This window comes from Molothrus aeneus, chromosome 4 (genome assembly GCF_037042795.1).
Source record: "Molothrus aeneus isolate 106 chromosome 4, BPBGC_Maene_1.0, whole genome shotgun sequence".
NCBI classification, from domain to species: domain Eukaryota; kingdom Metazoa; phylum Chordata; class Aves; order Passeriformes; family Icteridae; genus Molothrus; species Molothrus aeneus.
The window spans coordinates 65,182,099-65,253,295 of record NC_089649.1 but is presented as its reverse complement, the minus strand read 5'-3'; the positions used below and the strand labels follow the sequence as shown (position 1 = coordinate 65,253,295).

The following is a 71,197-nucleotide window of genomic DNA, read 5'->3' as shown; positions in this document are numbered from 1 at the left end:
GCTGAGTCAACTATTCCTGCCCAAATTTATTGACACTTTCTTGAATTCTGGACCCCAAAAAGGAGGACATCAAAAAGCAAGAGACATCTGGCATGGACATGCAGTCCCATTTGCTTTTCTAATCACTGCATCAACCCATAGACCATGGCTGGCTAAGCAGCTACTGCTACTTTTTAATGCTTTCCCAAGGCAGTTTTCCAAAGAACTGTGTCTTGGGCTGTGAAAATTTCTTAGAATCTCTCACTCGAAGTACAGTATTTGCATTCAGTCATGGTAAAAGTCATCTTATCCACCCAATTTCATGTTTGCTCAATACCTCCACTCTGTGGAGGTGCTTCTCAGGGCAACCTGTGCCAGCACCTCACCACTGAATGAGCAATAGAAACACATAATAGCATGGGGACAAGCCCTGTGCAGCCTTGGTAGAAATTTACTTCATTAATTATGATTCTTGTAATTCTGAGATTTTCTTGTTTAGCCAGTTTGCCTCCCTTTTTGTGTATGCTGAGTAGATTTTTTTAATCTTTTCCTCAAAATTTTTAAAATGATCTTTTGTTTCTATTGTCAATTGAAATTGTATTTATTCAAAAATGAACAAATTATTTTGCTTCTCAGTGAGGTTTTCAGAAGTTCTGATTCTTGAACTGCAGGGTTATGAATATTTTTTGACCATTTTAAGACAAATCTTTAAAAGCTTGAGCTAACAATCATATTTTCACATGCTTCTTTCGAAGTTATTTGGATTATCACTGTTTCCATTTGTAAAACACTTCTCTAAGGGATTGAAAATATGGATCAGTTCACTACACTAATCATCTGGGCTTCATTTTGCCTGTATACAAGAAATCCAATTAAGCATAACCATTTGTATCAAAGCCATCACTAAAATTAATTCTGTGGTCAGTTCTTCTTAGACTGTCAAGATGAGGTTTAATACTCAATTTCCTGGATTAGATGTAACAGTTTGAGTAAGGAGATTAACTTCTGCAATTTTTAGAAATTCTAAGGCTGTTTAGTTTTGGCAGAAAAATGCCTCCAGCATGTATTAGAATAAGGATCCCCTCCCTTTCCCTCCAGCTACATTTGATACTTGTGAATTGTGTATCTACAAGCAGATAACTGAAGTGTGAATGGCTGGTGTGTAGAAGACACCAACTGTTATCCTCTTTACTGGTTAGGACACAAATCACTGACTGTCAAGGACTTCTTTCTGAGCTGTCAGAAAGATCCCAGCAGTTCTGATCATGTCATTGCCTCTCCTTCTTTTGGCCACTTAATCCTTTCTCAATATAATTCTTCCCTTTGTATCTCCGATAATTTGACTAATTCAATTCTCCATATTTTGATTTTCTATTAAATGATTGCTGACTGTTTCCTCACTGCACCCTCTGCTTTTGGGTATGAGTTTTACAGTTAGTGCAGTCAGACCAGTTCTTAGAAAACTGCTTGTCTTCTTCCTTCAGTCTGTTCTTTGGATGAAGGATTAGCTGCTATAGTCATGGCCTTTGGATTTCTAACACTGGCTAGGCCGCTGATTCACCACCAGTTCTTCTCCATCTTGTATTGTTTACAGGAGAGAGAGGCTTTATGACATCTCCAGGTATTCCTGTCCATTAAGACCCTTTCAAGTTCCCTGAAGTATTGAGAAAATTTTCTCCCTGTTCTATTCTAAGGATCTTGCAATTTGGGGGAGTTTTGAAATCCCACTGCTTCCTCCTTTCTGCAGGCTAGAGGGAGTCCAAAACACAGGTGGGAAATGAGTGTGATCTATCAAAAGAGGCCTGTCCTTTTAACCACATCACAGAGAAACAGAGTTCAGTTTTACATTTTCCTGCCATCAGGAGTGCCCTCACATCCATGACATTCCCTCAGCAGCACATTCATTCGTTGGTATTAGCTTAGCACCAAACCAAGGGCTTTGTTCTCTGTCTCTTCAGTCTTTTCATTCACAGAGCTAAAATTATAGTTTTGTAACTATGAAAAGTCCCACGAGGTAGATTTTGCATGATTTATGGGTATTAAATTGAGTGAGTTCAAATGCCTTCACCAGAGTAGCCACACCAGGTATAGTTCTGAAGATATAATTCTGATTTCTCTGAATTTTCCAAGCTCCTTCCCCACAGCCATGATCCATGCCTACTTCACCTATCTAAGTCTTTGTTGGCTGTCATGTCTTTAGTATCTTATAACCTCACTTTTCCTTATTCAGTCTTCCTGTTATTTCATAGGGATATAACTCAGAGCAGTCACTGCCAAGGACATTCTGATTTTTATCTATCTCATTATAAAATTATATTTGTCCTATTTCTTTTTTCTTCTTATGCACACTTAATATAGAAACTAGTAGAAGAACCTTACAATTAGCAAGGTGAGATGATTAGGTTGGTTAAGGCTACAATAACCTATTATTTTGGTGATGGTTGAATGATGCTTTATTGTAGATGAGGAATATAGTATTTGTTCAAGCCACGTGGAAGAAGTGGTCAAGCTCTGCTTAAAAAGAGCAAATTAATACAGCCTTTGGGCAGTCAACCCCTACAGCTAAAGTCATCTGTCATCAAGTAACATTGTGTTGTGTGGTTACAAGCCTTTGACTCCAGATTGGATCTAAATGCAGGGAGTTTGGCATTTTTCAAATACTTGAGTGAATGAGGAAGAGAACTAGAGGTATAAGTCACAGAAGCTGATAGAAAAGTCAGAAAAACTAGATATTTAAAAAAGAACAGTCAGAGAAGCTATAGAAGGAAATCTAAGAGATGTTGGTGGCAGACTTAAAATCATAGTTTGGAATATTGGCAGCTGGTGTATGTCCAGGGTATTTTGTGTGTTCATGTGCATTACAAGATTATCCCAAAGAAGGTCTATGTTACCCCATGGAGAAAAGCACCTAGGATCCCATTTATAAGGTATCTGCATGCATCAACAGAGTCATATTCAAAGAAGAACATACTTTAAAATATTACACATAATTTTGTCTGGATAATTATTTTTTTCCCTCTAATCCTACATAGCTTCAGTTGTGGTTAGACAGTTGCTGTTTTTCAACCCAAATTACTCCAGCATCATTGTGAATAATTCCCATGGGTGTTGGAAGCTTTCCAGACAATGCTGCCCCAACTCTTCCCAGACATTGTCTGCTCCCAAGTGTCAGAGTAAGGTGCAGCAATGACTGAATGTGGTCGTACTGCTCTCACAGAAAAGTGACCCAAAGTCTGCCTTTGTTTGGGTCTGTAGGTGACTCATGTTCCAACTTATGTTTTTACTCCACATTTTCAAACTGCTTCATGAACCCTGTGCAAGTCATGGACCCTGGGTGATTCTCACCTGCTCCAGATTAAAGAAACCAACACTGTAAACCAAAGATTACTATTATTAGCAACACGACTAATTAGTAACATATGTCATTTCCTTAGTGAGCCTTTCCAAGGGGGTTATAAATGTCCACAGAAGATGGCACACTATCAACCTACAGGGCTTCACATATTTTGTCTATGCATATATGATTATCACCATGCCTTTGGCATGATGTTGATTCTAAAATTATCCAGGCATTAAGGGGTATAAGGCATGGTAAGATGCAATCAGAGGGAGCAGAACCGGGGTAGTGGGAGAAGAGGCCAGGAAAGAGAGCAGGGAACATATTTCACATATCAGCATTCACTTGATCCAATTTAGGAACGAGCATCACCCCGCTGTGGTCATGGTCATACAGTATTTATAGAATGCCATCTCCTGCCTCACAGACATCTAATGGCAAATAAGCATTTACTCCAAGAGTAAATTTGAACCAGCTGGCCTTTGGGACCAATGGGATATTTTAGAGAAAATCAAAACAATTTGTTTACTTGTGTGATCACCTCCAAAACCAAGTGTTTAATCTTTTAGAGTCATTAATGGAAAGCTCATCAAAATCAATATTATTCCCTGGCTCAGGTCCAAAAAGGTACTTAAGTGAATACCAAACTTCATGTATGGAAATAATCCCACTGATGAGTGTTCCTGATGAATTGGGACTTTCATTTTAAAATACTTACCACTTTTTCACTCTATGGTGCCCGTCATAGCATTATTTAAGTCACAATTTAAATTAGCATATACATTAAAAATACTGCTCTCTATTGCATGTACTCTATATAACCTTTAGAAGAAAAGGAGATTGTGATTGCATGCAGGTTTTTGTGAAAAGCAACTAGGTACGCATGTTAAAAATTAATCTTCAACAGCATCTGGAAACATAAGCCCATCAGATCTGCTAGGCAGGCTCACAGTCCAAGGAAGACATTTCATTTTCAAGCATCACATCACGTTGTTTCAGAACTGCCATTTTCCAAGAATTTTCAGCTCGTGAAAAGCTTCAGACAGCTATAGCTTCAGCACACTTCAAACCACAAACTAATTTCCAGTGAGAACATCAAGGTCATTTATCATATGCTAGAAATTCTGCTTTCACATATGGTCTGGTATTCCAGGAGCAGCCCAAGGTCTCTATTAAGGTCAGAGAGACAGCCAGGTGGGACTAAGCATCTTTTATACCTTCTACAGCTAAGTTTAGCTTTTGGGATCATATTTGGGGGACACCTGAGATGGAATTAACTGGGCAGTTTTCACCAGCATTGCTCTGCTTCCTGAGGAGGTGAATACCCATACCCTGTGCCATGGGACAGGGTGACCCAAGGCTCTGGCAGGACAGTGGCCTTTGCCTGCCAGCCTCTCATTCTGTGCCCTGCAGAGAGAACTGAACACCACCTTATGAAGGTGCTGAGCATGCAGCTCTTGTATTTTAGTATTACTTTTTCATACGTACACATCTTGGCTAATATTTTTGTCTTGTTGTTCACCTCCTCCGCTGCTCAGCCACTGTTGGTCTAGGGTTGGTAGCAACACCCCTCCTGTAAGGGATGAGGACTGGCTGAAACACAGTCCCCATCCTGGCCCTCCCTTGCACTGGCTCTTCACCTGGCTCTGAGCACACCCCAGGAGCTGCTGCACAAATCAACACCAGTGCAGACCCGAAAAAAGTCTTCATTCTGCCCAAGTGCTGTTTTCCAGCTGTGGCACTTTCCTGGGAAAGCTCTGTTTTCTTGCAGCATGGCTCCACGCAGGCAACAAAGAGCACATTTAGGCAAATGCTGTTTGAGAGACTGTGGTTTTGCTCTGCAAAGGAAAGCAGGAACTAAGGTCCATGCACTTCACAGAAGTTATCTCTGTCTTCTATTAATATCTGTTCTGTTGCTGTTGGATAAAAATATATTGCACTCTGAATATTAAGTGTACCCTCAACCAAACCCACAAATTTACAGGATAGTCATTGTGGATACAGATATGAGATTTTGTGGAGAGGGACTCCATAGAGAGAAAATGAACAAAGCTACAAAACATAAAATACTAGAAATACTTGTTATCCAATGCAGAATACCAAAATCCAATGCAAAGCAGGATGCCATGTGATGCCTTTGACTGAAAGAGGTAATCAATATGATGGGGTTTTTTTAATCTGGTGGAATTACACTATCTATGCAATATCTGTGTCTACTCTTTAGGAATCTGGCTGGGGGAAATACAAATATAAGCACAGGCCAGAGGTTTCATACTCTCACATAAAATGTGAGAGTATGAAACCACTGGTATGGGAGACACAAGCACCAAAATATTCATGGTTACAGATTTCAAATTATGGTGCACCAAATTAAAATATTTCAAAATCATGAATCAGACTTCTCTAAAGCTTGTCTCAGTGTGACACTGAACAGTTTATGTGGAGGAAATCACCTATAATTTTAAGACTGACTTCAAAATGATGAGAAACAGAAAGAGGCATTCTTCCAATTTATCTTACCGTTCACAAACCATTGGGATATTTCAAATCTGAGTTTTAAATTTGTTTGTAACCCAGAGGACTAGAAACTTATTCTTTTGAGTAAAATGTAACTTTCTCATGTAATCAGTTGCCCTGGAAGCAAGATCTTTAAGATAAATGCTGAATTCTATGAAGCTTCTGATAAGCTCCTAAGAATTGGAGTCACTAAATCAAAGAATACAAAATGTAATCACAGGGTCATACTATAGGGCGTGTGAGAAGGAATTGAGTGATGTTAGAAAATCAAAGAAACAACTTCATCTTGCAAAATGACAATTATGGGTGCTTTCATCCATACAAATTGTTCAAATGTCACAATGTTGCAAGAAGCTTTTGAGATGTTGAGTAGCTTAAAATGTCCTTCTCTGAAAATATTCTTATGGAGCAATTCCCCTTTGGAAAGAGTCAGTTCAGATGACCACTGACAGACTTTTCAAGCCATTTGGGTGATTAAATTATGGATAATCATCATCCATCCATTTGTACAGAGGCTGTCCTCCAGATCAAGCACAGGAGTCTCTCTGTTGTGGTGGTCTACACCTTTTCTGACAATTGCACCAGAAGTGCTGGTGGTTCTTTTTGCAAGCCTGCTGACTTTGTCATTCTCTGTTATTCTGCCCAAGAATGAAAAATTGAGATGGTAAAATAATTGGTGAGGTTTTCAGCAATCATTCCTGAAAGCTGAGGGACTGGCATGAAGGATGACTGGAATGTTTTGGTGTTTTGATGCCACACATAGAGGAGTGCTGACTATTTCAATTTGCACTGGACAGTCTACTCTTCCTCTCAAAGTATTTTCCAGACTTGAAGTCTAGCATGACTGGAGAGGCTAAATTCAGGCAGGCATTATTGAGTGGAAAATATATTCTGGTCATGTATCACTTTCTTTCCCAGTTAGTTCCACACATACTTAGCTGGTTTCATCATTCTAGTGTGCTGACAGCTCCTCACAGGAGTGAAATTATTTGTCTGATCTAGTGCCTGGGCTGATTAATTGGTTCACTATGCAAAATGGCCCTGCTGAGATCTGGGTTTATTGAGAAAGAAAAGGAGGCTCATTTTGTCCCTGTTTCTGCAGCAACAGATTTCTACAAACACTACTTATGGTGTTGGTAGAGAGATTCAGAATGGTTCCTGCATCATTCTTGTTGGAACCATTTCCTTGGATGTTTCCTGAACCAAAGTGAGTGAAAATGCTTCCCTGTGGATGTACCAAGGTGGATTGGAGCTGCAGATTCCCATCAAAGTGCTGTTGAGAGTTTCTGGTGCTATATCTTCTGGCTGTCATTTCCCAAGGAGGTCTTTGGGGGTCTGGAGAAGGCCAAAAACCCTGCTGGTCTTCACAGGGTGAGCCCATCGCACTAAGTTGGTGGAAGAGGGGTTGCCTCTGTGAGATGAGTTGAATGCACTCAAGATTGAAGATAATTCAGTCTGAAAGGGACCCCAGGAGGTCTCTAGTCCAACCTTCTGCTCAAAGCAGGGCCAGCTATGAGGTCAACCTGTTCCTCTGCTGTCCTCATGACAAAAGAATTTCTCCTTTTTCCTGGTCTGAACCTCTCTCATATCAACTTGTACCTGCTGCATCTCATCCTCCTTGCATGCATGGCAAAAAGCATGGATGTAGTTCAGCTGAAAGCTGGCTGTGAAGTGTACACAGAGCATAAGGAGAGCAAGTAAATGTAATGCATAAGGGAGACATTCAGATATTCAGTATTTCTTTCTCTGTTTGCACATTACTATTAACTGTTTTGTTGGCTAAGGAATGATAAGGTGCTCTCTGTCAGAGACTCATAATAGGCTGAGGTGCAAACACCGAACAAAACCAGCATTTTCAAAAATCTGAACCTATTTGTCAAATACAGAAATATGCAAAAGTAATAACTGACATTCTAGAACTAATTGACTGTAGTTTGGAAGCAAAATATGACTTCTAGAGTTTGAAATATATAAGTGCTTTTCCTAAGCATACAATTTTTTAACTACAACAGCTATTATTTCTGGGAGGACCTCACACCTAACTCATTACCTTGCCATGTCTGAGGTCACTGAGCTGCTGACAGGATCTCCCTCTCTGTCTCTCTCTCTCTCTCACCAACCTTGTCCTGGTGAGTGGTTGCTCACTGCCCCTTACAGAAGCCCTGCTCTTGCTGCTGCCTAAAACAATCTGAAATTAAAAAATCTGATTTTCATATGCAAATATCATATTTTTTTAAAAAATCAGCTGTTTGTATCTAGTGAACCCAACCTGACTGGTCCCATGCTGTTGGGCAAGAAATCTTAGATTGAACTCAGAGAGACAGACTGGATGTTTGAAAAACACTTTGTTTTCTAAAAAATTTAGATCTGAGGATGAAATCTCCATCACTAAAGGGTTTTAGGTGTAGGTTTGACATCTAACTGTCAGGAATGCATTAAGTTGCTTTTGTCCTGGCTTTGGATGAGGGGATGAACCCTTCTGGTATATTTCCTTTTGGTTATTCAGTCACTATGAGGCAGTGTCTACCTCTTATTTGACTATAAACAGAGACAAGGAGTGAGACTCCAAACTTGGGACCACAGTTCAGTGCCTGGAGCTAGGTGGGGTGAGCTCAGATTTTAGCTGCTCATCCTGAGCTCATTCTTTAGCAAGTTACTAAATCTGCCACTTGAATGACTTCTGGTAGGAACAAGAGAGACGGTGTCTGGTGACAGCCATTCATATTCAGCTCATGTTTGAACTTTTCTGGCTGCATCTCTGGATGATCCAGCTCACCAGCCTGTTTTATGGATGTCAGTCCTGCTCATTGGGATGCCTACATGGACCCCAGGCTGTAACTTTCAGCTCTATTATATGAATATATTGGAGAATAGGTGAAGGCAGGGGAGGAATAGGACATGATCATCAGCCTTAGGTTCTGCTTTAACTTCATTCTCTGCTAATTCAATAGTTTTCCAGTTGATCTCAGAGAGAGCAGACAGAGATCATGTTTAAGAAAAAGTCCTCTTGCTGATGTTTATGACAAAGTGGAACCTCTGGTGGTTAGCTGTACCCAACCTATGTAGTTCATCTCTCCACTTCAAAGCAAATCTCAGCTGTTTGCAGAGTCCATTTTCATCATGCCCTTAGCACATAGAAGTGACAGGAAGGTTCCTGTTGTATGTGTCAGAAAGCAAGCCCAGTTCCTCTGACAATACTTGATCAATCTTCAGAACTCCATACTGATGCTACCTGAAAAAGTGACATTGCTATTTATCAAATTTCTGCAGCCTGCATAACACAAATTGCTGGAAGACCTTAATACGTGAGGAAACCCATCTGAACCTATGGGGAAGCAATTTGTCTGAGGTTTCTAATAGCAGGGAAGCTCTCAACTTTTGCCACTTTACACTCATCTAATTACCTCACTTTGTGCACCTAATTAACTTGCAATGCTGTCATCAAGGGAATCCATGATATTTCCAAACAATTTTGTGGCAGCCACAGATAAGCCCTCTGTAGAAAAGACACAATCTGTTTTTTAATTGTTGTGTCCATTTTTCTCTATTCCCTTTCTATATTCTCTTTCAAAAGAATCAGAAGTGAAGAGAAACAAAATTGAATGAAGGGCAGAAGAAATGCCAGGTACTCCTGAGACAGCATTGTGTAACACTGAATCCTAAAGAGATCATATGTACATGAAATGTAGGTTAAATTCCCTTCACCTTTCATTGCAGCAAACAGCTTTTCATTATTTAGCTTCCCTTTACATCTGATGGATTTGACCAGGGCATATGAATTTTCACATCATTTTTCCATCCTTCCAAGGATGGTTCCTGAGATTATGTTTTCTTGCCTGGCCAAAACATTTCAAGAACAACCTCCACTTGACATCTTCCAGGTCACTTATGGAGTCTTGTACTTGACTATAACATTGGGAGTGAGGAGTTTTGGGAACTATTTCTGTCTCTGGCACTAAACACTAGAGGAAGGACTCAACAAAAGGCTCTGACCTTTTAAAATACAAAGTTAAACTCAAGTTTTCACCTAGACCTCCCCTGCTGAGAGAAGGAAGAGAAACATGCTTGTAGATGTATCATTCCACACCAAATAAACATGTTTAAGTTAAGTAACTCACCTTCTAGGTAAATACTGACTGTGGTAGTGCCTCTTTACTGCAGTGATATTCCATGTGGAATGGAGACAATAATGTTTGTAAGGTATGATATGAGGGCAACCATGAAATTTTAGCTGCTAATTTATGACATATATTTTTAAAATCCTGTTCAGGAAGCTGAATTGAATTTATTGCCATTTTTACTCAATAAAAGAAAAAGCAACAACCTGTGCAAAACTTTTGTCCAATGAGAGAGATTTCCAGAGGAAAACTGCAAGTACCTCTTCTGAGTCCCGACAGTGATTATTCATTTAAGCGGGGAGCAGGAGGATGGAGAGCTCTTGTAACTTATGCATAGCTGTGTAGGCTGTTCATATTCACTCAAAGGTCTCAGTACTGCCTTGCTCCCATCCATTGGTGAGCATCAGGTGTTGTGGGTGGCAGTGTAGTTAATCCAAATGCAATGCTGTGTCACGCTCTCTGTGTCACTTCCCTTTTCCTATTTTCACTTTTTCAGCATTTTAATTCTGGTGCACTGATTTTGCTGCCCATGACAATGGCTTAATAAGTGTTTGTTCTGTCCTCTCAGCATTAGCCTGTATTTTTCTGTCTCTGCCATCTCTTTGCCTCTCACACCAATCTGCCTTTTTACTCTCGTCATACCTCTTAAGACAAGCTGGATGATAATAATTCCTGGCAGAACTGGATTCTTAAGTACTTTTCCCATGGGTTTGTATTAAATCTCCCATTCTTGGCTATCCTGAACATTTTGAGCCAACGTTTTAGCTCCTGGCTGGGCAGCGGTAAGTAAACACAGCATCAGTCTGCAATACTGTCCTTGCAGCTACCCTTGATTAATCTCTTTCCATGCTAAGAATTGCCCATTTGTTCCTACTCTTTGCTCCTTATCTCTTCTCCAGTTTTTAATCCATGACAAGATTTTACCTTTCACCCCTGGCCAAGTTTCTCAATAGGCTCTTGTGCAGGACTTTATCAAAAGCCTTTTGAGAGCCCTTTGAGTCCTCCCTGCTCTGCAGCTTTGTTAACCCTTTCAAGGGATTCAAGTTGTAAAAGAAGAACATGAGAGAAGGAAGATAATGGCTCACAGGCATTTTTCTGGTTGGCACATCTATCATCATTTTTGTGTTTTCTTGGCCAAATGGATTCCAGTTGCAGGAGGGATGTGAATCTGCTTTTATATGAATCTGCTTTTCTTGGAGGCAGTCTGGCTGTTTGCTCCTTCACCACATTTTGGGAGGGAAAGGCCACTCAAGAGTTTATTTCAAATCATGGACTTATTTTGGTCTCTAGGTGTTCATGTCAAACTCTGAATCGACTGTTCAGGATCCCCAGTCTTGGAAACAGACTTGTATGTATCCTGTCATGCCAAGTGTGTATCCAGTCTAAAGGCACAATTTGGCTGTTTGAATGTGGCCCAGTGCCATTTAAGATGGCAATGGGTAAGTGGTTGTGTGCATCATGGAACAGCTATGTAGGCAGGTACCAAATGGGCACCATGGGAGATCTGGCAGTGCTGGACAGACAGCTGGAAGTGGGCATTTCTGCACAGCCAGAGTACAAAACTTGCAGCTTGAGGCTGGGCAAGAGGCCTCCAGAGGTCCCTTACTCTACTCCATTTTCTTGCATATGCTCCAATACAGTCTTGGCAACACTTGGCACTCCCTGGCTCCTTGCCTTCCCTCCAAACCCTTCTGCAGAGGCGGCAGCAGCTCCCAGGCCTGCAGGGCCCTTCCCATTGTGCAGCCTCAGCGGGTGACTGGTGGGGTTGGCAGAAACCAGGCCCTTTTCTCTGTTCAGAAGCTTCTATTTGCAGTGACTTGCCATTTTGCATAATCTTACCAAGCCCCTCCTGTACCCTGTTTCACCAGTGCAGTGTGTTCTTTACTGTTACCCTGTAGACATTCCACTGATAACATCCTCTTTACTGTTGTTGTCATTTCTCTGCTTCCTCTGAAGCAGGCCCCTGGTGAAATGTCCCCAGCCCCACATGAACTAATCCTGGTCACATTAGTGTCCAGTCCTCAGCCAGCCCTGAACAGGGCTACCCTTCCTGCATGTTTGTACTGCCTCTGGCTGGGCCTTTGGAAGCTTCACCTGGCAAGATGTCCACTAAAAAAAACCTGAAAACTCTCAAATCTACAGCACCACCACTTCAAAGCAAGCTGGGTGCATTTACTAACTCTCAGGGCATAACTGACTGATGTCTCTGGCTTTTGCTTTCCTTTTTACCTGCCATTTTTTCTGGATTAACATCATCACAGCTGGACTTCTGTTTTCACTTGATATTGTTATCACCATGAAACTGGCTGACAGAAGAGAATATAGGCAGTAAGAGACTCTTGGTAGGTCTCGCTTTGCTTGTGAGAACCATGACCATTTCCTTAATCCCCTGCAGCTGTGATTCTTCTGCACTTGCTTCCTGCATCCATGCTCCTGGGAGTTCAGTCATACATGCTACAGAAGTATTCCTTTTTTGAAAAAAATACCAAAATTGTAAGTGCATCTAGACAGCATTTTGCTGGGTCCTTGGGGCAGGCAATGGAAGTTTCACCATTTGCTTCCTTGGTTTTTTACTTGATTTATGTTTTATATCTACTCCTGCATGTAATAGATACATTTAATAATTTTTAAAAAAAGTATTTTGACTACAAATAAATATACAGTTTTGCTTTCTGTATCACTGTCACCTTACAATGAATATAGCAGGATTTGCAGACCACATACTGAAATCTCTGGCTTTTGTGAGGCATCCCACAACTCCCAGAAGTAAAAAACTTTTTAAAAAAGGAGAAATACAATAACATTTTTCAGTCACTACCTGTAATCCTTAGGGGCATCAAAAGACTCTGGAGGGATCTGCTATATATACTGAAGACTCTGAAGAAATACTGTCATCAAGAAATCAATCAGATAAAAGTTCACAAAGGAACACTTTCAACAGGGATATATGACAGTCCTACAAAGACAGCTACCTCTCCTGAGGCAGCTGCATTAAGAAAGCTTTAACCCCTCAGGCAGTGATCAGAAAACCCAGGCAGTCTTTGGACATGTTTTTGTTAACCATTTTGTCTGCTTAGAAAGCAAACACCATAAACGTATTTCTTGGGAGAGAGCCAAGGGCTTGCTGAGGACAATGATTTTTATCCCAAAGCTCTTGTTCAGGACTCAAAGAAACACTGATGTTGTGTAAACACCATTTAAAGTTGCCACAACAAAAACCCTGAAAACCAGAGACAACATAGTATAATATAATATTCTATTATATAATTGCAATGTAACAGCAATAATAATATAAATGCAATGTAATGCCCTCCTGTTGGGAAGAAGGCAAGATGTTCAAATCAGTGATGTCACTGCTCATTCCAGGTTGATTCCCTGAAGAAGAGCAAATCTATTATCACCAGAGCACAGGGAAATGCCCTCTACAACGCGACCTCCTTGTTCCTTTCACCTTTTGTCAGAGTGTGACAGCTTTTTATTAAATGTTGGCACTTAGCTAAATTCATGTTACAGCTGCCTTGCCTTTCTGAAACACTGCTGCTGACCAGGGGTACAGCAGGTCATCGATTTTGCAAAATACCAGAATTTTTGGTAGGATTTTTTTACAGGAAGTTTTCTGACAGTTGTAAAAACAAATTGTTCTGATTATGTTCTGTATTAACTTTCCTAACAGAATCAAAAGGGTTGATCTGAAGGAGAAGATTTGAAAGACTGGAAATACACTTGCATACCACAGCTTCTTGAAGCCAAGAAAGAATTAAACAACAAGGTATGAAACCTATAATGCTGTACTTACCCTGGCCAGTGAAGGATTAGGAAAAAAGTAGGTAACATTTCCTGGAAGGGGAAAGGTTTTATACACAATGGGGAAACCAACCATCATTTCCTTAAATGTCAGCAGAGTGAATAATCACATAAAATAAAACTAAAAAACCCCAAACTCTTCTGCACCTGAAAAAATAGAATACTGCTGTGGGATTCCTGCAGGAACCATATGACTTAGGGTTAAATCTGAGTAAATCAGATTTTGCTCAGCTCAGCTTCAGAGCATCCAAAGAAAAAATGTGCTGCTTTTTTTTTCCATAAAAACACAGATTTTCTTCTATTTAATTTTGAGACTGACAAAAGGGGAAGATTGTATGAGTCAGAAGTAAATTGCTCTCATATGAAATAATTTTTGTTAATCTCACTCACCTCAACTGTTTTCATTTGGCTTTCTTAAGTGTAGCACAGGGAAACCTTATCTAACCTTGATGCTCTGGTGTCCCAGGGATTATATATCAAGCTCATTTTAAATCACAGATTTAACACATCATGTGTTATCTTTCAGCACCTGATAAATGTTACGGTTTTCCTAATGAAGTTGCAGAACTGGAACCACCAAGCCATTGGTTGTCCAACTGTTGTTTGACTATGTGGCATTAAAGGCTGAATATTTTATTAACAAAAGGAAAACCACCCTTAAATTAAAATAAAATCCTCTACTCAAAAGCTCAGCTGCATAATGCTCAACCTCAAATCCAATTTGTGCTCCTAGCTGGCTTCAGAGTACACAAATTGGGTAGTTTTAACAACTAAAAGGGTTTTCTAGTGACATACCAAAGATGGATCAGATTCAATCACCTGCTACAATCCAAGGATGTCTTTTTAAGAGGAAAATAATTATAGCAAGATAAATCCAGAAGCTAAAATTATTAAATGCTGAACCTGAGTGGAAATAACCCTAGAACTATGGACACAGTGGCTGGAAGGGAGCTCTGGAGGCCTCTTGCCCAACCTCCTGCTCAAAGACAGACAACTGACAGCTCTAGATTAGGTCAGATGTGGCTTTGCTACCCAGATTTTGAAAATCTACAAAGACAGAGGCTGAGCTCCCTCTCTTCAACCTGTTTCAGTGCTGCACTACATTTCTCATGAAATTATGTTTTTCCTGCTGCCCTTCCCAAGCTGCAGACTGCCCATTCCCCTCTCTCACTGCCCTGTGCTCCTGAGAAGGTTTTGTTTCCATCATTTATCATTTATCATGTCTATCAAGGAGTTGTGAACAGCTGCTGAATTTCTCCTTTCACTCTCTTTTTCCAGACTAAATGAGCCCACAAGGGCAGGAGGTCCCTGACCATGTTACTAGAAATGTGTTTTGGCACTGGGGACCTAAAGAGGTTCCCATTTGGAATGCAGCAGGCAATACTGGTTTAAGTCATGGGCAGAAGAAGATCTCATAGTCCTTTGGAGACCTGCCCAGGATGAAAACCTCCAACAGACCAAAAAAAATTGCACAGCCTTTTCTGCAGAGCAGGAATGAGGTTGCTTAATAGAGAAGGGGAAGAGGAGGGTTTGACAAGGCCATCTCCTCAGGAGAAATTGCCTCCTGCCAAAACTTTCATTTCTGTGAAAGCATTTCAGCCCAATTAGCTTGTAATTTAATCTCCTGTGTTTCATCTCAGGGTGTTTCAGCTGCTTGGGTTTTATTTGCACATACATGGTTTGTAGTTAGAGGGATGCCAGCTCTCTCTCTCTGAGAGGACTGAGAACCAGCTGAACATTAGTCTGGTGTAGGCAGGCACCTGCAGCACAATAAATGCATCCCCTGATTTTCTATAACTCCCTCTTTCATTCCCTGCTCTTTCCTCTTTCCTCACTAATTTTTCTGCATTTCTTTTTCTTTTTTTTTTTTTCCTGGCTCTGTGCTCCTCTTTTACAAACAAGCACCTCTTTTTCCATTCTTGGTTCCTTTCCCCATCCTCTCTGCTCCCTTCCTCCACAGCTGTGCATCAAGTCTTGGTGCCAACATTTGAGCCAGCGTGCGAACCCGTGCAGCTTCACATCCCAACTGCACTTGTGAGCCACAGGAAAAACTCCCACTCTCTGCAGCAAGCCTGTCAAGCTGAGGTGGATTTATAAGGAAGGTCTATGAGAGCAAATGACAGAAAGCACTTGCTACATGTGCACAAAACATCAAAGCAAGGGGAGGGCAGCCAGCTCTCCGTGTTCCTGGGGACGTGCTCTCTGTCTCAGCCATGGTGGTATTTGTAGATTGCAGCACATTTGTCCATAATTTACACATGTCAGGCAGCCTGACTGGGGCAGCCAATCTTACCAGGCAAGCAGATGTCCAGAAATCCTGACATACCCATGGAGCATGGGAACATCTGTGCTGTAGGGTCAGAGCACTCAGATGAAGGTTCCAGTAAGACACGTGGGACCTGGGCTGTGGCAGTAACATCAGCTACTGCATGACCCCAGCGTGGAGGGTCTGGAGGGCACATCCCAGAGCTCCTACAGCCTTTTGCAGCTATAACAAGCAGACAGTGCCAGGGCAAAAAAGGAGACTGAGGAGATTTTGTCTGTGCCAGAGGCTTGTCTTGTTACTGTGGATGTCACTGCATTTTTCGTGCCTGGATTTGCTACTCTGCATGGAGATTGTGTTCCCTTTCTGCTTCTCTATTTAGATGATCAACAGTGATCCTGAGAATTTCTTGGTGTCCCTTAGCCCAGCAGAGACATAATCTTCAATTGCACATCCCCAGAGTGATGAGGGAAACCTGCAGCACAGTATGGAAGTACATGACATTCCTTATTTTTTCTGCACTGAAAATAAGCAGGTTTATTCATATAGATCTGAGGTTTTTTAACCATTGTGGAGGAAGAAACATGTCCTGAGTCTAAATTTCACCAAGTCCCAAGTAATTGACACTCAACAGAAGCAACATGGTACCAAAGCCTCAGGATTGCTCTCAGAGTCAGTGGCACTCACTCTTCCTGCTCTGGTGTCCTGGCACCAGCAGCTCCTGTGCCGCAGGATCCTCTCAGTCCCTGCCCTCTCAGTCCCTGCACAAAGCACTCTCCCATCTCTAAAACCAGAAGGTCACAAAGGAGTCTTCATCCCCATCCTGTTCTCAGTTTTGACTGAAACTTTCAGATGTGGGGATTAGGATATGAAAATTCCAGTACTGACACTGATATCACATTACAGGATCTAAGGCAGGGCCAGTCTGCAAGGCACTGTGACATATTTACCCAATAGCGACAGCAAAGCAGAGGAATCAATGCATTGTTACCCTGTGGCTTCCTGAGAAGAGTCATGATAGTAATGGTGACATCCTTACAACCACTTCTGTGACAGCACACCAGTTACATAAGCTCCCACCTACAGAGAGGAAAGGAAACCTCTGGGAAAAGCTCAAGGAGAGCAGATTTCTACCTTCTCCCTACAGGAAGGGGAGAAGGGGAACCAGGCAGCTAGGAGTAAAACTTCACCATACAGCTGACAACACACAAGGAGCAATGCCCACCCCAAACTTCCTAAATCCAGCAGCTTTGATGATCACAATGGCTGTCACTGGAGAAGGTGGGAGACAGACCATGGCAAGGGCTAGGGGACACTGTTTCAGCCTTGCCAAGTGTTGTCACAGGCCATGTGTATCTCATGCTGTCAACACAAATCCAGTGCATTACAAGGCTCTGGGTTAGACACATGTCCAGGACAAAGAGAGACTGATCAGGTCATCTGATGCTGATGCCTCTTCTGTGATCTCATTACTGGCATCTGTCAACACCATACTCTGGGAAGTCCCTCACTGATTAAAGGTCTCCACTCCCATCATCCTTCCCAGGCCAGATGTGGGGAATCCAGCCTCCCCAGACTGGTTTCCTTGTTTAGTCTTACTGCAGTGGAAGAGGCTTTGCCTCCTCAAGGGAGCACTGGGTGGCTCTCCTTAGGTTGAGGAGCAGCCAGCAACTCCTAAACCAGAGAGAGCTAAAAAAAATGGCATCTCCAGTTGGAGGCAAGCATTTATGTTTTCTTACCTGGGCCTCACAGACAGGTAGGATGCTCTGCCACTGACATGTAGGGCCCAAGTCTGATCCAGCTAAAATTCTCTTTTAACTGGCTTAAAGAAAATGTTGTATTTATTATAGATATAGCTATAGGTGTTTTTATTGTAGATGAAAAGTTATGTGTAACTTTGCCAATGTGGAAAAGTAAACATGACTTTGCCCAATTTTTTCTCTCTGCTTTTAATATTCAGCCTTTTTATTCTTTTAGACTCTTGGAAGAAGAGGGAGTGGTTGTCCTGCATTGTGTCTCCAGCGTTTTGTGATGGCATCCTCTGTAGCATATTTGGGCCTCCTTGGAGGAAAAGTATCACATGAAGGAAACCACCTCAGACAGGGCTTTCAGAAAGATAGATGTGCCACTCTTAACAATGTCATATTAATAAATAGTCCCTTCCCTTCCTAGTCCCAGGGAAGAGCTCTTTCCTAGATGGGAAAGCAGCTTTCCGTGTCACAAGCAGAAGATCCAAAATTAGCTGAGGGGTTTGAAGTCTTTGCCAGCAGTGCTCAAGCAGCATTACCTCCTGGCAGGGTGCCTGGGCCCTCTCTGTCCCTGCTGGAGACCCACAGCTGGCAGGGGCTGTAAACCCTTGAGGCCATCCCCCAATCCCCCCACCAGCATGGGAAGTGATGGGGGGCCTTGGCTGGAGAGGTGGGCCAGTGTACACCTCCTCCAGTTCAGCAAAGCAAAGTGCAGGGTCTTGCATCTGGGTCATGGGAATTCAAAGCTGATAAAGGACTGGAGCAGCTCCCCTGCAAAGACAGGCTGAGAAAGTTGGGGCTGTTCAGCTTGGAGAAGAGGAGGTGCATGGAGATCTCATAGGAAACTTCCAGTACCTGAACAAGGCCTGCAGGGAAGCCAGAGAGGGACTTTTCATCAGAAACTGTAGTGATAGGACAAGGAGTAATGGATAAAAATTGAAAGAGGGGAAATTTAGGTTCGATATTAGGAAGAAACCACTTAACATTCTATGATTCTGTGTCCTCAGTCAAAGCCAAACCTGCCCAAGGAGCCCTGTGGAAAAAAGTTAAGCCACAACAGCTCGAGGAGCCCACAGAAATGCCAGGTCCCAGGAGGCCACACCAGAGCTACACATTCCTGCTGCAGTCAGAGAGACCCCAAAGGAGAATCAGGTCTGTGCTGCATTATGTGCTTTAGAGATGCAGTCCAGGGAATTTGTCATCCCAAAGACTTTAGCATTCAGGAGGAACTTATAAGTACTGCTGGGATCTCAACTTCACTTGATTCTTTTTTTAAGGATGAGGATTCTCCCCAAGAAGCATAACTTGAGTCACTGAGTACATCCTCAACAGCAACTAGAGATTGAAGGAGCAGTGGGAATACCTTTGTTTCTCCCCTTGCAGAGATATGGTTGGGATCTTTGCTCTTCAGCTTCCTTGGCTCAGTCACTGTTCCTGTCCCCTTCTGGGACTCTCTCCATGACTCTTGTGCCTGGCAGGACACAGGGCCTGACTGCCATGCACAGACTTCCTCCTTGCCTTGTCTCCTGTTCACTGTTCAATAATGCTAAATATTAACTCATCCCAGGAACTGATTTCATTCCATGCTTGACTTCACATCTCAGACCCAGGAGAAGCTCTGCAGGTCTCGAAGCTCATCAGAAATCCATGATCCTTTCAGATGCCTAATAAGAAAGACTGCCTCTGTCTTGTTCCCTGACCAGACATTTTCCTCATGCACCAAAGTTAAATGCTCCCTCTAAAATACATCTTTATGAAATAAACTTCCAAGTGCCACTAACTCCTCTGTGCTTCTGGTTCCCCCAGCCTTGCTGTCCTCCTCTGATGTCTCCTCCTGCCGCAATTGCTGCCACAGATCAGAGCAGGCTGGTGGAGGTGTTGGCCTGACACTGCTGGGCAGGCAGGTGGGCTGACACAGACACTTCTTAGCCCCACTCCTGGCTCCCTTTTCCACACTCATCACAGTGACAGGTTGATCTGGTGTGGGTGGGCTGGGAGACAGCAGCACAGATGGGAGACCCAGACAGCCCATTCAGGAGCACAGCAGTAGGGCAAGAAGCAAGAAGATTCCTGAAGAGTGTTGAAACTGCAGGGGAACTGCAACCACAACTGGGAAACACAAGTGAACTTGCATAAATCACTCCACATGCCACATTTATTCCTCTAGTGCTCACAGAAATGGCAGAGCCTAGCTACCCTTTGGAGTTTATTGGATTGCTGCTGGGCTAACAAGATTCATGGGGAAATTAAAAATTGATCAGATGAGCTAAAAACATTGTGTTCTGCTGGAAAAAAAAGTTGGCTTTGAGTAATTTTGCAAGTTGGAAAAGTATTTTTTAAACCACACTTGACATTGTTGAACACATATTGTTTTGCAGCTGGAGTGGGGTGACAGGCAATTGCTGCATTCTTGAAATGGAAGTGAAACATTTCAGTTGCACATACTGGAATCTTTCTTCAGGTTTACAGCTGGAAAACACTTTGGTGATTGTGGCTTTTCATGGCAACTCATAACGGATTTATTATTCTTTTCTTTGACACCCTAACAAATTTCACAGGGAAAGAAAACCACACTCTGCTGAGCTCTGGCTACACACACTTGGGGGTCAGGCATTGTTCTGCAGGGAAGGCTGTAGTGTGTGCAGCTAAAACAAGGGCTGCCCAAAGCCCAGTTGTGCAGCTGCCTGTTTAACCCAAACAGTCACAATAGCAGTCAATAATCAGATCAACTGGAGCTGCTCCAGTCTCAAACAAGGACATCTCGGAGTCTGGGTACAAGTGACCCCACCAGGCACTGCCTACCTGCACCAGGGTCTGGTTTTGCAAAGCAGAGCCAGCATGGGCCCCATGCAGCTGCCCATGCAGAGGCACAGAGCACCACTGAGGGTGCTCTGCAGGTACTGGACCATCTGTAGGGGAGTGGTGGCTGTGACAGGGGGCTTGGGGCAGGTTCCTCCCCATACAGAGCAGCTGGAAACCAGGTAGGCTGTGAAATGGCCTTACCTTCCTCTGTTTAGGCAAGAACACTATACTGTCCTCATCTGCTTAAAGAGAACATATTCTCTACCCAAATGTTACTGGGAGAATGAGATCATGGCTGTGTTCATACTCCTGCTTGTAGAGCTTCTCCCCCCTGCTGAGGCAGTCAGGTCTGGAGGGTGGATCCCAGCCCTTTCCTGACATTAAGCACCGTGATTAAACTGGACACTTAATGTAAGACCTCTAAATTCAGACCAAAGTTCTTGCAGGACCCCAGCACCTCAACATCCCAGCAGCAGAATTCAGTGGCTGACAACTTGATCTCCCCCACACAATGAGCCAAGGCTGGCTCAGGAGGAGAGGCAAAGGTTTGCAAAGTGCCTTGGGGTGAGAAGCACCAGCAGTCTTGGAACATCCCCTGCAATGGCCACCTGCCCCTGGGCTGAGGAGGTGGATGTCCCTGCAGGAAGCAGTACCCAGCATGATATTTACAAGGATTTACAACCAGAATTTACAACAGAAATTGCTTCTGGTAGAAAAAACTGAGCATTATTAGCAGTACAGTAAAATATTCTGGGAGTCTCTGAGGATCAGAGCAGGGCACAAGGGAGGCAGGGTGCTGGGTCCTTCAAACAGGTCCTTTTCTGTGAGGAGAATTGGTTTTTAAAATTGAGGCACTGACTTGCATTTGTCTCTGGACTTTAGCTGGTCAGAGCGACCCTGAGATGCGTTAGGAAGTCTCTTTTCCCAGCCTGGCGCTCGTCTTCAGTTCTTGGTTTCAAGGTTGTTTATTGTATCTTATCTATATCTTATTCTTTCTCCTGTCCAGCTGAGGTCTGCTCAGCAGGACAGTCCAAGGCACTCTGCCTGCCCCAGGGCGGTGTTATCTTTTTATACTAAAAACTACCTGTACATTATTTACAATTACTTTCCAATACCTATCACCTATGTTAGACAGTGAGCTTCTACTCTAAACCAATCTAAAAGTGCCAACATCACAGCAGAAGATGGAGGCCAAGAAGAAGAAGGAGAAAGACTGGACATGCCCAAGATTCCTCCATCTTGCTCCCTGAGCCCCCATTCTAAAAACCCAAAAAAATCTATTTTTTTCACCCCGTGATAAATTCACTATCATTCTACTTAAACTGTCATGGCTTGCAGATCTTCATCTAAGGTTGGTAACTTGCTCCACGGGTCATAATCAAAACCACAGGCATCTTGGGCTCTGTGCCAGGGTCTCTGAGCCCCCTGGCAGGGGTCTTGGCAGTCCAGGACAGCCAGAGGGATGTCCTGAATTCCGACATATTTGCTCTCATCTGAGTGACTTGCTGGAGTGGGTCAGTTTTGGTTTGATCTGCTGGAAGGGCCAGGCAGGCTGGGACAAGCTCTGTTCAGTCTTACTCATCTGGCATCTCGCTATCGTGCTTCTCTCCTGGCCGGACCAGCTGTTCCCTACAATCAGCCCCTCTGAGATAGCAGAACGAGCCAAACGTGCTGTTCCCAGTGTGTCCCTCCAGCCTACAAAGTGCCTCATGCCTGCCACAAGTGATGGAGGGAAGTCCCTGAGCAGGATGTGGATTCCCCTTGGGGCCTCTGAGACATGCAGGGAATTATTGAAAGCAGAAATGAAGTGAAACTTCTCAAAACTTGTCCTCAGCACAGGGGACCCAGAGGGGCTTCAGTGTAGATCCAACCATAAGGAACCCAAACCTCACTTTGGTATGGATGTGGTGTCTGGGGGCTGACTTGCCTTCTGTCCTTCTCCTGTCCTCCTTTTCCCAGAAGGTGCAGGACATCTGGCCCAGGTGGCCTTCTGTGACAGCACACCAGTTATATAAGCTCCCACCTACAGAGAGGATAGGAAACCTGTGGGAAAAGCCCAAGGTGGACAGATTTCTACCTTTTCCCTACAGGAAGGGGAGGAAAAGTATATCCAGGCATGTTCCCTCAGAAAGATGTACTACCAGCCCAGGCTGCCTTGCCCCAGGAATGTTGCACAGGCTTTTGCACTGAGCAAAGACAAAGCAAAAGCCTTGAAGATTCTGCTCCATTTCCTTCCCTGTCCCCAGCACCAAAGCAGCCAAAACCACCAGCAAGTTCAAAACCAAGGACACAGGTTCAGGTTGTGTCCTTTCCTTAGAAGCCTCCTGAAGAAGTTGGGACATGGTACTGCCACTGGGAACCAAGGCAGACACACACTGCCAAACACAATGGTTGCAACAAGGAGATGAATCTCTGGGTTTCAGAAGGGTCTTGGCTTGTTTTGTCTAGAAAAGGAAGCTAAAATGCCAAAAGAGGATAATCATCCCACATGGAAAAGGTTGCTGTAGAGCTGGAGATGGTCAGACATTGTCCCTCAGCTCCTGACAGGAGAACAGATAATATCCAGGAAAAGTGGCTCAAGTTAGACAAGTAACTAAAAGGAGACAGACACCAGACAATAAAAACAGAGATGAAAGTACTGAAGAAAGCTTCAGACTCCCCATCTAGAAAGGTTCATAATGACAGGTCAGACTAACTTTGCCTAGAATAATATGGAAATACACTGTGCTTGATGAAGGAAATCTTCATAAACTCTGGCCTCATCTCAACCAGAAATGCTGTTTCAGAGGCTGAAGATGGGCAAACAGATGAACAAAAATAAAAAATAAAGCTACTTGGAGAAATCACTGCCCAGAAGAGCAAGCCTTTCTAGGAAATATGACATCCCATCATTTTTTTCTTTGCTTACTTCCCATCTCCTATATTGCAGTTATGTGTATTTGTCAGCCACTCACCCTGTCTTTCTATCCTCCCCCCTTTCCCCAGCCCTGGCCATGCTTTCCCCCAGGGCTGCTACATATTTAATAGGTATTTTTAGTACATGCATCACTATGGCATCTCCTCCCACCAAACGAAGCTGAAGTCAGTACCTGGTCATGCTGTGATGTGAACCTGTAGTTCCCAAGAGTGGGGGAATGAGCTGCTGAGCTGCACATTCCAAATGACACAATTTACTAAAACTTCAGGGCTAGACTGATTTATGGATGCTTCCTGAAGCCTGCAGGTATGGCAGGGACCTTGTGCTGATAGCAAAGGCCAGCTGATCTTTCAAGGTGCTCACACTTGAAACAGGTGGATGAAATCCATCCTCACCCCAGCAGAATAGCTGTAAGCACTGAGCCTGTTTCAAAGTGGCATCCAGTAGCCAAGGGCTGAACCAGCTGAAAAGGTCAATAGCATATCAGCCAGAACAGCTGGATTTAATAGAAAATGAGTCAAGATGATACATAGCTGGCATTGCAGAAATAACAGATGTCATCTGGGCCAGTTGTACCAGCGTGTTGATGTGCTAAAACAACTGAAAAGAGACTCACATGACCACAGCAAATACCCTCTTCCCAGCCACTGAAACTGAGATGACCCACAGATGTTGCACACAGATTTTCTGGAGACCAGGTTTCTGCACATGGCATACAAGGCAGATCCCATGGCAAAGCATGGTCTTGAGAAGGGCTCTTTGCAAGGAGGGATACAGAGATGGAGCAGATTGCAAGGTAACAGATATCACCCACAATATTAACTTACATTAGGACTCAAGTTTTCAGCCCCAGGCAATACTGCTGCCATCCTAGATCAGGCATACCCAAACCCCACATTTTCCATTTCACCTTCTCTGCTAGAGTTGAAGAGATGGTGATGTTTGCAGATTTAAAAATAATAATAGTCATAAAAAGCAGCTGCTTAGCTCAGAGCATCTTTTATTGTCCAAATTACACTCATGGGGGCTCATGGGGGCAAGGTGAGGAAAGCGGGTTGCAGGGAGTGAGGCTGAGAAGCCAGTAAGCCTTTCTGGGGGCCCTGCGATGCTGCACCTCGCTCCCAGAGCTGTAAAAAAAAGGATTAAGTTAACAAATTTAGAAAGAAAAAGAAGGCTAAAATAGGAGTCTAAAATAAGAATCAGAATCCCTCTGGTAAATTGCTGAGTTCGCTCCCTGCTGTAGAGAGCCAGTGGTGTCGGGGGGAGTGAGCTATTTTCTGGAGATGTACTGGAAATAGCACGGGGTAGTCAGGGAACAGCAGAGGGTGAGCAGCAGCAAGGCAACTTGTGGACACTCAAAAGTTTTCCCACCAGGTAGGGGCACCCCAGAGTACAGTGGGAGGATACAGCAGGGACAAGGTGGAGTGGGATGGGATGGGATGGGATGGGATGGGATGGGATGGGATGGGATGGGATGGGATGGGGAAGGCTGTTCACTCAGTGCTGCTGATTCAAGGCTCCAATCCTCAGCAACCACAAGGCACTGAGCCTTGGTGTGCCACACGTGGAGTGAGTGCACGGCTGAGTGCAGGGCATGCTGACCCAAAAGCATGGGGCTTCTTGCAACCCTGTGACTTATGGCACTATCCCAGCACCACATCCCAGCTGCTCTGGCCCCCCAGCATGCAGACAGTGATGAGCAGAGAGTTGTCTGACAAAGCAATTACTGCCAGGCCCAACATGCCACTGCCAGTGCAGAAATTGAATTTTGAAGCAGTCAGCAGCACTCCCCAGGGAGCACCAGCAGGTGGATGGGGGACAGCAAGGAAGGAGGTTTTTCTTACCAAGCTTCAGTCCTCGCTTGGACATGCTGAAATTAGACACTAAGCCTTGAACTCAAATCCTCTGATCTTCCCTTTTGTGTTCAGCACAGCTCTTGATTTTCCCTTATAAAACCTGTTTGTTGTAGCCACTCAAGATGCCTTATTGGTATCTAAATAATTTGTCCTGAATTTTGAGATGATTCTGCCTCTTGCAGAGGGCATGATGGGAAGGTGATGGACAACAGGAAAATCAGAAAAAGCCATGGAGGAAACTGGGGCTAAGAAATTAGGTTAAGTAAAACCAACCGTGTGGTGCAAAGGGATCACAGAAGAAAAAAGCCTCAAAGCTAATTCCTTGGTCATTGTTAAACCCAGGAAATCATCACCAAACCCTAGGGGTTTGTACTGCTACTTTTTTTCCTCGCAGGAGCAGCAGACTGGCACGTAGAGCACTACCTTGTAAATGAGTAACCACTCTTATGGAGGTGTTTACAATAGAGGCACATGAAGAAGTGGTGGTTGTTAGAAGGGCTTTGATGAAATCACATGAAGCTGATGAGTTCAAGCCCTGTGCCTGTCTGGATGAGAACACCAGGAGGGAGGATATCCATGGGAAAGCCCCTCTGCATCTCAAAGAAGGAGGGAGTAAAGGGGAGGGAGGGAAGGAAGCCTGGAGGCACAGAGTTTCTGTACTGCACCCGTTCCTGTGGGTGGGAGGTTATGTGTGATGCTTGTCCCATTGATGCATTGTAAAGATCCTTAGGGCAGACCTTTTCTGGACCTTCAGTGCTTCCCACTGAGCATTCCCAAGCCCTGGTCCCTGGTTGTTTCCATATGGTCAAGTATGGGAAACGAAATCCCTGACTGTCTCACCTGCTCTCAGGTGTTTCCAAGGAGCAGCAGGGGCTGTAAGGAGCTGAGCCCATGCCAGGTCCCAGAGCCACATTAGGACTGGGCAGGTTTATCTGCAATTCCAGGGGCCTGTCCCTGAGAGCACTCTCCCAGAGAAGCTGCAGGCTTTGGGCCTCAGAAGTGAGATGGAGCCAGGGCTGCCATGGGGCAGTGTCACACAGTGCTCCACTGCACAGGCACTGTCCTGTCTTCTCCCTGAGACCCGAGGCACAGCCTGCAGCCTCAGCTAACCTGATTTATTTAACCCTGAGGCACTGGCCACTTGCTCGGGATACAGAGTAGATGAGGTCGACTGATGAGGTGATTGAAGATGGTTTATTGCAAAATCAGCCCCATGGAAGGGTGAGACCGTAAGGTTGTTCCATCCACTGAAGCAGGGAGGACAGGAGTGGCTCCCCCATGTCCCTTTGCTTTCCTACAGGACCCCTCACTGTGCACATGAGCTCTTGTTCACTCACTTGCAGGGGCGGGGGAAGAGGCGCCTCAGGCGAGGTCCCCGTCCCTGGGGTGGCGGTGACAGTGACAGCGACAGTGACAGTGACAGCGACAGCGACAGTGACAGTGACAGTGCCGTGTAGTACTCGGGAGGGCCACTGGAGGTCTGCGTGCATTCGCTGTCTCCCGTTCCCCGCAGAGCGCGGGATGAGCCCCGCTCGCTGTCCCTCAGCCCGGCCCGCACAGTGCGCGCAGCCCCCGGGCCAGCCCCGTCCCCCGGGGCGGCTCCGCTCCATCCAAGCGTTCCAGGGCAGCCTTGGGCTCCCTCTGGCTCCACGGTGGGGCAAAAATCCAAGAGCAGAACTCGAACGTGGGGAGATTAGCTCGTCTGGCTGCTCTCCACGCAGGAGGCACTTTGGGCAGCTGAAGCTGCACCGGCTCTCTGTTTCCCAAGGAACTTCTTGCACCTTTCCCAAGTTCGGAGTGAATTCATCCTCGGGCCAGACCAGCACGAAGCTCTCTACCTTCGGGACAAGAAAACCTCCTTTCTTTCCCTGGCTGGTGCCATTGACTGGGTGATTTTGGTATTCTCACAGCAATGCTCCTTTTTCTCCAGGGTCACAGGCTGCTATTTTCTGAAGACAGCTGCTGTCATCCAGCCCCTGCAGCTCCAGCCCTGCACCTCTTGCCTGTATCCATCATTGCTTCCCTGGCCCCTGCTGCATCTGATTTTGTTTTTAGTCAAGTTCAAATTCATTTGTGAGCTTCAGGATAATGGCATGAGTGTGTGTTTGCACAGTGGTTTCATTCTAGGAAGGTGCTCACCACTTTCTCAGCTGGACAAATAGACAGGCAGAGCAGCTGTCTGACACAGAGGGAGCAGCTCAGCGCCCACACTGAGGATGCAGGATCACAGGTGACTCAGGGCTGGCTCACTTGGGCTGTGTTTGAGCCCAGTTTTATTCACCCACAATGGCAGGATGGCATCTTCCCTGCCCTGGCCTCTGCAGGGTACCAGGCTGTGCTCATGGCTCTGGGCTGTGGTGCCATGGGAAGGCACTGTATTTTTTGAATTTGCCCAGTGGATTCAACATAACAACCTCACTACTATGAAAATGCCACCAGATCTTTCAAACTTCACAAGCTTTTAGGACTTCAGTTTTAAAGGAAATAGGGCACACAAGGATCAAAACATCCCCACTGCAGCAAAATCAGAGCAGAACACACAGAAAACCAAACTGGACTTCTCAGGAGAGCCTAGGCTGAAGCTGCTCTAGCTTCATCTACACAAGGAAAATGGGGACTCCTGGCTCTCTGGGCAGGTCTGCATCTAACACTGGAAACCAGTGTGTGAAACAGATTTATGGCTGTGTCCTCCTCCAGCAGGTCTATTCTCCTGCCCCAACAGTGAATTTGGGGTGGAACCTTCCTTGAGCAGATGTCCAGAATGCCCTTTGCAGGGGCACATGTGATCCCTGCTGCCTGTGGCCAGCTCAGAGTTTGCCCAGGGCTTCCCCAAAACCTCTTTGTGGACCCTAACTGATGATGCCCAACACCTGTCCCCATGCTCAAACTGTCCCTGAGGAGGATGCTGGACTCCTGGATCTCTGTAGAGAAGAGCACCAAGCTCCAGGCAGCTGTGGGAAGTGTGATTTTAAGAACTTGAGTTCCCCAGACAGAGAAGGGAGGATCAGTCAGATGCCTCTCTCTGTGATAGGTGTTGCTTCTCCAGGTCCCTGTGTCATGTGGGGTGAGTGTCCCCCTGGCCCACGTACAGAGGGAAGGGGCTCTGTGGTCCTTGTCTTGCAGCAGTGTGGCTTGGGGGCATCACTGAGCAGGAAAACTGGAAATACCTGAAAATTTGCCTAAGTTCCTTGCTGAAAGGCATTATGAAAGGAAAGGAAAATGCCAGCCTGGATCAAGTGCTGGAGAAACCAGTGTAAAGTCAGCTCTGACATGAGCCCAACTCATATAGGGGATGATCTATATTGCCTCCCCTGAGGCTACGCACACACTGCTGGGGCATTTGCTGGACCTTGCAAGCATTACAGGGCAGCCTTGCAGGCCAAGCTGAAAATGTGACTTTCCTTTGCTCAGCAGCAGAACTGACTCTCAAATGTTGCCAGAAAAACTTCAAGTAACCTTGCCACATCTTTTCCTGCCTTATCATTGCAGAGCTCATCTTGAACCAGGGCATTTAGTAGTAGTATTTTGAGGTTTTTCTACCTGTGGTTAGTTTCAAATCTAATTTTCCTGTCCTTGCTACAGAATATCCTCATGCCTTCTCTGCTCCAATTTTCTTCCTGTTTTCCTTTTAGCCTCCCCTTGGTCCTTTTCAAACTCCTTCCCCCCTGCCTGCTGTCAGGCTGCTGCAGTGTCTGCCATGTGGAGAGTAAATAGGATGCTCCTCATCCAAGTCCAATCATAAAGCTACAGCTGTGCTTTGGTGATCATTAGTTAAAACAATCATTGTTTAAAACACCAGCAAAATAGCTGTTGGTCAAAAGTACAGTCAATAACCTCATGTTCTCCCCTTCTTCCTTAGCAAAGATGGATACACATTGACAGAGTAGCTCATGATACAGCAGATTTTGTAATAATGCTACCCTGCTGACCCAAGCAGGTAGCCAAAATTCAGGTGGCTGGAGGTTATTTACAGCAAAAGAAGGAACTGACTGTGGAGGAAAGGTGATTTTCCAAAGTGGTGCTGCTAATTTACAGAGAAGGTGCAAAGTCCTGCACTGAAAACCCCAAGAAAAGAGCATTTCCTGGCTCACACCATCTGTGCTGTTCCCACGTGCATAAGGGCTCACGTGCTCTCAGCTTTTCTCAGGACACACATTGTCCTGTCCCTTCCTTCATGGCTTCATGCTCCCAACACAGCCCCCGGACAGCCTCCGCCATTCATCACAGAGCTTGGTCTGCTTGCACAGCTCTGTCTCCTACAGCTAATTGAAGTGAAAGTTTCTGGTAATGTTTGGGGGAAAACCCAACCTTCATTTTAAAAAAAAAATCTAAGCTTGCAGCAAAATATAATAAGGAAGAAAGATAGGTTGTCTCCCTGGGACTTCATATCCAGTGTCAGAAAATACTACTCCTTACATTAAAATGCTTAAAATCTCTACAGAATCATGGAATGGTTTGGATTGGAAAGGACTCTAAAGACCATCCAGTTCCAATCCCCTGCCATGGGCAAGGACACCTTCCACTAGACCAGGTTGCTCAGAGCCCCATTCTCTCTGAGCTTGAACACTTCTTTGTTGGAAAGTATTCTTGATGGCTGCACTGAGATGCTTTAGATAAATCTCCAAGTAATTGCTACATGGCTCAGATTTTAATGTTGCTTTGATCTAGAAGGGGCTTTCTTCACCATAGATGTTATTGTACATTTAATGTACATGCAAGTTCCAAAATCCCCATTCGACAGAGGATAAAGCCAGCCGTGGGCGTGCACACTGTTTGGGAAACATTCGTATTTAATTCACAACCCACAAAATTCTTTCAGCCCAAAAAATTTGTAGGAAGAGATTAATCTTCAGAGATCCCCCAGGGAGACTTACACAGCTAAGCTAGTCACCCTTAACTCTCTTTTATATATAAACTCAACTGCTTTTAGCACATGATTCATTCGATCTATTTGAGATCCACATTGGGTTGTGGGGCTCCATGACTCCAAAGGAGCCTGTTTTCCTACTTTGCTGTGCCCAAAGCAAAAGTCAGCCAGCTCCAACACCAGCAGAGATCTGTGTGTGTCAGCAGATCCCACCTCTGGCCCTGGTTACCAATTCATGGATTTTTACCAATTGGAAATAATTCAGCATGTCAGGTTTTATAGTGACTTATTCACAGCACCCAGACATGCAGGGAAGGAGGGAGCCTTCATCACTGCTGGGATGGGTCACAGTGAATGGCAGGACTGGGGAAACCAGGATGTGTGTGTGGTTACTGCCAGACACTCACACAGCAAAGGAGCTGCTGCCAGTGTTGGCTCCTGAGCAGGAGATTTGTGAATCCTCAGCCCTGGGGGTCTGTGCAGCAGGAAAGGGGCCAGCAAAATGCTCTCAGCAGGAAACCAGCGTCCCTAAGAGAAGGTGCTGCAGAGCTGCTGCAGTCAGAGGGAGTGCAAAGAGAAACCTTGGGATGCTAATTAATCCCCCTTTGGGAAGATATTTATTAGGCAAATGCCTCACATTCATATGCACATCTGCAGTCAACAAAGAGGCTTTTACTTTTCCCCCAGCCCAGCAAAGCAGAAGGGTGGGAGTTTGCTGTGACCAAACAGCCAGAGGTGCTGGGGTGCTCAGCCTGCTCTGGGCATCTTCGGTCAAGTATAGAAAAAACAGCTGAAATTACCAAGGTCCAGGTTAAAGGAGTACCTGGAGGCAGTTAAGAAGATCTTTAAACCTGAATATCTTCTCCCCTGCTCACTGATAGAGACATTGCAAAGGACAGGGTGGGAGCCATCCCTGATAGACAGCCTCATCCTGCTGGGATGAGCTGTTCCAGAATCACTGCATTAATATAACCTGGGGCAGCTTTTGCTGTCAACCAGTTAATTGCTGAGGTTGATAGATACAGCCCCTAATGAGCAAAGGATTGTGGCTGCTTGCAGCTTTTGCAGAAGAGGCAGCAGGGCCTCTCCTTTTCCAGCAGACACTGAGCAGTGGGTCACAGAGGTTTGCCTTGGTGTTCCCCACTCCTTAGGTATAGGTGCTTTGGGAGAGCAAAAATTCTTCCTGAATTGTTTCCCTGATCTGCAATCACACTGATCTCACTGCTTCAGGAGTTACAGTAAAATCTGGCTGGAAGATGTTTCAAGTCATGCAAAGACCAGGGTTGCACAGAAAACACAAAATTTCAGACAAAGAGCAGGGCATGATCTTGTCAGCAGGGGAATTGGTAATTCTGTTCTACATTTGCTGGGTGTTTCCTAGGGCTCATGGGAGGGAGTGACTCCCCTTGACCCAAGATGAGAGATGCTGATTTGGGAAGGATAAATAATGGCATTTCCAAGGCTTAGTGGTTTGATGTGCTAATCCAAAGCAAAGTAAGCCTAAAGCAGACCTGCTGAAGGCAAAGCATGTTTCTTACTGAAATACTCAAACCTCCTCAGCCCCCAGAGTCACACAGCCTGCCCTCATTATCCCAGGTTTTTTCCCCAATGTACCAATGGATCAAACATCTGTACAATCTCCTGTTTTACACTGAGCAGTGAGAGCTGCTGAGAGCACTGGCACGACACTCAAACTTTAAACTGTCCATCTTAATTAAATTAGTTCTATCCGTGAGGTTCAGCAGTCGGTCATGGCATGTGGGAGATTTACCCTCAGGTCCTGAAGGAGCAGAAGTAAACTCAAGAGTAAAATCCTCAGTGACTTAGGATGACAACTGTGTTCTTAAAGACTAAAAGCTCCTGGCAGAGCAGTTGCCTTGCCAGCAAGCTGCTGTTAACAATATCCTTTTCATTCCAGGGACCCAAATCTGCCGTCTGTGAACCTGACTGGCTTTTGCAATGGATTTCAGAGAGGCCCTTAATTTTCACTGACATTTGCTTCAGTCAGTCACAGCTTTCAGCTCCTCCTTCCCTCCTCCCCATTGTGCAGCATCCCCAGAACCTCCCCTTCACCCCTATTTACAGAGAAAGCTGAATCCTGGCTTTGCAATAATAAAGGCAAAGTTTGGCATTCATACAGTGAGGAAAGGCTCAGGAAATTTGGTCCAGTGCTTTGCGCCTTCTTTGAGTCATTGCATGATGGTGCACAAATCACTGCGTCCCTCTGTGCCTCAGTTCCCTTGCTGTGGCCAAGGATGAAACCCCCTTATCTCGGGGGAACACGAGATATTTATTACTGCTCATAAGATGCTCAAATGTGGCAGCATAAATAGTAAACAAGTATTTAGTACTTTTCTTAAGATTACTAAAGATTACTGCAAACCTGAGTGTTTGTAGATTACTCATCTGCAAACACTCAGGTCCACAGCCCAGAACTGGGAGCTCCCTTGGCTGTTACATAACTGCAGTAGGTTGTTTTTATTTTTTTTTTTCTTAAGGAATGAGTTGTTATTATTACTGTAGTAATTTCATAAATAAAGAATACATCTGACTAGAAAAGATGAAACAAAAATAAATGCCTGCTTAACCCAGGCATATGGGAACTAAGCATTATCTTAATTATATTTCTGAAACAGCAACCTCCTATCTTTGGCCCAAAGCTTTCAGAATTCAAAGGCAAACACTGCCCTAATTTTTCAGCTTTTTTCCCCCATCCACGGACTCTTTGTGTCGGTGAATTTGGAGCTGCCAGGTATCTCCCAAGTGCAGGAGTCCAACTGCTCCTTCCTTGCTGAGAGGAGATGTGAGGGGGGATGCAGGGGTGCCATGTGCCTTGTCTCTCCTCATTGGGGTGATCTCCCTCCCAGGGGAGGCTCCACTTTAGAGCAGGAGATGCTCTTTTGGCCAACTCATCCACTATTGTACCTGTGCCACGATGCCTTTTATAATCCCGTGTTTTGATCTCCAGTGCAGAGGCTTTGGGACCTGGGGGTCTCTCTGGCTGCAGTTGCAGGTGATGCTGGTTAGAAAGGGGAGCTCTGCAGGTGCCCAAGCAACCTGGCAGCTCTGCAGTGCCTCGCCACGAGCAGGTCCCACAGCCACCCGAGGAGCGGCTTCTCACCAGGGATGCCCAGTGCAGTGCAAGCCTGTGGGGTGCTGGCACTGCTCCTCTGGGTGGGAAAGCTTCCAAGTCCTTATCTAAACCTTCCTCCCTCCCTCCTCTCATACTCCTGAACTATTTTTAATAGAAAAGTGAAGCAGTGAAACCACTATGAAATCATCACAGTGAAATAAATCTTTAGCTTGAAGCCAAGATCCAGTCACTGCATCTTCCTGAGGACCAAAGCCTGTGAGCTCCAGGAAGGCAAATCCCGCAGAGTTCCAGTGACACAGCCGCACTCCCTGACGGCAGAGTGCACCTCTCAGGACATGCAGGGACAAAACTTGCAGGGAGGGTGCACGGGTGCATCTCACAGGGACATGTGCACCTGGCAAGGGGACACAGGGATGTTAACTGCACGGGGGGTGCACAGGAGCACCTTACCGGAGCAAGAGGCACAGATGAAACTTTGGTAGGGTGTGTGGGTGCACCCTGAAGGTGAAGGCATGGCTGAGGCTCGCAGGAGTTGCAAGTCCCGGGGGGATGCACAGGTGAAGTTTGAGGAGAGGCACAGCTGCTACGGCTGGGGGCTGTCACCGGGCAGGGGGAGGCGCAGACGGAGCTCTCGGGGGATGCACCTCACGGGACCGGGGGGGTCCGGGGCCTCCCGCCTCCCCGCCCAGCATCCCCCGCCCACCCCGTCCCTGCACCGGCCGCACACGGCGCATGCCTCGGGCAGATGCCGGCCGGTTCCAACCGGGAGAGGCCGAAGCTTTTCGGGTCCTGCGAAGAGGAGGAGCCCGTCCTCCTCCCTGCGCATCCCCCTCCCCCTCCATCTCTTCTCACCGCCCCGCGGAGGGGCGCGGAGGCGGCTGGGCCGGCAGCGCTCTCCGCACCGCGCAGTGGCGTGGGCACGGCAGGAAAAGTTACTGACCGGGGGGCGCTGAGGGATGGAGACGGGGATTTACTTGGGTTTGGGACGAGCCAGGGCCGCGCGGCTGCACCCCCCGGGCCGTTCCGCCCCCGCAGAGCGTTCCGGGCGGGATGGCGGAGCGGGGGCGCGCTCCGCGCCGGGGCCGCGCTCCGCGCCGGGGCCGCGCACAGACGCGCCGCCGCGGGGAAGGGCTCACGGCGGAGCAGCCGCGCCGCAGCCCGCGGGGACGCGGTGCGGAGCCCCGCCGGGACGCGGTGCGGAGCCCTGCCGGCCGACCCTCCCTCCCCGCGGCTCCGCGCTCCCGCAGCGCCCTGCGCAGCTCCGCGCACCCGCAGGGACTACTCCAGAAATCTGCTGAGTGCACAGTGCGTTCGCAGCAGACAAACAGACACATAAAAAATAAATTAATAACCCTCTTCTCGTGCACCGATGCATGCGGGCAGGGATGCACGGCCCCCGTCTCACCGCGCAACCCCGCGCCGTAGTAATTTGCAAGGGGCGGTGCAGGGATGGGGGGGGGGGGGCAAGGGGGAGGTGTCCCGCCCCCCCGATCACATGGCGACCCCGCGCAGCCAATGCGGGGGGCTCTAGGACCCCGGGGACCCGCGGCCCCCCCGCCCTATAAATGCCTCTCCAAAATGCAGCGGGGCTCCTTCCTCTCGTCCCGCCCGGCCGCGCTGCTCTGCGCCCCGCTGCCCGCGGGTCTCCGTGCCGGCTCCGCGCCCCGCTCCTTCCCCCTCCCCTTTTTCCTTTTTTTTTTTTTTTAATCTTATTTTTTTGTTAATTTTCTGACACCTCCCCTCCCGTTTTTCTCCTCGCCCCCTCCCCGCGGCCGGTTTGCATGCATTGTCTGTCTCCCAAGATGGTTTGTGAGACCAAAATTGTGGCGGAAGATCATGAATCAATCCCGGGATCCAAAAAAGACACGATCATTGTTTCCTCCTCCCAGATGTGGCCCTCTTTGGCGGGCTCCCCTCCCTCACCCCCACCTCCCCTCACCCCACCAAAAGAAGACCCCAGGCGCGACAATGTCTATATCCGCGAATTCCACCCCTCTGAACAGGAGGTGGTGCGCCGCATCTTTTACGAGGGGATCATGGAGCGAATCCCCAACACAGCGTTCAGGGGGCTGAAGCAGCAGCCCCTCACTCAGCTGCTCTACGGGCTGCTGGCGGGTGAGTATCCGCTCCCTTTTGGGGAGGGGGGCGCCGGGTTTATTCGCCGCTGTGGGTCTTCACAAAATGGTCGGAGAGGCGGGAGGCGGCGGGACCCGCGGGCGCGGTGCGGCCAGGGAGCGCCGCAGCATCGTGCGGGGCGGCCGCAGAGCCGCAGCGCTGCGGCGGGGCCAGGCGGGCTGGGAGGGGAAGCCTGGCGCCGCCGGGGATGCGCGACCCTCGCGGGTGGAAGGGCGGGCAGCCGTGAATGGGAGGTCGCGGCGGGGGTGAGGGCAGATCAGTCATTGTGGTTGTTGCAGGGCTCGGGGGTGCGCGGAGGGGAGCGGAGCGCACCGCGCTCCGGCCGCCCCCGCGCAGCCCGGCGAGGGGGGCACGGCGTGCCGGCGTTGCCTGGAGACAGCCGGGCCCGCCGGTGAGCGGCCCCCATTCCCCCCCGGCGTGGGGAGGGGGTACCCCTGCAGCCGCACCGAGCCGCGGGGTCACCTCACCTCCCTGAGTTAAAAATAGCGCTTGCAAGGTGTCCCCTAGCCGTGCCAATAATTAATAACGCGCGCCCCCCGCCCCGAGAGGGCTTTGGGGTGGTCTCCTGCCCCCGGCGGCTGCAGGCTGGTCGCACCCCGTGTCCCAGACACCGGGGCGGACGGGATCCCACGCTGAGGGGGACCCCCGGCAGGCGTCGAGGAGCTGGGGGAACGCAGCCGGTGGCTCTGGGCCGTGCCGAGAGAGCCGCCGGCTCAGAGACACTCGCAGAAGCCCCCCAGGATGGGAAGGGGCAGGGTGGCTGCCCGGGGAGTCGGTGTTGATGGAAATAGCACTGCCGCAGTGGCGAACACATGGCTGCGGAGCGGTGCCCGCAGCGCGGCTCCTCCACCCGGCCGCGTTCCGGCCTCGCCGGGGACAGCAAAGGGGGCCGGGGGCGTGCGGGGCTCTCGGGGTCCCCACGGCCCCGCTCCGGAGGGGCTCGGTGGGCTCTGGCGCGGCGGCATCCTCCCCACCGGCTCCCTCAGGACCTCATAAACTTCTCCGGGTTGTTTCGTCGCGATACGCCGTCCCTTAACACGATAATCTCGAGAGCGTGAACTGTGTGTGTACTGCAAATGTAAATTTTGACTGTGCTTGTTTTATTGATTTATTTTTATAATGAGTTTGTATTCCGAAATCAACACTAAATTCTCTTTTCTGACAGGTGTCGTTTATTTCTCTTCCTTATCTCCATAGTAATGTGCTTTGTTGTGACCAAGTCCTTCCTGCTGACCTGCTGTTTGCCCATCTTTCTGATGGGCATGAGGTACTACTTCAGTAGAAAAGTTATCCTGCACTATCTCGATTGTGCGCTGCACACGGACATGTCCGATATTGAGCAATATTACATGAAACCGCCAGGTGAGTACGAATTCCCCGAGGGAGCCTTCCTCCCCCAGCCTGCTGGGGAACATGGCTGCTCCCTGCTGCTGGCGCCTTTTCCTCCTGTCAGCAGCACTGAGCAAGCTCAAAAGTCGCCAGAATGCAGCTCTTTAGCCACACCAGGCACAAAGCCATCTCTGGCTTTGGTTTGGTTTGGGGTTTTTTTTTTGCTGATTTTGGTTTCTTTAATTTTTTTTTTTTTCATTACTCCCCCTCCCCCAAGTGCCTAGTCATCCCAGGCAGGCTCTGTCCACCTCTGGAGCACTGTGCAGCATGCTGGGTCCCACGGCCACCCCGAGGGCTGGGCTGAGGTGCCTGGGGACACTGAGGCTGGAGGATGTTATTCTGGAGGATGCAGGTTATTCCCTGCAGCCTGGGCCCACCCCAGCCCTTACATCCTCAGCTCGGTGGTTTTTTTGCTCCATGCATTTGGTATTAGCTCTGACTGTAGGAGGAGAGGGAGATGAAAGGCCTTTTAGCCCAAATGCTCAGATGAGCCCATTTTAGCTATTGAGCCCATTTTCCCATGTCATTCAAGAACATTCCTTAATGCAGGTGTTTTGGAAGAGGCTTGGATCAGGTATGTAAAGGGCTGCTGCCACATAAGCTTGCCCTGATCTGGGTTCATCCCTTTGTTCCATATATGCATATAATTAAAAATACAGCATCCAATCATAATATTACCTTGTTAAGCTGTAAAAGATAACTTAGGTCATTAAAAAAAAAGGGATCTTTAGAACCTCTCAGGCACTTTTTCCCTTTCTGTAGGCACAAATCCATATTTAGGACAAGAGCAGGGGGATGCCTGGGCAGTCAGTTGGGGTTTGAGGTTTGCTCTTGGTGGTCACAGAGTGCTAGTGGTGAGCTGGAAAAGCAAGGCAAGGATGGTATCCCACCTGAGCTCCATCTTCTTGGGGTTCCTGCTCTCTTCTTGGGTACCTGCTGTGTTGTTTTTCCACATGACCATATTTTTGCTGTATCATTTGCTGTATCATTCCTGTTCCCCAGGTGTGACAAACTTCTCCCTGGGCACTTCTAGAGAACTGCTAGGAAGTGTAATAGTCACAAGCCTTCCCTCACTTCTAATATGCAATGTTACATTTTGCTAAAATGTTGCTCCTCTTATGAAAATCGTTAACTAGCTTAATTTAGCTGTCTCTTCCCATCATAGTGCTTATCTTATACAGATATATCTATACATAGTGCATATCTTATGTGCCATCTTACACACAGAGTGTGTTTCATTTACAGAGCTTGTTTTTGTAAAAATTAAGTGATGTGTATTTAAAAACTCAATCTTCATTAAAGGTGGTGTCACAGAAATAAAAGGGTTCATAGCAAAACATTTCTGCACCTCTGTAATGAGGCCTAGCAAAGTATTATGCTGGAGAAAAGAGCAGAAGATTCCAGTGGAATAAGAATGTGTGATATGGAGTTAATAGGTGAGCTGTTTAGCTTGTTAATGCTCAGGGCTCGTGTGGTCACAACTAAGAGGGATCACAGTGCCTGTGTTTATAACACTTGCAGACACAGAAAATAAAGGAAAGAGACTCAAAGTAATGCCCTCAATTTGTTTAGGGTCAGTAATGTAATTTAGTTCAGCTGTGTTGCCAACATGTCTTTGAAATGTTAGCATTGCTTTTATTTGGTACCTGAAAGAGCTAATTGCAATTTTAGAGCAAATGTGTGGGCTTTAATTTTTGACAGAATTTAATCATGTAATTAGGATTCTGCCATGCCATAAAAAGCAGATTTATGGGATTGTTGGTGCTTGTTAAAGGTTCTTGATGATAGTGGTGTTGGATAAAGGGACCAGGGAGGCTTTGGGGTCTGGAGAAGGGTGTCTGTGCATTGGAACCACCACTGTGTGCCCTAAATCTATGTGGTGCTATTTGGTGTCGCTGGCCACAAGGTATTAATCCAGTGGTTTGCTCCTGTTTCCTCCAAAAATGCAGTTGGTGGATTTTTTTCCTGTAGGACAGCAGTATAAACACAGTCATCCTAGAAAATGCCAGAGTTTTGTGCACGTTGAAGGCTGGCTGGCTGAACATCCAGAGGAAAGCAGCAATGTGTCCCGCTGGCATTGCCCGTCCCACCCAAAGGACACAACAATGGCAATAAAACAAATTCAAGCCCCAAGTTTGTCTTTTATTTGCCTAGTTTACAAATTAGCACCCAGGCAGAAATTATTGCAGTGGGAATGAGAAGGGCTCGTTGTATTGTGGCAGCTGAAATATTTGTGAGAGCTTTCTCAGTGAGGTGTTAAGAGAAGAGTAATGGGGTGTGGGGACAGGGTCCCAGAGAGGTTGGAGATGGCCAGAGCTTGGCCAGACAAGTTAAACCCAACTTGATATAACTGCAGCTTGGCCTGGGAGTATGACCAGGCAGCTTGCTGCTCCTTCTTTAGAGAATCCATGTTTTCCTCCTTCAATATCTTTTTTTTTTCTCAGTACGGAAAAAAGAGAAAGGGAGGTTTTTGTGGCGGGGTTATGAATTCCTCTTTCTCAGGGTGATGAATGCAAAGGTAGAACTGGGACATGGTTTTAAGATCTTGGATAAAGATGTTGGTTGAGATTTTGCTGAGGTTTTTGCTCTTGGAATCCAAGATACCCAGGCACAAAAACCTGTTGTCTGCAGCCAGCTCTACGTGGTGCCTAGAGCTGGGGTACTGTTGTAGCGAGTATCTACAGCAAACAGCTTCTGGTGAGGCAAGCATCTACAGTGAGGGGATATTTTAACTATTAAAAAGGATGATTCTTGGTGGTATTGTGAAAGCATCCACAGAACATGTGGGTCAGTTTTATAACCAAGCCAAAAGCACCAGGTTTGCAGTGGGATACCGTGAGCACCCAGGTTAATGATTAGTGTTGAACAATTCCATGAGTTGCACCATATTAGGGCTTTTCTTCTGCAGTTTTTTGAACCTCTCACCTCCAAGTTAGTTATTGTTTGAATTTTCTTCTGCTGGATTTTGTATGAACTGAAAAATATGTGCTGACAGTGATTTTGCAGAAGTACACTAGCCAAAATTCAAATCTTTGTTTTCTATTGCCCTCCTACACTTATGCCAAGGGTCTGGCAGAACATTTGGGCCAGTGCTTAACTTGGAGCTTGTACACAGCAGTGTGACTTGAAATTGCTTTCAATGTGAAAGGAGTTGTTTGTGTTGTGCATGCTGGGGTCTTAAAACAGAAGGTTGAATGGTTCAAACACCTTCTTGAGCTCTTTGTAAACTCATATTTTTCATTTTAAAATAGCACTTACTGGAATTCACCTTTCTTTTTTTTTTTTCCTTCTTCAAAGGCTATGAAAAAAGACTAGTGGAATGGTGAAAAAGAAAGGAATTGGATAATGGGCTTAATTGTCAACCAGAGTAACAAGCTCTAGTAAACAGAAAAAAACCCAACCAAAACCAACCAGAAAAAAGGAATTAATTTTAAATAGAGCCCTGCCTCTTGCATTTATCCACACAAAAAAAAGATGAGCACAGCTGGGAGCTTCTTTTATGGTCTGATGATTTTGATGACTAATCAATTTTACAGTGTCTCTTCAAGTTTCTGTCCCAGTTGGTTGTCTTGTATGTTTTTTTGCAGTGGTTGGTGTGTTAGAGAGATTCTTGTGAGGCTGAGGTCTCAGCTGGAGAGCTTATGGAAACCAAGACTCCTTGTGTCCCATGCAAAACTGCTGCTCTCCAAAGTGAAACTGGAACTGGAGCTTTGGCTGATGAATTTATGAATTTCCCTGTCTCTGTGGTTGTTCAAAGAGCTCCTGCTGGCTGTCCTGGCAGGGTTTGCTGAGGTGTGTGCATACCTGACCTGGTCCTGCAAAGACCTGGTGGTGGTGGCAGCTGGCCTGTGTCCGGGTTCTGGGAGCTGGTGACAGCTTGGTGGCTGCATCGCAGTGCCCAGTGCTGCAGGGGAGGGTGGACAGACAGACAGCACAGATGGGCACCCTGGGGAGCTGAGGCTGCAGCACCTGGGGGGTGTTGGGGGCCCTGGTGATGCAGCAGCTGAAGCTGCAGTGCTGCTGCAGGTGCTGGGTCCCAGCAGCCACCCACGCTGAGGGCTGTGGCAGCCTCACAGCTCCAGCTCCCGCTTCGTGGGCAGCCAGGCACCTCTGGGTGCTTTGCTCTCCTGCCTCCATCCAGGGTGAGCAGAGCCTTCCTGTCCTGCTGCCCTTTGTCCCCTGTGTGTGACAGTGCACGGGAGGAGCCTGCAGGGACATCCTGACCCCCCTGGGGCACAGGGCCCTGAGGCAGAGGAACTGCAGGGGGGTGGCTCTTTAGGGTTTGGTTTCTGCTGCTCTTGGGTGGCACATTCCTCAGCTGAGCCCAAAGGGGCCATGTCCTGCCCTTCTTGGCAGAGGTTCTGGGATCATGCCCTTCTGCCAGAAGGACACCAGCTGAGGTGGGTCCAGAGCTGGGTTGTGAGCAGGTGAGGTCCTGTTTGCTGCCTCCACCTTTTGAGGTTTCCCTCACCTGCAGTGAGGTGTCTGTCTGGGTAACAAGTGAATATTTGTGTCTTGCATCAGGCCGTTTGGCAGTGGGTTTTTTCCCTCTAGCACGAGGTTTGCAAGGTGAACAGCTGCTTGTGAGTCCTGTGGCTCCTGCTCCCTCTGCTCCATAAGTGCTGAGCCTTAAGGAGGCTCAGAGGTGAGCACCAGTGACTTTTGGGGTGCTGGGAAAATATAGGGTCTACCTTGGGAGGAGATCCTCAGCCCTGGAGCTGTGGGTGCTCTGCCATGCCTAAACCCTTCCAAAGACACAGGCAGAGGGGGTGGGGAGGGGATTTCTCCCCACTGAGCCCCCGGGCAGAGAGGCAGCCACAGAGCCCAGTTCTTCCACATTCTGGATAATGCTCAAGCTGCTAGATAAGCAGGAGTAAAGCTGCCGAATGATAACATTGTTTGGGAAGAATAGAGCAGCTCTTGCTTTGCAATGAAACTGCTCAGTTACCTGAGCCAGAGAGGGCTCGGGGCTGCTGCTTCCCAGTGGAGGAATGTGTTTTTGGAGAGCCCTACCCCACTCCTGGTGCCCAAGGGGCAGCTGGAATCTGAAGCATCCCTATCTGCAACATTTCTTGCTGGCTCATGCAGTGCCCTGACCTCGTGTATCTGCCAAAGCCCTCAGCTGCCTGTCCTGTGTTGGGGTTTTCATGCTTGCCCTTCCCACAGTGGGGTAGGGTGGTGAGGAGTTCTGTGTGGGGCTGGGAAACCCACAGGAGAGGCTGTGTCCTTATCTCCTCCTGGGTGTTTCCCAGCTCTGCTTCCTATCACTGCTGGGAACTGAGGTTAGGTCTCCTCAGCAGAGGAAAGTCTGTCCTGTGAGCATATCACTGCTGGCATCTCTCTGCAATTCCAGGAGAGTGCTTCCAGGGATGTGACCTCCATAGCAGAGAGATCCTAGAAGATTAGGATTACAGACTTTTAATACACTTTATAGTGGGAGAGTATTTTCAAAGTATTTGCAAAGCTGACCTCCTGCAAGTGGGACAGTCAGGGATTCTTCAGTTCAGCAATTTTTACTGTTGATTTTGGGTTTCTACAACCTAGCAGCATGAAACTGCGTGGTTTGGCATCTCTCATCTCCAGTGCAGAGTTTTTTGGGAAGCAAGATAAAAACAACTCATGTTTCCAGGTGTTAGGGATGTGCTTTGTCCAGCATTTGTAATGGGCTGAAATATTTTGGTTTTATTTGAGTAATGTAAAATGTCTTTAGAGTGGGATTGCCTCCCAAAACCCACCTCCTCTCACACTGGCACTCCATCACTCATGGCTGCCTCACTTTGCTGTGCTGGAGCCTTGGCTTTTCCATCTGGAGGCAGCCCTGTCCTGCAGGTGTGGGGCATGGGCACAGTGAGCAAGGCAAAGAGCTGCTGGCACCAGCCCTGCCCCCTGCACCTGAATTCCCAGAGCTGGCCAAGGGCTGTCCTGGCCCAGCAGCAAGCCCCATGCAGAACCCCAGTGCTGCAGTCCTGCTGATAACAGCTGGGGTAGATTGGGACCTGACACAGCTTGGGTCCCTTGCAGTGCTGAGCCACGTGGGCCGGCTCTGCTCAACCCACTGGAGGGCCTGCAAGGTCTTTCTACCTCACAAAATATTTCTTTTTTTTTTCCCCCCACTTCTGGGGGCTCAGGTAGTACAGAGTAGAAGTGCAATGCTCTTGGTGAAGGGCCCACACAGGAAAACTGGAGTTGCCTGATGAAGGGAGCAGTCTGTGGATTCAGGGCTGTGTCATCCACAGCCAGTGGAGTAAACATGTTTATGGGCAAGCAGCTGCAGCCTCCCCCCCTCCCTATTTATTTATCACAGGAGCAGGAACATTTGCAGCAAACCCATTACTCAATGTGCGTACCCGTGACATAAAAACAGCTCTCCCTTTAGATCCACAAGTTTGGCACAGTCCCATGTCAAAATTAGATGAAAATAGATTTTATAGTAAATTTTGCAGAGTAATGCATTCTGTCTAAAAGTAGCCAGTCCCTCATGGACATGACCATCACTCAGTGTTTGAGTTGTAGCCGTGACTGGGTGGATGTGATGCTGCTGAACCTGAGCTCAGCCTGCAGGTGTTGAAGATCCTCAGCACATGCCAGTGCTGGTCATTAATCTTCAGTACAAGAGGTAACCAGTTGTGTAAATTGAACATCAGTAGTTTTTTAGGCACAGTTAACTTCTCAAGACCAGCAAACACACCACATTAGGATTTAGGAACGTGATGGAGTCAAGGACATCAGGTGTTCTGGGTTTTTTCCCTAGCTTTGAGTAATTTTTTTAATGTTTTCTCCAGTATTAAATGTTTTCTGGCATGGTTGTATGCAATTTTTCAGGACTGTCTTAGTGAATAAACCTAAACAGGTTCTGACTCCAGAATTTTGTTCACAAGTTTAAATGCAAATTTATTACTCTTATAAAGGGGTTTTGGCATCTCTTTTTTCCTCTTGCTTTCTTAGGAATGACCAAGATTTAAAACAATTGCCCAAAAGTGTTTCAGTTTAAGATTTCATAATAGCCTAAATTTAGGCTCTGTGTTGGATATCTGACTAGTGGCAGGAGTTTTACAGGTACAAAGCTTTGAGCCCCTCTTGACACTGAATTTTGGATGTAGGGACATGAACTGAAACACCTTATTCTCACATTGTTGTATTTATTTATTATATTCAGCCTCCTAGGATTACCCTAGTGTGGTCATGTTGCTTCTCAATGTGCACCACCAGTGGTGTTAATACTTTAGAAATTGCCATGGGGGATTGCTCTCTACCTGAAGACCTCTAAATCTATTGAAAAAAAACTGGTTTTATGTAAAAGTCTAAATGCATGCCCTGATTATTCAAGAAGGCGAAGCATTCAAAATCTCCCTGAATTTCAGAGTAGATTTCTGAAATTCCTTCTGTAGGTTTAGATCTTGATTCAGGCTGGTTATATTTAATTTCTCAGGATGGGAATGACTGTTGGGGTGGCTGTGAGCCCCTCAGGGACTCTGGGAGCTCACAGAGTTGTTTGCTGGTGCATTGCAGAGTGCATGGCTTTATTTTGGCAATGCACTGCTGGGGATCTGTTACAAATAATCACATACTTGGTGCTGCTCCCTTCCAGGCTACAGCAAAAAGAGACCTGGAATGTTTTGCTGGTATCTGGTTCTGTGATGAGCTGAGGGATGTATGAGCCTTTGTTGTTACTTTCTGCATCAGCAAAACAGAGAGCTTCAAAGTGTATTTTTAGATTTTCTTTTTCTCTTTTCTTTTTTTTTCCGTTCTGTAGAAAGCTGAGGCATCGTTTTGTTATCCTGACAGGTGGCTAATGAAAGGAGTCTTAAAGAATATCCAAAGATAGCAGCATGTCTTACCTAGTTTCTATTGACAAATTTATTTCTTGTAACGAAATAATAGAGTTTAAGGGGGGGTTTGAGGGGATTTTTTTGTTTTTGTTTGGTTTTTTTTCCTTCTTTTTTTGTTTTTGTGTTTTGGCAAGGGGGGCACATGCAATCACCAAGAAGCCTCATGTCCTTTATTAAGGATGCATCAAAAATTAGTTCATAGTGGTCTGGTCAGAGCCAGGTACAAGCTGTGGTATCTGTTACAGATGGCTTTGAGCCATTCTTTAAAGTCATCTATTGACCCATTGGACCCCAGCAATCAATTAACAATTTATGACAGCACAGTACAGTATCATTCATTGTCTTCTATAACTGTTTGAAGAGTGTTTCTTTCAAAAGGAAAAAATTCTATTTCTTACAGGATAGTTCTAAAATGTACACCTGTGATTCCCAGGGCTTAGTGCCAGGCTGGGCCTCTGCTTTAAAATGTGATTCTGGGAGTGAAAGGAGACGTTTCAAAATTGGTAATGGGAAGCATGTATTACAGTTGTGTATTACACAATTTTTAAGTGGCTACATGAGATATTGTTATTTAAAGTGGGATTTGCAACAGTGTAAATGCTAATGGAATAATGCAAGGTATTAGTCCCACCACAGTGTGTCCTGCTTGAAATTGTAACTAGCAAGTCATATTTGTCACTTAAAATTCATATGTTGTTTCTAGGGCTTATCCAAGTGGCAAAACTGAAAAACAGGTTTTGTGAGAAAATGATTTTTCATTTCAGGAACTGGAAAGTAAAAGGAAGGATAGTTTTGGTCCAAAGCAAGCTGATTTATTACTCCCTCTGTGTTTTTTCACTGTGATGAAGCAAGGATCTGTGTTTAGTGGGAGGGTGTAATGCTTTTTTCAGCCCAGGTTGGTTGGCTGTTAGAGCTTTCCTTAAGAAGCACAGGTCAGACCCAAGTGCATACCTAGGAAATGCTGATCATGATAGAGCCATGGCATGGTAAAGTGTTTGTTACCCCTCAGGCAGGTCCTGCTTTGCATGGCACTGTTAAATCTATACTGAGTCAGTGCTGGCATTTCAGGCATCCCAGGCCCTGTTTGAATTACATATTGAGGTATTTTATACGGGTGCAGTAGTTGAAGAAGTGCTGTTGAGGGGTCCATCTCTGAAGTCCTGGCTGCTGGGGCATCCATCCCCTGTGATCCTTGGAGCACTGAGCTGTGTGCCTGTGTCCTGGCCATCAGTGCTGGGGGATGAGCTCTGTGCAGGACTTGTGGCAGCCTGGCTTTCCTCTGCCTTTCATTGTCCACCTTTGGTGATTCAGGACGAATGTGTGAATTGGTTTGCATTGACAAAAACTGGATTTTTAAGTAAGCTGCTTGCCTAGATTTACCCTCAATCACCAGTAATTGCTATACAAGCTGCTCCCACTCTCCCTTGCCAGTGTGCTTGAGTCCTGACTTGGAAGCCAGCATCAGCACTGCAAGTTTGTTTGCTTTTTACAGTTGCAACTCTTGGGCTCTGTGCTAGTGCTGCTAATTGAAATGGGGGTGCTGGACCAGCTGTCTGGTCATGTGCACCTTGCATTCAATGCTCACTTTAACAGGTATCAGATATCATTAGTGATTCCTTGAGTTATTTTTTCTTCCCATTTTTTACCCCTCTTCCATCTCCTAGCACAGTAGTTCTGTATCCCACATTTCCAGTCTTGGGTCTAACTGCAATACTTGCATTCCTTTGAGTTCTGTTCACCTCTCTTATCCATCCCTGTGTTGAATTCTCCAGTGATTTTTGGTCTGATCTACTTCTTGCTTTAGTCATCACTTCTGGCATTTCCTGTGGGTGGTGGTCCCCTACGCAGGATCCCTCTGTATCTCTGATTTTCCCCTTCCTTCCACCAAACTTTTCAATTTATGTGCCTTTATCTAATTTTATTATACATGTACTTTTTTCTCTTCTTAGTTTGTCCAGATGTGTGGTGAGTGCAAGTAAATACTTGCAAGTATCTTTTGGTAGAAGAGTGAGAATAACAAAGATGAGAAAATGAATAGAAGTCAGCAGCACGAGGATATTATGTCTGCTAAGCTGCAAACAGTGCACAAACCCACATGTCACTGGTGGGGGGAGAACATTTTACCTAAAGGCAAATGAACTGCCAGCAAGATTTCTTACACCTTCCTCAGAGCATCTGACCCACATCACTTCCAGATGTATCCATTGATCTTTTCCTCTATAACTTTTCTTACAAACCTAATCCTTCCCATTTTAACAAGATATATAAAATCCTTATTGCATTCAGAGCGTTCAAGAAAAAAAATCCCAAATCCAACCACTTCATTTTCTGAGACCAGGGTTTTTTGTTCTTTTTTTGGAGGTGCCAAATCTGTTCATCCTCCCTGGATCTAGAGAACAGCATCAGAAACACTGTGTAACACTTCTGGTGGGAATCCAGGGAAGACCTAAATCTGTAGTCTTCCAATTTAAAATAATGTTAAATAGTAGAACTGAAAAGAGAAGCTTTTGAAAACAGCCTGGTTTGGAGCACCTGCCATTTCCAAGTGCTAATTCAGATGATGGTTAGTGAGAGGCAGAGCAATGAAAGCACAGCAGATACCTGGCTGCTGAGCAGCACTGAGCATCCTGATGAAGTCTTCCTTGGTGGAATTACATTGTTATTGTGGGATTTGTTAAAAAAGAGAGAAAGCAAGTAGTGAAAAAGTTACTGTACAATAGGGATGCTAATGAGAGGGTGGTTTTTTTTAATCCAATCTGTTTAAAATGGGTATTTGTAAAACACCTTTTCAAGCTTTTGCTGCTTGTAAAGTCATTTAGATTCACTTAATGTCTCTGAAAATTTATGTCTGGTGGGGTTTCAGAAGCTGTCAGTGTTGAGAGAATAACATCAAGCTGTGCCTCTTGAACAGTGATTTTTGTCTGGGAATAAGCCATCGTCAGGTTTTACGGGGCTTTTTTTGAGCCATCAGTAGTCTGAGGAACATCAAAGCATCTGCAAGGATTCTCAAGAAGTGGGAATATTTTTCATGGATAACTCAAATAGCTAAAGAGGATTTCAATGAAATTCTAAAAAAAAAATCTTCACATAACCCCCCACATTGACTGAGACTGAACTCTTGGGACAGTTTGGCTTAAAGATTCAGTGGAGCATTTGCTTTAGCTTAATCATGGGCTTAAATCCCTTGTCTCTTGCTGGGAGTTTAGCATATACTTAGGGGCAGTACAGGTCCAAGTGCTCTTTGGAGAGTTACAGGGGATCTGTGACATAAATGGTGGTAAACCTTGGCTTTGCTGTATGTGCTATCAGCTGCCTGCAAGATGAATTTATGATGCTTTAGGGAATACTGGTGCACTGGAAAAAGGAGTTGTAGTTGTGAACCTGCCCTTGGATATATTCATCCTGCCCTGTCCTGGTATTGTGTGTGGAGGTTTAGTGTTGTCTTTGTAGATGGGACAATCCAACAGATCCTCAAAACACTGCAGTTCTACCCAGTCTTGTGTGGATTTGCATCTCCTGTGGCTCTGGTTGCTGTAGTGCAGTTTGTATTCAGTTTTTATTTGTAAGCTGATCCCCTTTCCCCAGGTCCTTTGTGAATGAGCCTCAGTGTGAGGGGGCAGGCACGGAGGTGTCTGCTTTCACCAGCCCTGAGCAGCCTGAAGGTGTCTGCTTTCACTAGCCCTGAGCAGCCTGCCCTTCATTTGCCACGTGTCTTCCTGATGGAGTGAGACATGGCCTGTTACTCACTCCAGTAATTCACTTCACAGATGTCTTTCAAATCCCCAGCTCTTGTGACTGGTCTGGAGGCTGGGGTTCACATGAATATGGGGTATAACAAGCTGATAGGTGCTTATCACAGGAGATATGGATTAGGCTTTTGTAGGGACTTTCTTGGCCTGAATGCATGGCAAAGGTTGGGGTTTTTTTTCTTTTTTAGTTTTAGAGATGTAGAGAGTTCCACATGTAATTTTCATTTTCTGTTAATGCATCATCCACAGCACATCCATTGTCTGTGCCCAGCCTGACAGATGTTTGTGTATTTATGGATCTGGAATTTTCTTGTGCTGCCACGTTCAATAAATGTGCTGGTTTGAGTCTGGGCTAGTGGAGCTGTACCCAAGGCACATTGGCTTTGATGTGCTGGGAGAGGGATGTAGAAAAATGTTGGCTTTCACAAGAGTGGCCATCCAGGTGTGTGCTTTTTTCTGCACCATGGCAGGCATTGCCTCACATGGGGCATTGCCACTGGTTTGCTGAGTTAAGGGTTGAAGCAGTGTGTGGTGATGAAGGCTCCAGCTGCTTGCGAGGTCTTTCTGGGGTCTGCTCTATTGAAAGATATTCCTTCCTATGGCAGGGGATTGGAGCCAGATGATTTTTAAGGTCCCTTCCAACCCAAATCATGGTAGGATTCTCTGACTTGTGGCAGAAGGAGGTGAAATCCTGAGGCAGTGTTTGCCCTCCTTGCTGTGAGAGGCTCCAGCAGCAGAGTGGGAGTGGGGAGCCCTTTGCCTTGGCATACACAGGTGAATGTGTGTACACACAATACACTGGAGCAACTCACCCCAGGGCTTTGTTTGGCTGAGTTAGGGATAAATATTGCAGCCCCCAGGGGTTACACATTCACAGTGAGGCTGGAGAAGTAAGAGGGCTGCCGGCCAGAAAGGTGCTCATTTACAGTGGGAGCTGTGGTGGGATGGCCATGGCGAGGTGGTACCTGAAGGATGGTGGGTTGCCTTCTCCTGCTGTGTTTATTTTCAAGGAGAGCTCTCATTGCAGTAGTGCCCCTGGCAGTCCTGGCTGTGCCAGTTGCTTCAGAAGGGCTGAGTACCCTCAGACACCATCTCAGGAGGGCTCAGCATCTCCCAAAAGCAGGCTTTGCAAACACAATGGGATGAGAAAGCAGTGGTACCCCTGTCTGCTGGCTCTGCCTGGTCATGGAAGTCACCACCCACCTGGTTGAGGGCTGGGTTGAAGATGTGGGAAGTGCAGATAACCAGGAGGTGCCTGCAGCTCTCAGTGGGTCAATCCAGCCCCAGCAGGACTAGGGAACACCTTAGGGTGTGGTGGGGAAAGGGCCTCCTTCCCTGCTCTTCCCAAGTGGGATGAGCTGGTTGGTGTCCTGCAGGGAGAGGGTCATTGCTCCAGGAAGTCCTCCAGTGTTAGAAGTGTGATGCTGCTAAAAGCACATCAAGAATACTCAATGTTTGCTTCCAGAGAGATTTGTTGTTATTTATTCATTTATTTATATGGGTCAGGAGTTGGATTTGCCACAAACTGTAGCATTAGTCCTGTTACTTCCTCTAGCCTCGGATGTCAGAAGTACATCAGACCCCATTCCGAGGGAAAGACTTGGTTTCATGGCATGCTGCAGATAGAAATTGCTTTTTTTGCATCACTGTCCATGACAGGATGAGCATCTCTGCACAGAATGCATGCTGCCTTGATGGGAACAGGGCAGAAAGCCTGGGGTTGGTTGTCCAAGCCTGTTCTCCTTACCAGTTTGATTATCTTTCCCAGTTTCCCTGTTTAGCCACATACTCCTTCCCCAGAGCTTAGGGGAATAAGTTTGCCCAGATGTTTGGGGGGGCTCATGCAGGTCAGAGAGGGTTGGTCCAGTGAGAAATGCCCAAGTGAGAGCCCTTGGTGAGCAGCTGGGCAGGACAGAGGTAATGAGCCACTGCTCACTCCTCACCTCTTGATCTCTTCCCAATCCATTGTAATGGATTTTAGGGGCTCATCTGGGTGTGGCAGCTGGTGACAGGGTGGGTTGGTCCCAGCTGATAACTGGTGTCCTTGTTGGAAGCCTGTGCTCTGGAAATGTTGTGTGTGCAGCACTATTTCAAGGTGTTACACTAGAAATAGGAAATATTTATTGCTTGCAATAGACTTAAAGAGATCAAACCATCTACCACCTGACTTCAGCCTGTAGTTCTTTACCAAATCTCCACCCTAAACCTCTTATTTTTTCCTGATGTCTTCCTCAATATTGAGTAATGAATTCTTCACTGTGGTTTCAGAGAGAATATGACTCCTTGTGGTTGCTGTTTCACTCCTATAGGTTATGAAAAGCTAGAGGTCAGGGAGGTTTGATTCATTGTGCCAGCAACAAGGGAGGATTCTTGTGGAACCACTGTTGTGTGCAGAAGGAAAGGCTCTGAGTGCAGCAGAGCCATATTTATTGTGGGTGTTAGGAGAGAGTCCTGGTCACTTCCCTTTGCTGTGCAGGCTTTGGTGAAGTACAAGTCCCTGTCTGTCAGATCCAGTTTGTCCTGGAAAGGAAAGCAGAGGGGATACCCTGGGATCTGAGACTTTTCTGGTCCAGAGAGGTCCAGAAAATTTGTTTCTGCACCACAAATACTGCCTTGTCATTGTCACTCCTCAGCTGCTGTGGTAGGAAAGTCCTCATTTAGAGACTCCTGAGGGCTGCAAGAATGTGGCAAGGGGGCTAACATCATGCTCAGAAGCACTGAAACATGCTGTGCAGCTTGTTTTGGTTAAATACATGCCAATATATATAGGGTATATATATGAATATATACCCTTTACTTGACTTGGCCTGTTGTGGTTTCTTTTCCTGGGTGTGTTTTTCTGTTTGGTTTTTGTTTGCACTTTTTAAATATGTAAATATTCTTAGCTGCTCCCTTTTTTACCTTTTAGGGGAGGCACCTCTCAGCCTTGTTTTTGACTCTGATGTAAAGAGGTTGAATGCACAGATGAGTTATTCTGTCCTGATGCATCATTCTGCCATATCCTAAGTTTGAACTTACATCTTGGCTGCAATTCATCTTACCTAAGTTTCTCCTGACTGAAAGCTGTTGTTTGCAGTGAGCTCTGTAGGCTTGAGCTGTGGTCTTTGGCAGAAGAGGGGCTCTCCTGAAAAGTGACTCATCTCAAAGGTTGTTGACCTCACAGCAGCATAAAACCCCCTGGAAGTCTTTGTACAGCTCAGAATTATTTAACCTTAAGTAAATGAACCTTAGTTTCTCCCTTTGCTGTGAAGAACTTGGTGCAATGCCTACGTAGATACAGGCACTTCTGTTGGATAAAGGGAGTCTTGGCTAAGTTTAGACCAGAAAAGTAGTGATGGATGGTACAAATCAGATTGATTCTGTCCATTTTCCCTGTTTGATTTATGGCTTGGCCAACTGCTAAGCTAAAGAAAGCCATTCAATAGTTATTGCTCAGTCCCTTTTTACAGTAAAGCATATAAAGTAAAAGTCAGCCACCAAGTAATGAATTTTAGAACATCCAATAATTGTAGATTTCCCAGTTTGTTCAATGTTTGGGAGTGAAAATTGCTGCAAGGCAAATTCAGTACCTTTTGAAAGCAATAAAGCCATGTAGTGAAAGATTGATGTAGAAGATGGAGACCAAGCCTTAACAATGTCCTTTTAAGGAGCTGGCTCAAAACACAACCAGCAGCACATTTGATCTTGTAAACCAATTTCACTAACAAGGAGCTAATTGTCACATCAGTCTTTTAGAGCTGGCACAAGCTAAGCTAGCAAAGCAGGCAGAAGAGCTTGATTTCTTTTGTCCTTAAAACTTCTAACTAAAACCCAGTCTAAATTCTAGAATATAGGCTTACTTAAGGCCTCACTCTGCAGTTGATCAGCTTAGTGTGTATTTTTCATGCATAAGGAGCGTCTACCCTGAAAAGTTTAAATGCTTTTTTCTGGTTTTGTCCATTTGTGCAGACCAGACTGTTCTGCTGAGCCAGCTCCATTGCACTGGGACTCATCACCCAGCCAGCCTGGAGGACAATGCCCAGCCAAACTCACACATCCCAGTCTCTATCTGCTCCTTTAAGCTGTTTCATTCCTTGCTGATCGATAACAATTGCTCACATGCCAAAAGCACAGATGCTGCCTCGTTTCTCAATCCCTGCTTTCCCCCTGGTGACCCAGCAGCAGGTAGACCCTGGTTGCTGCATCTGTGGTGTTGTCTGTGCTTTCTCTGTGTCATGTCATCCTTTTCAGCAGCAGAGAGCAGAGCCATGGGCCAGGCTACATCTGTCCAGATAACCAGGCTGCTTCTAATCCCCCACAACTGCTTCTGCAGCTTTTGCTTGAGCAGTTGTTATACACTGGCTTCGTTACAGTCTTTGCTTTTCAAGGTGCAGCATGGCCAACAAAAAGAGCCTGATAGAAGATTTTAAAGTCCTGCTGTTACACTTCTTAATATAGCAGCCCCTGAAATGTGCTGGACAGGCTGTCTTTATCCCATCTGCGGCATCACCTGGGTTTCTGGCTGTCTCATCAAAAGCCTGCTCCTGAGCTGTGCCCAGCACTTCCCGGGGCTTTGCTGAGCACCCCCTCGGGTGCTGTCACACATGGTGACACTCTGGGCCCCAGGGGACTTAAGCCTGTTTGCAAAATCAACCAGTGAAGTGCTGACATGGGGCAGGGCCATGAACAGCTTGCATTGATCTGGGCTGGGCGCTCCAAAGCTTTGCCGTGAGTAAGGTGCGTGGGCAGGAGCTCTTGGAAAGGTGCTTCACAGGAACAGGGTGAGGCTTAAAGCAAAGGTTTTAAGAAGATTAGAAATGCCTGCTGGGTTATGTCCCCAGCAGTGACAGCAGGAGATGCTGTTTAGGACCAAACCTGGCCACTTCCTGAAGTCCCTTTGCTGCAGAATGTGTTTTTCTTTTTTCCTGTCAAAATATGAGAGTGAAAGTAAGCTGTAGTTAGCCATTAGTATCTTAGGGGTTTTCTGGGGGCTTTGGCACCCCAAAATGGAATACCTGTGTTGGAGTAGCTGGGTGCTTTTGAGGCTGCACCAGCTCCATCAGAAAGCATGGAGATGGCACTGATAAAAGTTTTCAGACTGTTAATCTAAATGGCAACACCACCACCCTTTCCACCCCCAGGTGCAGGTAGAGCTGCAGTGGGGCCATCACCTTTGCAGCATGTGCTGCTGCTCCAGGTTTACCAGCACTGGCATGGTACAGCACATACCACTCTGAATGCAGACATGGTTTGGGGTTTGCACTGGTGCTTAGGGCAGCAGTTCCTGCAGTCCAAAACCCATCACCCATCTCTCATTCCATGCTCAGCTCAGAGGCCAACTCTGCACTCCTGTCTCCTGGGGCAGTTTGAGACCCACTGCTGTGCTGGATTGGGGTCACAGTGTTTCTGGTAGCAAATGTCCATGGATCTGCCCTGTGGCTGTGTTGTAGACTGAATGCTGGATGTCACTGTCATCCCACTGATTCCCTGCTGCTTGCAGCTCCAGAGGCTTTGGCTGAGCTTTGGGGTTGTTGCAAGTACCTGCAGCCCTTGGTAACAACACAGGTGAAACCTAGCAAGGATGGAAAAGGAGGTAGATGGAGAAGTAGATGAAGTGGTTGCTCAGAACCAAACCATCCATCTCTTTTCATACTTTGTAGGTGATCTCATTGCCTGCTGCCCAGAATCTTCATGAATCAAGGGATGTCACCCACCCTCGGCATATAGATGCACTGCCCTGTGCTCTTCCAGCCAGGAATTATTTATAACAGAGCAATGTGTCCTGCAGTGGTAGATTATGTGGGGTTATTTATGGGGAGGAAGGTGTCCCATAGCATTTCTCATTTCATGCATGAATAATTCCTGTGTCCCTGATATATTTTGTTCCCCCACACCTGGGCCTTGTCTGGTGCAGAGGGATGCTCATGGACGTCAGGAGTGTTGGAGTCAGGATCTCTTGCATCTCACTCAGTTTTCATAGCCATAAACTACACTAAAATGCCATTATTTTGTAGGACCCTTCTAGGAAAGCCTTTTAACTGAAGTCCAGTGTAGAGTTACTCGCAGAACTTGTGGGAGCTGTTATGCAGCCCTGCCTGAAGCCAAGGGAAACTAGAAAGGTGGAAAGGAGAGAAACTCAACACATGGGAAAGATGGAGGGAAGGAGGGATAATAGGATAATGGCATGCCTCATAAACACAGAGATAAATCCCTCCCCATCCTGGCTAACTGAGCAGTTGTAGTCAGTGACAGGGACAGCTGCTGCCTGTCCTTGGTTGGTCCCTGCACCCAGGCTGCCTGTGTCTGGCTGGGTGGCAGCTGATGTGCTGTGTCTGTGCCCCCCTGCCAGCAGCATTCACATCCCAGCAGCCAAGCTGTCCCCAGAAGAGCCTCCTTTCTCCCCTGATGCTGATGTAACTCGGCTGCTCTGCCCTGTGTTTCACCAAGGATGAAGGGGAAGGAGGAGGGAGTGTTGCCTCGAGTGCTGGGTGATTCCTCTTCTCCTTCCTCAAGACCCAGACAGGGTAAAAGAGCAGGAATTTAATCAACATCAGCAATACACAGCCACAGCACAGCCAGCTTTGGGCTAAGGGCTCTGTCCCCCTGCTGCCATGTCCAGCTTGTCTCTTAGAGTGATGTATCTAAATAGTGCTGACAGGAGGAGAGCCCAGACACTGAACTTTGGGGCTTTATAACAGGTTACTGGTGAATTGGGAAAAACAGCTCTGCACTGGGTCCTGATTCCCTCTGCACTGCCCTGCTTGGGCCCCCCCTGCTTAGCACAAAGAGCTGCTGCTCTGGCCAAGATCACACCAAAAGGTGGCACAGCAGGCTGAACAAGTGACTGCAAGGGCAAGTACTCGAAGCTCCGTGATGTGACAGCATGTTGTGCCTCCTCTGTGCAGGTGCTTCTGTGTGGTGGTGCCACACCAGGCTGTGCTGCACCCAGGGGTCACAGGGAGGAGTCAGGAGGGAGCTTTTGGATCTCTGGGCATGAGCAAGCCTGTCGCTTTAGGCAAGCCTTTGTGTAGGGAGCATAGAACACAGGCAATTGCAGGCTCTGTCCTATGGCAAGTGCAGAAATTATTTTGAGCTTTTTGGTATTTGGATTTTTTTTTCCTTCCCTTTGCCCCTTCATAGCAGCCTGGGGAAAAATGTAGGAGGGGGGTTTGCCCTGTGCAGGATGCTTTCCTGCCTCTGCTGTAAGGATGCAGAGGAGCTGGTGCTGTCCTGGTGGGTTCCCAGCAGTGGTGATGGAAACTGCCAGTCCCTTCACTGGATGATGCTCCAGGGACATCACCTGTGACAGCTTTGAGCCAGCAGGGGAATTGCTCACATTTGTGTTGTTGTGACACGCCAAAGCAGAATTGAAAGTCACAGTCTGTGCTTGAAGGGATATTTTCTTAAGTAGTTGCATGTCTGTCTAGAAATTATGTTCCATGCATAAGCCTCTAAGAATTAATGAGAGCTTGGCTGCATAGATAGCAGTGCCACCCCTGAAGAAAAGGAGAGGAGACTGGCATGCCTCTGGGCAAGATTTCCATACTTGCCTGTGCTGAGCTTCCAAGGAAAACTCCTTCCCACAGGGATGCATCCATGCAAAATTAGCACCAACAGGCAGTGGTGGCCGCAGGAGCTGCTCTGTCCTCTCCCCAGCCCTAAGGAAAACAGGGATAGGTTTTACCTGCCTCAGCCCTCACCCCACAGTGAGCAGGTGCTGGCACTAGGGAGCACCCAAGCGTTGGGGCAGCAAAGGTTTGCTTGCTCTTGTGGGAATGCTAGAATTTTCTAGAAAACAATATATTTGAAAAGAATGTGGAAGACAGAGCTTTGCCTTTTCAGAGCAACACAATTCTGGGGCTTGGGGCAGTGGCCCCTGCCTGCTGAGGGCTTAAGAAAGCTGTTGGATCCTGCAATAGTCAGTCATGTGGGACTCATGCTGGTGAGGAAGTCTGATGTCCCTGTCCCCCCTCCCTTCTAGCACTACTCTGCTATTGCTTTTGGCTCCAGTCTTTCCACCCATCCACCCACCGGCCTTTTATTCATCAAAAGGTGTAGAAGAATTTGCAGCAAAAATAAATGAATTTATTTTCACCCACCATCCATCCTCGTCGGCTGCGTGGGGGAGAGCTGTACAGCTCATGACAGTGGAGGAGGGTGGGAGAGGAGGCTTGCAGGCACAGCCAGAGGATTGCATGGCATCCTGGGCAGGAGGGGAGGATACGTGGCCAGCGTGGTGCCACTGCTGTGGGGACATCCTTGGGATGTGGTGTCAGCAGTGCTGTGTGGACTCTGAGGGCTGCCCTGAGCTGTGGGAGTAGGGTGGATGGATTAGAGAATACCCTCTTTGGTCTTCCTCTAAATTTAAGGGAACCATTCTTAAATTTAGAGCAGAAAGACAGTGCCATCTTGTGTGCTTTCAGACCCTGGGTGCCATCAGCTGAGCAACCGTGTCTGACTTTGCTGTGAAGCATGAGCAAGCTGAAATCATATTCCTTGGCAGGCACATCACAGCCATTTAGTGCCTTTTTCCATAGGTGTGTGCATCACAAGGTGGTTTTTTTAATAGAATGGTTTGGGTTGGAAGAGACCTTTCAGGACCATCTCGTTCCAGCCCCTCTGCCATGGGCAGGGACATCTTCCATCAGACCAGGTTGCTCAGAGCCTCATCTAACCTGGCCTTGAACACTTCCAGGGGTGGGGCAGCCACAGCTTCTCTGGGCAGACTGTGCCAGTGCCTCACCACCCTCATGGTAAAAAAAAAAATCTTTCTTTATTGTATCTTTAGTCTGTGATGTGAGTTCCTGATGTCAACATTGTGTGGTGAGGCAGCAAGCTGAAGAAGTGGAGAGAGCTAAGGAAGGTGGTAGTGGGTTTTCCATGGCTGCTTCTCCTCACTTTTGCTTTTGGCAGCCCAGGAGTCAGGAGGGAGTGCTTGGGTTTGGCTGGGAGCCGCTAGGACCTCTGGAAAGTGCCTCCAGTGCTTCAGAGTGGTGTTCCCAGGGCAGCTGTAGTTAAATGGAAGATGTCCATGAAGAACAGATCCTGGAGTGAGCAGGAAGGGCTTTGGATGACCATAGTGATGGGTTGGCAGAAGGTGGAGGCAAGTGAGGGTGAAGGCAAAGATAGAGATGCTGCCATGAGATGAGTATCTGGAAGGGCAGGGAGAGTTGTAGCTGTCAGGGTCTGTGTTTATCTTTGCAGCAGTGATTATTTTCAGATAGCATGTGAGAGAGTAAAACGTCAGCTCCTGCTAATAATAGCGCTGCAAACAAGGCTGTTGCTCATTACTGACAGCTGAGATGAAGTTAGTTTTGTTTCATCCTAGGTATGAAAAAGTGCAAAAACAAGCTGTGCTCTGAGTCAATATCCTGAGCCCAGAAAATGTCAGGAGGAGACCCTCTCCCAGCCCTGGGGTGTGGCAGTGCAGGGTGGTTTTTCCAGGCTCCTTCCACACTGTTCCAGAGTTAAGTGCTGCTGGAAGAGTGGGTATGGTGAGGAGCTGCAGCTGGCTGGCATTGTGGAAAACGTGCAATCATAGGACAGGATAGTTTGGGCTGAAAAGGACCTTTAGAGGTCATCTAGTTGAGCCTGGGTGAAAATCAATCTGAGGACCTTCAGCCTTCTTGCTGTGAAGGTGGAGGTTTTTTTCCCACAGGAAAACACATGCCCAGGGTTGGCAGCATGTGGTGATTCCAGGACAGCTTTCAGGGGCAAGTCTCCATCCCAGTGGAATGCAGCTGCCTGGAGGAGGGATTTGACAGCCCCACGGGGGAAAGCTGTTCCTGGGCTTGTAGCCACCTTTGGGAGCTTGAGGTGTCTTTAGTAGCCTGAAGGAACTGGCTGCTGGTGATCCTTGGAGCACACACAGGCACAAGGGGGATAGCAGGGTAGAAGTCTTGGGGACTGATGGCACTGGCGTAAAGGAGAGCTGAATACAATTCTCATTGTTTGAGCAGATGTGTCCTGTCTGTGGCTAATTATAAGTGTTGTGTGCACAAAACACACTGGGACATGTGCCAGATACTATTTCTTTTCCTGTTGAACTCAAAATCATTATAATTAAGCTTTAAAATTGTAAGTAAAAACTAACAAGGAGTGCAGGTTTGCTGTCATGCTGCTTGCAACCTGATCCAGTCCCTGCTGGGAGGGACAGGTGTGGGAGTATGGACAGGGTGGTCAGAGGGCTGGGAATGGGAAAGGTTTGGTGGCTCTGCGGTAGCGGGTGTGTCCAGATTTGGGTTTTAAATATTCAGAATACCTCAAAGTACCAGAAACGTGCCATTTTACAAATGTGGGAAGTGTTGCTGAGCGAACTTTAGCAGCCTCTCAGGTTTGGTGGGCACAGAGAAGAGGTGCTTGCTGAGAAGAGAAAATAAAGAATAAAAGTGGGAAGCAGTCGTGGAAGCAATTGTGTAACCTCGGGTTGAGAGGAACCCAGGTTGTTTCTCTGCTTTGAGGGGAAATGAGGCAGACTTGCTGAAGAAGCAGCTCCGGGAGGAGTTGCTGTGGATGGGGCTGGATGAGGGGGATGTGACAACTGTGCCACCAGCTGCAGCCCAGTGGACACCAGCTGATGGCTGCTTCAGGGCACTTTTGGGGGCTGCCCCAGGAGTGGAACCCCAGGGAAGCATCCCACCCCTGCTCCCCAAGTGCGGGGAAATTCCTGAACCTCCTTTTTGGAACTACACTACAGGAGTGGTAGCCATGCATGTAGGGGGAGGATCACTGTGGCCCTTATGTTTGGTGTGCTTGCCGTGTGGCCAGAGGTGTGATGGATGGGCTGGGGAGTGAACTGGGCTCAGCCACCACGTGATGAGCACTTTAAGACCAGCAGTGAGCTCTCTACCCTGCAATTTGTATGCAGAGGGAGGGTGGCTGCTTGATTTCAGTGCTTGTAGGTGTTCGTCTGGGGTCGTGTCTGAATAAATCACGTTCTGAGATCCAAGCGAGCACTGGGGAACAAGTAACGCTGTCAGCACGGCAGCGGAGCAGAGACATCTCCACTGCTCGTGATAAATGGGTCAAGATGGGCCCTGGTGTTTTAAAAATTAGCTGTTGACCTAGATAGCAGCAGCATGATGACTTGCTCACAGTGGGAACAAGAGTGAGCATCGCTGGAGCTGCACATTCCTCTGAATGTGAGGATGAGCCCAGTGTGCTGAGGTGAACCTGGGCTGGTTCCCTGCCCCTTGCTTGTAGCCAGCTTTTCCTTGGAAGCTGAGCTGTGCCACAGGGAAGAGGGGAAGACCTTGGGCATCTCTTTTGGATGGCTTCATGGAGTCACAAGGTGCATTTTTCCTACAGCAGCTGCAAAGGCACCTCCCACCACCCCATGCTTTGCTCTCTGCCAGTGACAAAGTGTAGTGAGCTGTCTTACTCATGTTTCCTCTGTTTTTCAGGAGGGGTGATCCTTTGCCCCCCTGAGCACCCTCCTGGGCTGTGTAACTCAGGTCTTACAGAGATGTGCCGTGCATTTGGGTTGGAGCAGTTGGGAGGGTTGGTGCAGAAGATGGAGCTGCTGCCCAAGTCAGGTTCTCTCTGTTTAGCAGCTGGGAAGAAGGCCATGGCCTGCACCTGGGGCTTCTCCTGTCACGGAGTCTTCTTCTTCTGGATGAAGACATATTGCTCCAGAGCACTGAGAGTAGTGCTTTTCATCTGGGCAAGAGACCTCTCAGTGCCCATGGTTGGCTGCTGTATTGAATAGTGGCTTTCTTGGGTGATAATTAAGCAACTGGTCAGGCAACACTTTGAGTACTGCGTCCAGTTCTGTGATGCTGAGATGTTGGAGCACATCCAGAGAAGGGCAACAAGGCTGGTGAAGGGTCTGGAGTGCAAGTTCTGTGGGGAGCTGGGGCTGTTTAGGCTGGAGAAAAGGAGGATCACAGGAGACTTTCACATATTCTCATACAACAGGAGGTTGTAGCCCCTGTGCATTTTCCTTGGGAAAACCGCATTTCCTTCACGCTGTCAGGGAAAAAGAGTGTTTGTTCCTTATTTATGGAGGTCATTAGTCCCCAGATGTGATGTGATTTTGGACCCCAGGCCCTGCTCCCAGATGTGTGTTTGGCAATGGCCACTTGTCCATCAGGGGTGACTCCATGTGCTGCTTTATCTCCCACAGGCTCCTGCTTCTGGGTTGCCGTCCTGGACGGCAACGTGGTGGGGATTGTGGCAGCGCGGGGCAATGAGGAGGACAACACGGTGGAGCTCCGGCGCATGTCCGTGGATTCCAACTACCGCGGCAAAGGCATCGCCAAGGCCCTGGGCCGCAAGGTGCTGGAGTTCGCCATGCTCAACAACTACTCCTCCGTCGTGCTGGGAACCACGGCCGTGAAGATGGCAGCCCACAAGCTCTACGAGTCCTTGGGCTTCAAGCACGTGGGTGTCGTCGAACATTACGCCCTGCCAGGGATGACGCGCTCCTTACTGGAGAGAATGTTTTTCCAGGTCCGCTACCACCGCTACCGCCTGCAGCTGCGGGAAGAATAAAAAAAAACCCCCCACCAACCAAAACAAAACAAAAAATTATTTTTTTCCTCCCTTTCTCCTCCTTCAAAAATAATAAATTATCCTTCTATTTCTCATCACCATTGATTTGCCAATTTTGGGTTAGAGTTTTTGTACCCTCACGTCACGTTTTGGTTTGCTCCGTTCAGCTCGATGGGCCGGCCGAGCAGTGCCCCTTCCTCGCATGCTGTAGGTGGTGGTGCTGGGAGTCCTGCAACCCAGCGGGGCGGAGCGGAGCAGCGGCCTCTCCTTCCCAGGTACCTCTGTAAAGCACAGAAACTTACTGCAAAATAGTACAACTGCTCTGGTGTACATAGTCCTCTCCTTTTCCAGGTGTAAGATAACATAGTCATGCATTCATAATAGTGCAGAAATATTACTTGAATGCAGTTTTCAGTATTTCACGCACCAGTAAGTATAATATGCATTCCTCTTACCGTAACCTACTGGTTAATAGTTTTCAGAGAAAAGGTGGGGGGTGCACCCTGCCCCTCCGCCCCAACCCGCTTGCTACAATGCATGAAGAGGGAAGCGCACGCACTCAAACACATCGCACTGCCACCACGGCACTGGTGTTGCACTTTTTTTGGATGTGCCTCATTCTGCCAAATGTCTGAGAGACCCCGGGTGCATCCGGTAACCACGACTCCGCTCCAGCTCCCCCTCCTTCCTAAGCCAGCACAGACTCGGACCGGCTGAACTGAGCCCCATTGTACCATAGTGTGAAGTTAAGATCAAACCTAAGCATCTCCTGCGCTGTTCCGTAGCCACGCGTAACCTGCAGTCCTGGGCCAGACTCCGCATGTGCGTTGGACTTTCTCTTTGCTGCCTTTTGGGGTTTTTTTTTTGTTTGTTTTCATCTTATTTTTAAGGGTTATTTTTTTGTTGTTGTTGTTGTTGTTATTTTTAGTTTTGGCTTTTGCTGAATGGTGTCGTTGAGGCGTAATGGAGGCTGCAGTTCCTATGGCAACACATTTGCACATTAATGTGCGCACCAAATCTCACCACTTCAGAGAAGCAACGTGTGACAGATAATAGCATTTTGGGGAGCACCAGGGTGGGGGGAGTGTACTTATTATCTTAACCAGCTGCTTGTTTGATAAATGTAGATGGCCTCACTGCAGCCTTCCATCAAAGGTAATTAACTGCTTTAATGATGTCAGATTTGTGAATTGTACAATGCAAAAAGCAATGCAAAGCAGATTCGGCATGTGTCTGTACCCGGTATGTATGTACAGTGCCTGCCAACTAAAGAATAACCAAGACTACAGCTTCTTCTAGCCTGAGATATCAACTTTTATAACTTATTTAAACAAATAGCAACTTTGCATGAATTACATCTTGGGGAAAAAGAAGACTGGTAGGTTTTAATTTTTAAAGCGTGGTATTAGAGGTATTACAGAAAACCATTTCTGGCTGCACTTAATTTCGGGTGGGTAGAGGGGTTTGGCTCTGCTAATACATTTGAAGGGAAAACCCCTTTATTTACTGGGAAAAACAATTATAATTTTATGAAGTATAATGTGTGTGGTGAGGGGGGAACCCCCCACCTCACCGTGATGAAGTTGGTGAAGGGGTAGAGCATGTGTTAACCACGCTTGCAAAAACAATGGAAGAGTCAGCAGGAGAGCTGCAGAAGGAAGGAGCCTTGGGGTGTGGGGAGAGGACAGGAGCCCTGGGGCAGATGGGGGGACAGACAGCACAGACCTTGGACATGGGCTGCTGTCTGTCCCACTCCTACCAGGAGCTGCCCTTTCCTCTCCAGCCAGAAGCTTTCCCAGCACTGAGATGGGGCTGGTGGCGCTGATGGAGAGCAGGGGGCAGGGGGCTCAGCCCATCCCTGCCAGGGCCATGGGCCAGGCACTGATGCTGGGCATGGAGGAGCCATTTGGCACAACCCCAGCTGCCCTCTCATTGCTTGGCTTGCGCTGGGTCCAGCCTGTGAGGAGTTGGAGGGGCAGAGTCCCAGCGTGTGTTCCAGCAATAAGGGTAATGAGGATGGTGAAGGACACTGTAGCAAGAGACCATGAGTTTAATTAACAAAATTTCTCTATGGGGCACTATATTTTTAAAAGTCTTTCTATGCTGTACATTTCTCCTGAAGCTGAAATAATGTACTGTTGGTAGGGGTTCTTGTATAGTGTACAGAAATCGGCAGAATATTTTCTTGCTGTATTCAGTGATTTATTAACCGAAGTAAAACAGACAAATATGAAGTGTTAGCAAAAGTTGAAAGAAAAAACACAAAAGTTTGTGCCTTTTTTAGTTTATTTTTCTGTTGCTATATAATCACTGCACTAAAACCTTTCCAGAGAGGTAAAAAAAAAAACAAAAACAAAAAGCAAAAACTAGTCTCTTAATAAGGGAGGAATATGTAAAGTCTAAATTGAGCATTAACTTTTTTTATTAGGCTATTTAATTAAACTAATGTTGCTGGTTTTATTTGATACCTGTGCCTTTGAAATAAAACTCCACATCCTGTCAGAAAATCCAAACCTGGAATAAATCCCACCAGATCCCACAGACACAGAAGTACCATCAGGTTTACCAGTATTTTCTTCTAAAATGTGTAAACTTTACCTGATGATATTACAGTATCTGATTGTAATACCTGTTGAGTTTCCTGGGGAAGAGGTGCTTTGGGAAGGTGTGGCTTTGGGGGTGCTGTCTGCATTCCTCCCCAGCACACAGAAATGCACTGATAAGGATTGAGTTGTTGCCACTTGGCCGGTAGCTGCCAAGAAAATTTATTCCCTTAATGCTTCTGCCAGTTGCTTTGTGACCAGGCTTTTTGGAAGAAATCCAGCTGGTTGCTCCCAGCTCTCCAGCCAGGACAGCTTGTTTCTGAAGGAAAGGGCTGGCTGCCAAATAGGCTGGGATTTGCTCTCCTTGGAAGATGGCACAGGCTGCCAGAGCTGCATCCCTGGTGGAAGCTGTGGGACAGGGGTGCTGCCAAGGTTGGGCTTAAAAGCACCACATGATACTGTTGTTCTGTCTGCATTCATGGGAGGTTTCCCTAAATGCCATAGCTCAGGCACAGCTCTGGGGTCAGGGGTGCTGGGTTCTGCCCGTGCCAGGCTCACCTGCTGCCAGGGAAGTGTGTGAGCAGATCCATCCCTCTGCTCTGCACCTTCTAGGGTGCACTGGTTTAAACAAAGTGCTTGGAAAAGATCAGGGCTGGGTGGGTGAGGAGCAGCACAAAGTGGTTGTAGGACTGGTCCCAAGCAGATGAGGTGGTGATCTGGAACTACTGCCAGTCCTTGAGTTTTGATTCCAACAGAGACCCACATCAGTGTGAGATGGGAGGGGATTTTCCTGATTGAGTTTGGGGGTTTCTCTTTCCAAGGACAACATTGGCAGGAGTTGTGTGGAAGAGTAGAGCATGTCTTGGGTTTGAGCCCAAGGTTGGTAAATGTGGTGGTGAGGTAAGACCAGTTCAGATTTAGGTGGAGGATGTTTCAGCCATGTGAAGGCATTTCCCACACTGCTCTTGCTCTGCAGTGCAGGTGGGCTCTCACAGCCCCTCGTGCTGCCTGCAGCGGTGCAGTTTCCTCACCTGGTTGCTCTCTCTTAGACTGGGCCTTTTATTGCTAATCCCTGTGCAGGAGACACTGCTCAAGTGTCCTTTGCTTGGAGGGGCTTAGGACAGAGCCCTTGCTCCCTGAGGAAAGCAAAAATTAAAAAAAAAAAAAAAAAAGGAAACAGGAAAGAAGGGAAAATTTGCATTACTGTGGCTGAGATCCACAGCCTTGGGGTTGCCCCAGCCCTCCAGCACAGCCTGGGCCATTCCCTGTGGAGTGAGTGGGAACTGCCTCCACATCCTGAGCAAACTGGCATCTCAAGCACATGTCAGATTTGGCAATAAGCTGTCTGGGAAGCTTGGCCCCTGAACAGATCCAGGCTGATAATGCTAAGCAATCAAACCAACGAAGAATGTGGTTTCTAGTCTGACTTGAAACCCTTACATTTGTATTTGTTGTAAATTCATGCTGTGTTTTCCCTCAGTGAAGCAGACAGCCCCTGAAGGTGCTTAGGAATGGCACCTGTGTCTCTGCTGGGAGATGCAGAAAAGTCCAGGGCATTGCCATCAGTGGAAAGCTGTTCTTTTCCCTCCCCTCTGTCCCAGTGTGGGATGCTGTCTCTGAGAAAGCCTTTACCTTTCTCCAGAAGTGATCCTGCTTCTTGGTCCTGTGCATGGGTGCAGCCTGCAGGACTCATTTCAGAATTGCCTTTCAGCAAATGCAGGGGGCAAATGGCCCTGGGGACATCTGTCCCTGGGGCTGGGACCTGGGGTTGTTCTACCCTGTGTTCCTCCCCATGGGAAATGAGGATGATTCTTCAGGCCATGATGTCAGAGTTTGAGTCCCTGGGGAGGGGAGGCAGGACCAAGGGTCAGCAGTGGCTGCTGGGGCTGGGATGTGCCTGGTGGGGTCCTGGTGCTGCTCACCTGCAGCAGGAGCAGAAAGGATTTGGTGCTGGGACTGTCCTGGGCCCTGTCCTTGCTGTGGCCACCTGGAAGAACAGAAGGTCCCATGGTCAGAATTCCCAAGGGAGCTGTGGCTCCTTGTCCCAATCCTTGCTGCTGCTGTTGCTCACTGATCCACACCCGTATGTGATGCAGGTCTGCTGCCTTTTAATTTGCCAGATTTGCTGGCTGAGGTGCAAATGGATAGAAACTGCAGGGACTTCCAAATTGCCAAACACATAAAGGCAGGAACCAGCTCTGGTTACCTCTGAATTAACAATCTCACTTTGGGTGTGCTGGGGCCTGTGTTTCATTAGTGCTGGTGTGATGCTCTTGGTATGCACTCTACTTAAAGCTTAATAAAGGCATTTTAATTGGACACTAACTGGAGTCTTGCAGTGGAATATACTGCACCACATAAAGAAAATGAAGTAATGCTAAGTGTTAAGTAAGCTTTAAAATGCAAAAGGAAAATTTTCTTTTTTTTCTCCCTCAAAATAGATCCACATGGAATCTTGAGGAAAAATTGGTCTGCTCTTGCATCCCTCAGTCATAGAGACTATGCAACAGAGCTTATCCCACCCACCAAAACCTGCTACCTGAATGGTGCTTGGGAGTATCTTTCATAGAAAGTAAATCAGGAGATTAATTTGGATAACTGAGAGCTCAGTCAAAACACAGTATTGTTTAAAATAACAAGCTCCAAGTCAGCATTTGGAGTTTGATCACAGTTAAAACCACTGTTCAGTGCTGTTTTTGTATTGCACAATGATCACCTGTGGGAGAGAACATGCTTTTACAATCTAAATAGTAGAAGACAGGCCTAGTGAGACCAAGAGCATAACAAATACATAATGCAACTGTAAATTTATTTACAAGTAACACATTTGAATGCAGAAGCAGCTACTCCTATGTAAGTGTAATGAACTTACAGCTAATATTGTTTCCAATTTCTTTTCCTCCAAAGCTTAATCCTTTTGCCTTGTAATATGTATATTTGATTTTTTTTAAATGTAATTAGGTTTAACAAAGCATCAGTTGCTTTGTGAGTTGTACTTATGATTGTGCTGGGCAGTTAGCTTTAAGCAGTTTGTGTGCTTGTGTTATTTTATTAAAGCAAAAGTCTTCTTGAGACAAATGCAGTAAAGGAAAAAAAATAATATTTTTGGTAGTGTTAAGCAGATGTGTGGTATGCATTTGGAAAATGTCCAATGTCAGTTAAAAAAAAACAAAAACAACAACAAACAGGCTAAATTGCTTCCCAGAACTGCTTGTGTTTAAGGCAGTGGCTTACTCACTCATGTCTAAATAAGAAACTTGGATTCCCCCAAACAGCCTCTTACACTGCATCTCCTCCCCGTTGTACAAGACCAATGTGAAATGAGTCTTGTGTTTTCTATGTTCAGCATAGTATGTACTGTATCTGTAATGGGAAGTGGCTACAAGTCCTCAAAGAAAAACGAACATACTCTAAAACAGCAATAATTACCACTGTAAAGCAAAAGAGCACGTGGGGGAGAGCCCAGGGAGATGGTTCATGAAGGTGATGCTGTTAGGAGCACACCGTGTGTGTGTGTGTGTTCCTAAGGGGTGCTGCTGCACCTGGGGAGCAGGATGAAGTACAGGGGAAGGCCATCAGTCTCTGGAGCTGGGTGTCACCTTGGCAGAGAACCTGCCCATGTGGGGTCCCTAGAGCCGGGTCATTGCCAGCCCTGATGCAGTGCAGGCTTTTCACCAGTTAAGGGTGAGTTACTGCAAATACCATCCCTGGTGGGAGAGACAGACATCAGGAAGAGCTGTCAGAGTCACACAGAGGAAGGTGAACACTTGTTGCCACAGTTTTGTACCCCAGCACACTCTGCTACTGCACTTCTGGGGCTCAGCAATGGCAGAAAACAGAATCAATTGCTCCCATTTCCTGTGGAGGAAGCAGGAGTCAGCTCTGTTGGAGGGCAGTTTGCATACCATCAGGGTAGCAATGCAAACCATTCCCCAGGCATGGCAGGTGCTAAGGTGGGTACAAGTTATCCCTTGATGTGCTTCAGGCTTTGAGCTGCAGCCTCCCCAGCATGGTCCCCACGCAGCCCCGGGAGCCAGGCAGCTCCCCAGGGCCAGCAGGGTGACCTCAGGCAGGGGCAGGCCAGGTGCTCTGGACAAGTGACTTGTAGGTACTTAAGTTCTGTTCCTGATGGCCGCTGTAACTGTGAAAATTAACCAGACCTGCTGTGATAAATTTGGTTATATAAGGTTTATTTGGTTAATTTTTTTATAAGTGAAAACTGAAAAGATGAAAGAGAATTGTAATATGAAAGCAACTGCTGTAAATAATGTACGAATGAATAAAATCTAAAACTTATGTCAGTTTTTTCCTAAACTGTATTGCTGTCAAGTTACTGATGTGCAGATGGTGCCTGCATCTTTTCCAGCTCCCCAGCTCCAGATGGGCAGACATCACTCATTCCTGCTTCCATTGATAAGAGGGATATCTTTTGGTGCCTCATGCTTGTCCTTAGATTGTGTTTCCATGCTATTCCAGCTCCTACTGCCATGTCCAGAAGCTGCACTCAGTAACTGTGGAGACAGCCCTGCCTGGGACCTGACTGCTCCAGGCACCAGCACTCACCCAAATCCCCCCAGGGGTCAGAGGTGGCCCTGAGGAAGGTGCCACTGGAGCAGAGGGCACAACAAAAGCACACGGTGTCTGTTCTCCACCACCAAGGCCATAAGGTGATGGGGTGAGAGTTATTGAGGAGGATGCTTTCATGGTGGGGGTGCATCCTGGGCGTTCCCCAAGCCACACAGGCCCCTTTTTCTTGCCTACACCTGTGCATTGCCTTAGGTAGAAACCCATCAGAGGGCTGTTCCTTCTGTTAGTTTGTGAAACCTCACAAGGCTGTTTCTGACCCTCTCTGGAGCACCTCTGTGAGGCCAAGAATCACTGACCTCCCTTTGGTCATGGGGGGGCAATGGGGCTCCAGCCTCCAGTCACAATGAGATGCATTTGAAATAAACTGATTGCTGCTGGAACAGCCTCTGGGCATGTGTGTTCCTGAGAACCAGTTTCTGGTGGCAGTTATGGATGCTGCAGGAGTGCCCTGCCAGCCAGCAGCACGTCCCAGCACCATGGCCCTGGCAGCCTGGCTCTGGGTCGGGCAGGCAGCACCCCCAGGGCCATCATCCCCCAGCAGTGCAGCTCTGGGATGTGCAGGGTTATCTAGCTGAGCAGTCAGCAGCCATGTGGAGCATAAAGTTAATGCATTTGCCCTGTGGATCTGGCCCCTGTCACTTCCCCACCCTACCCAGAGGTGCAGAGCCTGATAGCTGTATCTCACTCTGAGGAGGTGAACACAAAACACCTCCTGGGACTGATAGCAACGTGCTCTGGGATTCGGCCTGGGGACAGAACAGCTGTAAAATCAGGCATGTGCACAAGCTTTATTTTATATCAGAGCTAACCAAAAAACACCTCCACCCTTAAAACTGCTTTAGTTTAGTTTTTAATAACAGAGAAGTGGCAACAAGAGCTGAGTTGGTTTTAGAAGCTGCTGCAGTGTGGGTATGCTGTGTGCCTTAAAGCACCTCAATTAACTGCTAATTGGGCTCAAACTCTCTACTAGCCACACATGGCCACATCCCTGTCCTGGCCTCTTTCATCTTTAGGGGTGAATTTCTTCAGATAAAAAAATTAGAATTCATGGAGACAAGGACTCTGCCTCCATGCCCTGTGTTCCCAGGCACACATCTCATGCTCTGGACCTCGTGATCCCTTTCCCTGTTGCTCCCAGCACAGCCACCATCTATGTACACCTTGGTGCCTCCTAAAAAGCCAAACAAAGCAGCACCATGGGCCCACTCCAGGCTGTCCCCTCTGCCATAAGCATGGCCTCCCACCAGGGGTTTGGTGCTCTCCCAAAGAAAGGAGGAAGGCTGAGGCTGGAACCAGGCAGGGAGGACCCCAGGTCTACCAGCTGAGAACATCCAACCCACAAAACTGCTTTTATCTTGGCCAAACACCTGCAAATATTCCATCTGTCTACTTACCTATCCAGCTAGCTACATCTCTTCCTCTCCCATCCATCCATCCATCCATCCATCCATCCATCCATCCATCCATCCATCCATCCATCCATCCATCCATCCATCCATCCATCCAGGCCCAGCTTTTGCCAAGAGACACTTCTGCTCAGCTGTTGCAGAGTCTGCTTGGAGTCAGCTTGAAGTTTTCTTCCTCTCCCCAGTCTTTCACAGAGCTTTCTGTGACATTTCTCTCTTGACTCCCTTAAGCACCTCCCTGGTTGACAGCCTCTATTTCACAAATGAAAGTACCAGTTACCACCTCTTCCATTTTAATAGATAGGAAATCCTTATGAGGGTGAAGGTGAGGGTGTTTTGTCACAAAGATTATTTTTATTGAACCTATTTATAACACCACTGGCCAAATTTGTCAGGCAATCAGCCTATTAATTTCTCCATGGTAGGTTTTCATTCTTTTCTGTGCTTGATTGCATTTGCAAAGTCAATAAAGTAAATCCAGCACCTGATATCTGTTATAACAGAAGAGGAATGAGCATTGTAGAAAGATGAATCTTCTCATCTGGACATCAAAGGCAGGGTCAGGTGAATCATGCTCCAAAAAGCACTCATTTCTCTCCATTAATAACCAGTCCAAGACATGTCTAGACTACCCAGCAGTAAATGTCTATCCCAGAAATAGTGAGATAAATCCTGACATGATGCTTCTGTAGAGAAGCTTAATTGCACCTGAGAACTCAGGGAAGCTGAGGGACAAATTATCATTTCTTCAACAGATATTCATTTGGGCTTTAAAGGTAAATGGTTGCATTCAGTAACCAAAGATTAAAGACTTAACAGGGAAATATATTCCTGGTTGTTAAAAAATCAAAGGTTTGATGCTGTGGTAAAGACAAATTATTTGCAAAATCTCAGGTGGTCATTAGTGTGGTCCAGCTGCACTGGTTATCTGCACTGTGGTTCCATCTACTAGAGAGAAGTGTGAAAATCAATTGCTCACCACCAGTACTTACATTAGAGTCTAATGACTTCAGTTTTTTGACCTATACAGGAAAAAAAAACTGATGGCATAGGGAAAGAATAAAGAGTTGCTTTGTGTTTTTCTGCAGAGAGAGAAGTGCAATGGAAGAAAGGAGCACTACACCAAACTGAATTATCTTTCACTCCTCTTTGTTTTATGCTGTCACTCATATTTTACCTTGCAGCAGCCCTGAATAATAGCCATTTAAAATCAACATCAGTTTTTCAATTCTGTTGTTTAGAGGCCATTTTGATTTAGAGCTGCTGGACTTACTTGTAAAAACAGAAGCTCCTACATCCTTCTCAGCTGAAGAGGCCATGTTTCTCAACAGGAAAAGCTGATCTGTATGATGGGATTGGCTTCCAAGATTAATTTTTTGTGCTTTTTCCTTTGTGGAAACGTAAAGAAAAAAAGACAAAAAAATAAATGCTTAAGTCTTACAGGTTGTGACTTCTTTAGGAGCAGTTTAAGGAACAGAAAGAAATGCTAGAAGTCAGTGGACCATTAAAAACACCTCCAAGTAATGTGCATCAGGAAGGTATTTGGGCAGAGCTTCAAGGGGAAGAGGATTCAGTACTGGACCAGGAGCCATTGCCAGGTGGGAAGGGTGGCTCTTTCCCCCACCCTGGGAAGTGTGCAAACATCAAGGAATGTTTTAGGGAGGGATGACTAAATGGTTACCAGTGCTGCTCTTGGCCTTTGCCAGGTGTGGAAGGTGGAGAACTCTCCAGTCCCACGGTGCTGGACTTCTCCTCCTCTTAAAGCACGAGGAGTCTCAAACCTGC

General features: G+C 46.8%; 1 protein-coding gene across 1 annotated transcript; it reads left to right on the top strand.

Moving 5' to 3' along the window:
* Positions 1 to 35,003: 35,003 nt before the first annotated feature.
* Positions 35,004 to 67,715, top strand: NAT8L (N-acetyltransferase 8 like). Its single transcript, XM_066548718.1, has 3 exons — positions 35,004 to 35,417; positions 36,636 to 36,800; positions 60,509 to 67,715. The coding sequence occupies exons 1-3, from the start codon at positions 35,084 to 35,086 to the stop codon at positions 60,874 to 60,876; spliced, it is 867 nt and encodes a 288-aa protein (XP_066404815.1). The 5' UTR covers positions 35,004 to 35,083; the 3' UTR covers positions 60,877 to 67,715.
* Positions 67,716 to 71,197: the final 3,482 nt, after the last annotated feature.

Excerpts from the sequence above, each read along its gene's own strand:
- NAT8L (XM_066548718.1), top strand. The coding sequence starts at position 35,084 with ATGCATTGTCTGTCTCCCAAGATGGTTTGTGAGACCAAAATTGTGGCG. Across the intron at positions 35,418-36,635 it reads GCTCTACGGGCTGCTGGCGG|TAATGTGCTTTGTTGTGACC; the intron begins GTGAGTATCCGC and ends TTATCTCCATAG. Across the intron at positions 36,801-60,508 it reads ATATTACATGAAACCGCCAG|GCTCCTGCTTCTGGGTTGCC; the intron begins GTGAGTACGAAT and ends TATCTCCCACAG.